The 72,089-nt window shown below is 37.8% G+C and overlaps 1 long non-coding RNA gene across 1 annotated transcript; it reads left to right on the top strand.

Moving 5' to 3' along the window:
- Positions 1–31,255: 31,255 nt before the first annotated feature.
- LOC136561085 (uncharacterized) lies at positions 31,256–71,428 on the top strand. The gene is made up of 3 exons (XR_010784298.1): positions 31,256–31,372; positions 32,903–32,948; positions 71,368–71,428. It is a non-coding gene; the product is annotated as an uncharacterized lncRNA (long non-coding RNA).
- Positions 71,429–72,089: the final 661 nt, after the last annotated feature.

Genomic DNA, 72,089 nt, shown 5'->3' with positions numbered 1-72,089 from the left:
CACTTCACTATCAGCCAGTTGTTACCAATGGAGTAAGAATTCTCTTCCTTTCTCCCTGTCATATATATATTTTATATATATATATGTATGAAAACAAAAACATATATGTGCAAAAATACAGAGAGCCTGAATGAATATAAATTATCTCAGTAGGAGCATTTAGGCTACTCAACCATCTCTTATATTTTTCAGAAAGCATCCACCAGGGCAGACAGGAGCAAAGGACTGATTCTGGAACATCAGCATTTTTTTTTAACATGTCACACAATCAAAATCAAACCTCAAAAGAAGGAGCAGTTTGCAGATGAACTTTTGAAATGGAAGCTTTTTTCCACAGACTCTTTTCTGGACAATATTTGGAGAACCAGAAAGTTATGAAGAAACCAGATGAGAAAACTGGATGCACCTTCTCCAGATACTTCTGGCACACTCAAGCATCAAAAGAAATATCCAGAGACTATGAAGAGCAATGCAGTGAACATCTTTTCTTATTTGAAAAAATCAACCCAATTACTATTTTAAAAATTATTTTTCAAAAAAGGAAGAAAACCCCACCAAAATTTACGCAGATATTTGGCCTCAAATGCTTGGAGTTTTTTTTTAATTAAAGACTTCTCTGCCTTCTGACGTTACCTTTATTGAAGGAGTGTCATTCAATGTAAATTTTTCTCAGGTAAAATTTCAATTCAGTTACTTTAATTGACAAATTTAATCACAAACAACTTTGCACACATGTGATTGAATCATGTATACAGTAGAATAAATATGCAGGATGCATTCCAAATGTGTTGGCTCTGGTCCAGAAGCCAATGACTGAAGCAAATTTGGATTACCCACATGCTTTAAATTAGGCACTTGCTTAAGTGTCTGGAGAATTGAAACCATAATTTTTTACTTTTCTCTCTGCAAAGACTTTATAATTTTGTCCTGGGATATTTAAAAGTAAAGAAAAGATGAAGAACAGTGATGTTAATACAGTTACACAGGAATGAGATAGTGAGAACAAGAAAAAAAATGTGAACTCTGTAGCTTGAGTATTTGAACTCTTTCTATTGTAGAAATCTACAGACTGTGAAAATCTTGACTGATAATTTTGTATTCAATCATGGATTAAGGAAATACATTTTTCTTACTATAGAGCCAAGAGACTGAGAACCCTATATTTTAGGTCTCTAACAAAATCTTACAGTGCTATTTCAAACCAAGTTGAATAAAAAATTCATTATTATTTGCCAAAGAATGTTTTAGTCCCTCATAGTTCTGCTTTCTCTTTTCCCTCTTACTTTCCCCTTGTGCTTGAGAAGTTACGGTTCTATTTGGAATATTCTCATATGTACCATGCAGCACTATACATGACAGTAATTAAATAAAAATAAAGAGTATGCAAACATTAGTGTAAAAAGGCAGAACCAAAAACAAAGCTTCAACGATATTAGAGCTGGAAATAAACTAATTCCAATTCCCTAGCAATGAAACAACAATTCCCCAGCAACAATACAGCAGACAAACATTTACCAGTAAAACTGGGCAATAGCTGTGAAAATAAAATTACAAAGATGTATTCCTTTACATATGCTAAATGTATGGAAAAAAATCCCTGATATGTTCCTCTCTTTGCATCTCTAGTCAGCTCTGGTTTTTCTCCAGATAGGTCTGCATGCTTTTTCAGGATGTAAAAATCAAGGAAAGTTACAATTCTCATTTAATAATCTGGTAGAATTTGAGCAGATCTCGTCTACTTTATCTTCAAGGAGTTTAAGGGTTTGATGCACTGCTCTGGCTCCAAATGTAGACACAAAAGTCTGAAACAGTTTACTGGCACAGTTACTTTTTAAAGAAATGAATAGTTGCTCCCATTCTAAAACAATTATTTAGATAGTTCTCCTTCATCTTTTATTTCTCTGCATGTGGAATTTAACCTCTTTTGCACACAATGCAGAGCAGCATGACTAACTGATATAATGTATAGGAAATGACTTGTGGAGCTAAAGCAAACAGTTGATGTGCTTACAAGATAAGTGTCAGCTTGCGGAAATAGCAAATAACAATGACACAATTCCCTCCTCTCAAAGTATGTGCGCGGTGCAAAGACCTGCTGCTAATTTTCACTCAGCAAGGGGGGATGCCATTGGCCTTTTGTTACACAGAGAAGCCAGTGATGTCATTTGGCTTTGTGCTGCAGACTCTGCTGCCTACCGGCTCGCAAGAAGATTTTTCCCAGCTAAAAGTAGCACTCTGGTGGGCAGAATTGAATAATTCCACACAAACCATTCCTCCAGGCTATTATTTTGTTCACATGTATCAGAATCTATGCTCGAATGAAGTATTCTATGGAGTAAAATATCATTGGCATCAACATGGGTTTTGCACTCTTTGGACTAATTCTCTGGTTCCTTTACCAGTAAATGCCCTTATTAGGCATGGAAAAAAGATGCCTTAGGTTTTACTTTTTAAAGCAGTTCCAGGAATCTTGATAGTCTAATTTGCTTTATACAAGAATTTTAGATCAAAATATGCTTTGCATCAAAACATAAGAGTATCACTTCCAACAGAACAAAATTAGGCCTAGACAAAAAACGTTTTCCTAACTTTTTTTTTTTTTGTTTCACTTGAAAGCAATTTATTTTAACACTTCCTGAGAGGCAGCAAAATGCAGACTTTGTAGCAAAGTCAAGGACAGAAAGGAAAGGCTTTTTCTGAGTGATCATTTGTTCTTTTTTAAAGGGGATCAGCATAAACTTTACTCACACTGGCTTTTTCTATTCCCAGAATTTCCAGTTCAGCTTTCATGGAGGTTGTCAGAGGGTTCCCCATTTCCAGAGAACAACAATGAAATACAGTAATTGGATGTGGCAGTGCTACTCTGTGAGTTTATCCCAACTTGTCACTGCTGGCTACTGTTTCCCATCATTAATTCCATCACACTGGCTGGTGGCCACTGGTTTGACATGCCCTGTCTGAGCAGAAATTACTGTTCTTCTCTCAGTGGCCAGTCCCTCATTCCTTGCACACTTGGGCAGTTCTGCTGCAATCAGCAGGATTGCTCATATGCATCAGAGCTGGCAGGACCCGCCTGAGGATCCTTTAATAAGCCAAGACGAAATAAGGGAGCATGTGGTAACTGAGCTCATGTCATTAGTTTGCATTGTCAGCTCTGTGCAGGGTAATAGCATCTGTGGAACTCCCTGTAGCCAGAAAATTGCATCCAGCTAACAATGATCACAAAAAGAAGAGTTGTCATGGAAAGGTGACAAGTGCATGGCCAAGAGAAGAAAAAGATTGACTAAACACATACAGAAGAATCCATGCTAATTCCTACTGTACTGTTGATTTACTGAATAGCAAAATACTTTGAAAATTACCATCAGAAGTTTTATTGGGAGAAATCAACTTAGATGGCAGATCTGAAGAAATGCAAATCAGCAGAAAACAGAATAAAACCATTCAGGGCTATCAGACTGTAAAGCCTGTTAACATCCACTTGCCCAAAGACTCCTGGAACAGCACCAGTTCACATAGTCACATACACAAATAACCCCAGAAGCAGCACTGTCTTATCATCTTACACATCACTCTTAGCCAAAAGGAGGGCAGCATGATTTAGACCATCCCTGAAGAGCAACAGGCTTTGGGGTGCAGTTTGAATTAAAGCTTTACCTTCAGATCCTTACTAAATATAATTGACAAAACCGGTACAAGCATATCAATACTAGTCATAATTTATACATGTGTAAATACATGGAAACATGGATATGTTAAATATTAAGGATAATTAATAACTTTAGAATACTATTATATGCATATGGATATTTTTTGATAAAACAAAATTTTAAATTCTCTTTGATAAAAAACCCTGAAAATTTAACTTACTATCTTAAAAAACAGGCAAGAATTTGTCTGGGCATTCAAATTATAATGATTGTTTTCCATTATGAGATCTGTGAAGCTTTGATTGTCAATTTAAATAATATTTGAGCATGTGTGGTTTCTTTGCAGATTCTTCTGATTCTTCAACTGTACAACATGTTGATTTTTCGTCTGCAATGTAAATTATCATATCTTTTTAATTTTTGTATTCGTCTCTAGAGGAAACTGCGTTTCTATGATGGGTGAAACAGTGAGTCCTGTGTGGACTATAAAGCACCTAAAAAGCAATGAGCTGCATGAGTGTTACAGTTGCTTGAAAACAAAACCTTAAGGGAGGAGATTTTCTCATCCCATAATTTCCTTGAGTCAGTTGTTAGCACCTTTCTCTCATTTTGAACCTAGAGGAAATATTGTATTTCTCAAACAGATTATGTTCTTTTTCTTCTGTGTATTTAATCTTTTTTTAACTGTCACCTTAAAATTATGTATAATACTAAATATTAGCGGATTTCTGTCCAGCTGAGATTGTCAGTCATCTCAGAATAAGCCCTTCAGTGGGAAACACAAGTCCAATGTTATCCACAGAAGTCTGCTTCTGCTGAAAACCTGCTGCCTGCCTTGCAGGGAATCCTCTCCCTTTGACATCCCAGGTTGTAGGAATCTGCTAACCATCGAGGCTGCAAGGATTCTTCAGGGCTGAAGGAAAATCTGCAAGCCATTTTCCTAACCTGGTGAGCCAGGTCAGTAAGACAATAAAAGAAAAAAGGAAAGAAACTAAAATAAATAGCTTTTGACATCCAGTGCCATAAAAGTAAAATATTTTAAAACTTGGCATCATATAGAAGTTAGCTAATTATAGTGGCGCCATTCACGATGATATAATTAACTGAATGTCTGCATTTCTATTATAAACTCCTATTTTCAGAGGTTTATGATACAGCTTTAAAAATTTGCCCTAGCCAGAGACTTGGCATGCTAAATCTCACCCTGAAAGCAAGCAACTTTTTCCCTCCAAAACTGAAGAAGAAAAACCTGCTGGGTTTTTGTGGTAGTTTTTTCTTTTTTGTTGTTGTTGAGTTTTGTTTTAGAGCTTATAATAAGGTAATAAAATTAACCACACTGAAATAGTGCCCTTTATGTACTCAAAGACTTTGGGGTATTAAAACACAAATTTTGACCTATTGTTGCGTGATTTAGTGATAAAAGCCCCACCCTCAGCCCATTTCTGGAAATGCTACTGTGCTGCACAAAGTCTAGGCCAGGGACATGTCCAAAAATTACACACTTCTGACAAGGACCTGCTGTTAGAACAACTTAAAACATCCTGACATCTCCTCACTCCCAACTGACCCTTCTTTTTCTCCTGAAAGCTGTATGGTTGCCAAAATGCTGATCTTACAGAAATGGAACTGTGGTTCCTTTCTTGCATTCAGCAAACCTAGCAGTGATTCCTTCCTTCCCTGCAACAGGCAAAACCCACAGGTTACCTGGAAGTGGGCAGAGACACAAACACACAGTGCTCAGGGCTGTCTGCAGCACAGGGAGGTTTCAGGTGCAGTGTCCTTTTCCTGGGACAGTCCATCCTGGGCTGATGAACTACTCTGAAGTGGGGTGGTTCTCTGAATGACCTTGGGCTGGTCATTTGGTGACTCTCCCAATGTACACATTATCTCCCTGAGATAAACACGCTGAAACTGAGATGTTACAGAATGAAAGTCTACAGAGATATATAGAAATTTGGTGTTTGCCCTGAGATGAATAACCAGAAAATTTACCATGATTAAAGAGAACACAACTCTGAGATTTGGAGCCATAGCTAAGGAATAAAATACTCTCTACATCTGCTTCACAGTACTTATTCAAAACTACCCTTTTTTTAACATCTACTTAAAATTTAAATTTGTTTTGTTTACTTATGTACACTTCTAACAGAATCCCTTAGGTTAAAAATTGGCTTCATCACTAAAATCCTAATTGCTAACAGTGTACTAAAAGCTTCCATGCAATCTACAGAAAGTAGTTTCCTTCCCCTGTTGCCACTTTGGAATGTTCTGTTCTTACTAGTGTGCTGCTTTCCTTCAGCCTGGAGAAGATACTGTTTGTTCCTCCCTCTCAGAATTCCTCACACACATTTGTTTAGAGCCAAAGTATTTGGAAATCCAAAGGAGAGTTTTAATTGCCTTATCAGCCAGACTGGCGGACTCTTTGTCCCAGTGGTGCACAAAAAGGTAGCTCCTTCCTTTCTCTGTTGAGTTGGTTATTCTTCCCTCAGAGTTCCCTCTTTTGGGACATTGCTTTTAATCCAACAGACTATGTAGAGACTCTTTGTTTCCTTTGCAACAAGGGAGTGAAGCACTACTTTTCCTCATCTTGCTTTCCCCCTAATACACAATCTCACTTTGTTTAGACAGGGTTTCTGCAACCTTTGTCTGCACAACTATATTACACAGCTGAAAGTTTCCTTCACAGAAAATTATACTGGCATTCTCCAGGAGGCCAAACATCATTTTTGAAATGCCACATGTACATTCTGTACTAACTCAGTGGTGGTGGTTCCTCTGCTGTGTCTCTCTGCTCTGTATCTCAGAATACAAGGTCTTAGGAAAAAAAAAGGTAAAGTCATCATTATTGCCCAAAAACAAAGAAAGCACAGGAAATCTGGAAGTAACATCATGCAAATTTCATCCTTGACTAGAAAAGCTAAGGAGTAAATAAAATAAAAAAATAGTTTTCATTATATCTTACTGTTTATAGTAACTACAATACAGCTGAGAGCATGTTCCTAAGAGCAAACCATGCTTAAACATTTGGAAAAGTTAATGTGGCTAGAGCCCAGGTATCTGGTGACAACATTCATGATGGAGTTGCTAGAATTCATAAACACACAAGTGCAGCCAAAGCTCTGACTACACTGGGGACTCTTGCCAAGGCATAGAAGTTTTCCTTCCCTTGCTGGTAAGGTTATGGAGGGAACACAAATTGTGTGTTTGCATGGGAATCACTGTGATTCCTCAGGATATCAAGGGGGCCCATGCCAGAGCTTTTCTCTCGCAGGCTACCGAGGTTGCACATCCTCCCCAAGCCAGACTCTGCAGGTCACAAGCTGGGCACAGGCTGAACTCTGCCCACCTGGCTGGCACAGCACAGCTTCCTACAGGACAGCACAGGCATCTAAGGTGGCCCACACATCTAAAAACAGTTAAAGGATATGCTGCCCTATGGGGTCATAGTCAAGCCCACAATGTAGATTTAATCTGTGGCTGCTCCAGGAGCGGAAGCCCTGCACAGTCACAGGTATTCCCTGGCAGTGTCTGTGCTTGAGGCAGACCTGCACTGCTGCCAGCACCAGGAGAACCTCATGCCAGGGGGATTTATCAAACACAAATGACCAAAAGAACCCAAATGCAAACTCTCCTCGCAGTCACCATGGACATAACTACCCCCAATTGCTTCCCTGTCCGTGCATGCCAAGGGATCCATAAATGAGGGTGAGGAAGGATTAGATTCTGTCCTTAATTAAGAAATGTATATTGGAGCAGGTCCTCTAAAGTGCATGTAGTTATACTGTATTGATTTTGGTGTAAATGGAATCAGAATCTGCCTCTTTGCAATGTAGCACAGTAAAAGACTAAATTAAGTATTCAATAAGCACCAAGCCTCCTAGAATTATTTCAGTGACTGTCTAACCTATAAATGACCCGGCCAAGTGCTATTTTTCAGACATTAATGCAAACACATAACAGGCAACACAAAACAGCCAGCAGTAAAAATCTGTAGGGAAGATAACTCTCTCCTCCTTTGTCTGAATTATTTCTCTTCCACTGTGATTTTATCTTCACTGCATGCTACTTTTATAAAAAAACATTTTGTAAACCATGTATTATAAAATGGAACAGATGAAAGAGTATTTATATGAATTGTATTTGCATTTCTGCATGAGTTTGATATGTAATTGCAAGCTTACCCAAACTACTGATAATAATATTTTAAATGCAATTAGAGTTTAAACAGATATGCCCAGGAACATTTTCACAATATTTTTTCAGACAAAAATGCCAATACATTAAAAATTCAAAAGCCCAAAAATCAAATCTGGTCAAACAAGGAGGAAAAAGCAGAAGAAAGGTAAGGAAATGAGAAGAACATATCTTCAAATGAGAAAATTCCCGTTTTCATTCAGATTTTCAAAAAGGGAGATTAAACTGACTATAACATTGAAAGTCTTCAAATGAAACTGGAATGTCTCAATAGACTCAGTCCAAATTTCTGGGAGATTTTACATTTGAATAATATTTAAATTAGCTTTTCATCTAGGAAAAATATTAAATCTTGAAAACTCTCCCGAGTTAGGGCAATGATAGTGTGCCCAGCCTTACTGCTAATCAGCTGCTCAGAACATCAATGTCACCTTGCACTGCAGCACCAGGTCCATGCCTGAAGGGTTTTCTCAATACTTGAACAATAGCTGGGATGTTTGGTGAGCATTTCTATTTTAAAGAAAACAGGGTGGTTTTTTTTTTTTTAAACAAGATGATTTCTTCCACCAAAATTTTTACAAAATTAGACCTGCTCTTTAATATAAATATTTTAATTGAAAATATCACTATGATGTAGTCCTAATCCAGAACTTTCATCCTTTTTCTATGCCTCAGAAACTTTAGTAATTGTTCTTGTTAAAAGAATATAATGAATAGATTAACCTTTGCAAGGTGGTTTAGTTTTCTGGAGTGAGATTTGTAAAGTAACACTCAAAGCTAATATAGACATGAAATTAATAAAATTAGATAATTCTAAATTTACATTTTTTTCTGAATGAAATTTTAACATAAAATATCAGAACCTGTATTTAAACAAATATACAAGATACTTCCTGTAGAGATTTCAGAACACTGAAGATTTTTCAGATTTTCCATTCTGAGAAAATTCTTCTTTATTGCAAGCCCTGTTGAAAAGTCACTTATTTTCCACAGGATGTAAAAATTAGTGTAATTTTCCTTGAGAAAGGGTCTGTGGTAAGATATTCCTCTCTGTGACCACTGGTGCTGCCCTGCCCCAGTATTGTAAAATTTTTTGTGTGAGGAGCTGTCAGGGCGTCTCCTCAGGGAAGTCAATAATTTGGGAGGTTTTTTTCCTGATCCTTTATTTCCATATCCCATGGAAAGAAATAAGGAAATAACAAATTCTTTAATTCTTTAAAATCCAGTGGCTTGGCTGCAGCGGGCATTACCTGAAGGCATTACCTTCTCACGCTTTAATTGAACAGCCGCTCTATTTGATTTACATAATGCTCAGTTAAAATGACAAGCAGAGCTTAGCGTTACTGCCTGCAGCCTCCAGCCGAGGCTGTCCCGAGTGCCTGTGCAGTCACACCCACGGAAAGGGCAGCAGCTGCTGCAAACTGTCCCCTCTGCGGCCAAAGGGCACCCACGAGGGGCAGGGCAGGGATGGGCAGGGCAGGGATGGGCAGGGCAGGGATGGGCAGGGCTGGGCTGCTCCACCCAGGGCCGGGCTGAGGCAGGGACACATCAGCCCCCAGCTGGCCTTGGGCTTAGCCTGTGCCTGTCTGTAGGAAAATGGCCCTGATTGCTGTGCCCAGGTGTCACCAGGGCAGCAGCAGCAGCCTCTGGAAGCCTTTGCAGGGTAATGGTGCCAAGATGATGTTTTGCCTTTTATATACCTTTTATGTATCCTCAATACTCTTAGCATGTGTGCTTGTAATTCCTTAAGTCTTATAATTTAGCATAGTCCTGGTATTCTGTTAGGCCAGGAGAACAAACATCTAGAAGGAGGCCAGAAAGCCCTATACTATCTTAGGAAACCAAGATCCCCTCTAGAGCATATCCTGTGACCCAAGCCAATCTAAACTGGAGATTTGGCCCCATCCACTGATGGGGGGATATCACACCATCCATCCAGGCCTCCCGTTGGGGCACCCTTGTTAGATCTGCTAATTTGTAAGGTCTCTAAATTGTACACATGACCTATTGGGGGTGTGCGTTGTGGCACATCCCACCTTGGCCAAACAGTGCACCACAAGGATCCTTATTAAAACACCAAGGTAAAAACCCCTTGTCCCTTAACTGTGCCTGGCTCTGAATTTTTTAAGACCAGGAAAAGGCATCAGTGACGTTGCAGAGGACCTGGGGCTGCTCAGGTGCCTGGATATTTGCCCTGCAGGGACCCTGCCAGTCTCTGACCAGACACACGTGGTGCTGACAGTGCTGTCGTGCTCCCATGTACAGTCTGCTCCTCCTCCCTAGTGGCCATCTGCCATGGAAAACAGCATTTGACACTCAAAAGATGTCATCTTGTCATCACGTCATCCCTGCAAGGCGGGTTCAGGCATCCAGCCTAGGCTCGGGTCACAGGGGCAAACATTAGGGGCATAAATTTGCTACTCAGAGAAGAGAGGGGTGTGTGCAATTCAGAGCACCTAAATTTGAGGCCTGAAGCAGCACAACACAGCAAAGGAGCAGTTTGCCTCCCTACACCCAGTTCTTTTCAATCTCTGCAGTGTTTAAACTGCAGAGCTGGCTACTGTCAAAAACAAATGCTGAATTGAAAAGCTGATGTTACATTATGGGCATTTAAGCTTATAATCAGTGTTAGATAGTTGCATAGGTCAGGGCCAAGAATACACAGATTAGTTTGCGTCATTACAAACACTTTAAGAATATTTTTTGCCACGGCATTTAATTTTATTTTGAACCACAATTATTATAGCCTTATTCTATAGTGACAAAAAAAAAATCATAGTGCACTCTGAGATGCATGTGATGAGCTCCCAAATCAAAATTCAAGCAATTTAGAAATTAAAACTTACTAAAAAAACAGCATTTAGAGTATTGTTGAGGTTCTGTTCTTATTTCATACTACTTTAGCATCCTGGCTTGGCAAAAGGATCTAGTCAGTTCAGTAGAAATCAGTATAATGATCCCAATATTAACAAAAATGAACAACAGGGAATATGATTTAGAGGTAGTACCTATCAATTTTGAAAGACCATCTTTTGGCTTATGTGCACTCCTGCTGTGTATACGTGGGAAAGAGCTTCTTTCATGTATTTCCAGATCAGTTAGGAGTATCTCCCAATGCAGCTACCAGATAATGAGCCCAAGTCTGCTCTGACTGCTGTCTCACAGACAGGACAGGACATCTCTCTGCACATCATGGACTTTCTGGAGAATCCCCAGCTCCCAGGGGATAAGCAGAAAAGCTGTGAGAGCAAACAGCTTTACCCATAGGCCTACAGCTAAGGCTCTAGTATATTAATGGTTGCCACAGAAAATATGAAACTGATTATCTGCCATGAAATGAGAGGGCTGATTCTCCCCAGCTGTACACACTCCTGGCAGTGTAAAGAATCTGCCTCTTGCCTTTGCTCTCTGATCACACAAGGAAAATGTGCCTTACCTTTCTCTTCATCCTCCTTAGCACAACCATGACTGAGACTGGATAAATGATCAAGGCAAAAAGGTACAAAGAGATTTAACACCTGGCTGACCTTGGCCATACTGTCACACACCAATATGACTACACAAACAGGAGAGTACTGTGCTTGCTTCATCAATAAACAAATCACTTCTAGCAGCTACAATCCCACCAGTACTGCTGGCAGGTAAATTTTTGTCCAGAGAAACTCTATTAAATATATTCCCAATGATACAACTGACTAACCCAATAGGGTTTTATAAGAATGACTTCAATAATCTGCTCCTTTTAGTGACTGTAATGGGAAATGTTCACTTCTTGGTACTATCCTTTAGGGTTCTACAACAGAAATACAGGTTTTGTAAAATTCTCATCAGCTTTGCCATATGATTTAGAATATTGTAACTATGTCAAAATTGTTGCTATCTGTGTCAAAATTGAAAATTGCCTATAACATTTGTCACTTAGTAGTACTTTTAATGACTGTGTTAGTCGGTATCTGACATTTGGTCCAGTGTATATTGCACCACTGAGATTCGGCACAGAATTGCAGGTTACAGACATCACACAAATGCATGTGTCACATAGATCATACCAGTGACAAAACAGACATGGATATTAAGCATTTCAAATTTGTCTTACTTACCTATTTTTAAAATTTTTCATGGACCAACCCTATTTCAGCCCTCCCCTCCAATCTGCATAGATCCAGATCATCTATGGCCTTAAGTCAGAAGTTTGGAAATGCAGAGATCACAGCAAAACCCAACCATGTCCTGCCTTGCTTATGAGGAATGAGTGTTCTCTACTTAAAGGCAACTTTCATTAGGCATACACCTAGAGTTTATCAGAGACAAGTAATATTCAATAGTCAGATATTAGACTCTGGTTTGTTTATAAGAGTTCATAATGAGTAGAGGAAGAAAAAGCAACAGTTAATTATATTTCTACCATTAGTTATAGGGATGCAAAGCTAAAGAGGCTCAGGCGAAATCAGCAGAGATCTCCAGATACAGTGCCATGGCTGACAACTGCATTTGGCTCAGTTGCTTGCAAAGCTCAGCAGTGGCTATCATCCTCGTTCAGTCACACCAGCACAGCGAGCAGCACTTTGGAAAGAAGAGGATAACTCCTTAGTGGCACATCTGTTAGGTATAGATGGCATTCATCTGAGTAGCTTTGCCAATGGATGACATGCCAAGTCCTTTATGCTAAAAGGCTTGTGCTTGATGTTAATCATTCGCTCTCTGCCAGTTAACATGTTTATCCTTCTAGGAAATACTTTGATCTATACTGGCACTTGAAATATAGCAACCAATTTTACTAGACTGGAAATGAACAAACAAGATCTTTTGTGAATTGCCAAATGGCACAGCAAAATGCAGGATGCACGTTACAAAGGGTTGCTTAGCAACTAGAAGAGGCCATGCACTCCATTTCACTATTTTGGTTTGAAATAGAAAATAAATGGCCTTATAATTGTTTGAAATACACAGAGAGCTAGAACATAATACTGCTCTGGAGAAATCTATTTGTGAGGAGTGTGTGTCATGGGAGACAGAGAGACTCTGAACTCAACATTCAATAGGTAAGTGAAGGAGAAACTGCCTTTCAGATATTTTGCCTTAAAATGTAAATGTAATGGTAGTTTAAGTTCAGTGCATGTATTCTGCTATTCAACCAGGATTTAAAACAATTGTTTATTTTTACCTTTCATCTTTGAATGTTAAGAGGGTTAGGGTTTTTTGCAAAGAACACTATTAGCTCATCCTCCATTTGCATGCAAGGAAGTGGAAGTTTAGAGCAGTTGGTACTTTACCCATGCAAGTTGCCAAACTGTGACTACATCACAGGCATCCTGAATCTAAGCAGTCTTAAAAAAAAACAAACCAACTTCTGCATAACATATCCTCCTTCCTCTCTCTTCCACAGCTCCCCCCATGCCTGGCAGCTGGTCTTAAACAGACAGATATAAATAATTGCCTAGCAATACTTCATACAGGAAAAAGAGAGGTTTCTAAAAACTCCAAGCCTCCCATACTTCGAAGCGGCTACTGTCTTTATTTTCCAATATGAGAAACTGAGGCAGAGATCAAAGTGATTCTTGAAAAACACATGGGAATTCCTTGGGATTTAAGAGCGGACAGTGGACACCTGACATTTATCTTGGTGGCACAGTCATCTCCTCTTCCACCAGTATTCTTTTTATACAGGGTTCTAAAGCAGGTATGAGCACCCCCCTGATACTCCTTGGCCATTAAAATTCCCTTGCAAACACCGTCTCTGTGCTAGCTTCCAGCCCAGGCAGTCCTGGTGCTGAAGCCAGTCCCTACTGCAGCTGCAGGAACCTGCCTAACTCGCTGGGAGTAGAGCAGGAAGAGCTCTGGGGCTCAGACCTCTGTGGTACAGCAGGGTGAGCTGAGCACAAAGGGGCAGCCACTGTCAGGAGGTGTCAGCTCCTTAATCTATGTAACGTGTAAGCTGCAGCCAACAGCCTCCTGCACAATACCAGTGTGTCTGCTGAAAATGGCATTGCCCATAATTGCATTGTTTGCTTAGAGGGGACCCGAGATCCGGATCAAGTTCAACAAGATCTGTGTCATTCTAGTTAGTGCTGTTTTTCAAGCACACCCCTTCAGTGAACAGAAAGCCCTCTGAATCCATGACCAGACTTTCAGGGCCAGATAACTGACTGTTTCGGTTTCTTTCAAGTTGTATCGCAGTAGACACACACAGTATCCTGGATACTGGACAGATTTAAAAGTGGGAAGAAAAGGTTCCAGCACACTGGCTTTAAAAGAGAGAACAAAGTAAGTGAGGATCAGAGGGAGGAAGGCGATCGCTATGACACTAAGACAATTAATCACTGCCAGATGTTAAGGGTCACACAGCACTGCATGCTGGGAAGATCAGCAGGGGTTCTTGGACAGGGAATAGAGGGAAAAAATAACCTGTCATGTCAGTGAACTAGTCAGGGGTTTAGGGTTCCTGTCGTTTAACTATTAGTGTGCTCTTAATAAAATGACAATGCATTGAAGAAGGGGAGGAAGATAGGGCAGTTGGCAGAAAAGAGGGAGTGACAGCTTAATAATCCCTGTCTGTCAAAAGCACTAAAAATACCATCCCAAATTCAACGTTCTTACTTTTGTAATGAACGCGCCAGGGTTCCTGTTTGATTAATAGAACACTTGTTGACTGACAAGGACAAATGTGCACATGGTCTGAACACAGCCCTGTGCATAAATAATTTAAATTGCATTATGGCCAGAGCTCAGCTTGCACTGGGGGTTCTGTGATAAACCCCTGTGTTTCAGCAGTTCATAACTTGGCCCTAAAAGAAAAGCTCAGGCATCCTGAGCCTAAAGTTGGACTGAGAAGGATGGTTGGTTTCTTTGAAGTATGAAAAAGAAACCAGTGCCCTCTGGAAACCACAGACCTTTGTTGATGCAGTGATGGTGGTGTCTCTGTTGGCTCCAGTTGTGTATCTCTCACATTACAGCAAAAAAGAAGATGGTTTTACCCTGAATGATGCAAACAAATCTGTGTTCATGCTAATGCCCACTTACTCCCATTAACAGCAATGCTAATGACAGTGGTACATACTCACCACAAAAATGGGGGAATGTTTGCTTGGAACTTTGGGAATAATTTTCAAAGGGAAGAGTTTAGACCATTTTGTAAATGGACACTTAGTTACAAATATTTCCCACATCCCTTTGGGAGATGAATTTTGTTTAGTTAAGCTGTTATTTGATAATACCCTTCTCCATAGAAAATTCTGTTTTTACCTCAAAAAGGAACATTTTCCACCAAAACTGGCACATCTTTCTCTTCTTAAAACAATGCTTAAGAGCTTGTATATTTATGGTGTAATTATTTCTCACCCCTGAGGCCTACACGCAAACCTAATGGAAGGAACAGACAATTAGGACACTTGTAGATGTACTGAGTATCTCAGGTAAGACCTAACTTCAAAATTTTTATCAATCCTGTACAGCTATGACTGAACTCCCATATATCAGTCAGAATTCATTTTTCTCAGCATTTTACTCACCTGATGAGAACATACAAACATTTGGCTCTTTCGCCATTTTTTTCCCTGTCAAATCAGAATACTTTTTAAGTCATTATTCAGGCAGTAAAACAGCTATGCTTGTTTAAACAGTTCATCACATTATGATCAGAATGGAACAATAACCAAAATGAATATATTATCAGATTAAAAACTACAACAGAAATTCCCCAAAGAGTACACATATTTTGTCTAATAGCTGCTCTTTCTTTTCAATTTGTTCGGTCTTGTAATCTATCAGATGATTTTGCTGGCCTGAATTTGAACTCAGAGAAATGCTGCTGAGCACATTCAACTTTCTCAGTGGCATAAAAGCTGAGATTTCTTTGTTACCCTTGAGTAGGCTTTAGCTTTGCAGAATCAGGCTCTCAAGGCTTAAGAAAACAAGCATTTGTTTGTTGAATTTTTCTGAGTATTTTTTCCCAAATATTGTTTGGGGTTTTTGTTTTCAATTTATAACGTGAATTATAGAAATAGCAATTTTATATACATTACATTCTATAAACATATAGAACTGCTTATTTGTCCTCTTCCATATTAGATAATATTAAGAACTACATAGGTAGTCCTCAAAATGGAACTATTTTTGACTTAGTAAATCTCCTTCAATCATTGTAAGTCATTGTTTAATTCATTTCCTTGGGATGCTAGTTGAAGTTTCAAATTGTTCTTGCAAATCTCCATAGATTAGGCAAGGCTTTGTAGCAACCTCTATGTTGCAGTCAAATTGTACAAGGAAAAGTGGTGCACAGTAGCAACTTTTGCAATTTGTTGAAGTGACACAGTCAAGACTTATCATTGCTCTTTCTAGAATTGCCAGTAAAGTTCTTCAGGCAAAATTTGGCTTGTGCTTCAGTCACCTCTTTTGTAAAACTGTACTGAGCCTTCCCTAGTCTTGGTAACCACGTGTCTATTCCAGTATTAATGGACACCAGGGTGCTGCACTATTATGGAATGTTTCAGAAGAAAGGAGAGTCAACAGAGAACTTGTGTAACTCACAACTCATGACCCCAGCAAGCACATCCTTCCTCCAAAACCTGCGAAAGCTGCACTCTGCAGAAGGGAAACCTGGTTTTATATGCCCATCTGCCCAGCAATGCTATCTTCTCCTCCTCTGAATTTAATGTAAGGGTTTGAGTGATACCACACATTAGGGGTTAACTTATAACAGTCCTTAAGAGCATTAATGTCTTCTTTGTATCAACATTGATAAATCACAGCAGACAGAGCAGCTCCACTGCACAGAATACAAAACCAAGCCCAGGAACTTGCTGCTTAAGCTCCCCATCCCTGAGTATAGTTTCCTCTTACCCTTTCTTGTTGCAGTTCACTGGGCTCACAATGACAAGAGATGGTTGCTGCTACTTTGCAAGGCTTCTATTTGCTGGTGCTCCCTGATGCTGTGTCACTGCAAGGGTGCTTCAAGGTGCAATGAGGGTTGAGATGCTGCTAGAGATGAAGCCACCTGAGGTACTGATGCACTGTGTGAATAAAAATAAACAAGCAGAACTGGTTACACAACCATAAGGCACTTTCTTGTAGCATCTTCAACAAGTAATTTTACCATGTGGGACTGTTTTTCAAAAAGCTGAAAAACATAAAAGTAAAACAAATGTTGTATAAATCCCAGACAGCTTTTGGGTATTTAATTTACCCCAAGAATTTCCAACTTATAATAAAGAACAACTGAAGGTGACCAGACAGACAATACACCACATTGCTACATCTGTATGCAACCCTGATGTTCCATCAGCTTGGGCTGTATTAGCCACTTCATCATCCTGAGACATCTGGCAAATGACCAATATACTTTTGTCTCTTGTGATTTTATGGATATAACAGCTTGAATAAGATTAAAAGTAAAATTTGCACCTTACAGAGATACATGTCTGCATAATTGCACATGGGTTATGTTAGGAGGGCATTCTCATACATGAAACTTCCTTTGCTCCACAGCACTTTCACACTTGAGTTTGTTTCATACTTCAGATTGTTCCCCTAAATGGCACACCATGATATACTGCTAAACATTCTGCTAGATCAGTCATACAATTACACGTTTGTTTCACATGTGCCTACCAAAAATATCCAGAGCCTCCATATAGCTTCCTTCTTTAAAGTAAATAGCAAGGAATAGACTGTTTTATTCCTCTCCAAAACTTTAGTCCCAGTAGACAAAAAAGAGTTATAGTGCATGTGAAAAGCATGGGCAACAAAAAAAGCACAAAAGCTTTTTTGCTGTTTAGCTTTTGTCATTTAAGTATCAAACAAATAAAAACAGACTGGCTAGCAGCCAACTTGAATTGTAGTTAAATAAATTCCTATAACACTTATTCACTTTGGAAAATACAAAGTAATTGATCAAAAGCAAAAAGCCCCCAGAATTTATTTTTAATTTAAAGCTTATATATTAACAAGCTACAATAAGCTACTTGTTCTGCTGTTCTAGACGAAACAGGTCATCATTTTAATTTGTGACAATAAATAAGCCTATTTTTTTCTAAATGTGGGAAAAGTTTAAAAACTGATGTGAACAAAACATACCACTTCTCTTCCAAAAGCAATGATGAGCATTTTAATTTTTGTTTGAAAGTATGCAAATAGGCAGATATAATTTGACCTACAGAACTATTAATTGTCAACTCAGCCCGCTTATTTGCAGGCTATAGTCTCAAAACAGTATCGTAAGGTTGATTATTCAGCTAGCAAACACACAGGTGAGCTGTCTATTTTAAGAACATTTCATTAACCCAGTGGGGTCTTGGACTGAATGAAATGCCTTTGTTTTTCTTTGTGCATTGCGGTAGAATATGCACCTAAATTATCAATTATATTTAACCTCCTGCCTAAACTGGAGTAATGTGGCTGACAGGAGGAGAGCTGACTTTTAAACCCAGCAGACAGAGTGTTTTCTGACAGAGCTTCAACTGAACAACACACATGCAGACAATTAGCCAGGTTTTAGAGGCTGGCCCAAGCTAGAGAAGAGCTGGAAATGTGTTCCTTGGTGTTTCTCATTAGAGACTGACTGACTGAGAGGATTCCAGGCTGGCTCACAGCTGCCCTTTCATCTCACAGACCTGTGCATAATGTGCCCCAGACCCCAGCAGTGTGAGCCTGTTGGGGTGAGTGCAGTCTCAAGGGGAAGTTGGTTTTCCCAGGGTGTGATTCTGGGGCAGGGAAGGTGGCAGCAGCTGGGTCCAGCAGGGTGCCCAGGCTGGGGCAGGAGTGCAGCTCCCTCTGCACACAAAGGAGGTTCCAGCACATGGGAATCTCAGCCAAGATGCTTGGGAAGATTTCTAAATTCCCTGACAAGAAAGTAGGCTTGCTCCCCTCACAAAAAAAAAAAAAATCTAAACCCCACCCCAATCTGATAACACTGCTTTAATTCATTCCAATTCTGTTGTTTCTCATCAATCTCTTCAAGCACAGCTACATCTGCACCTCCCTGAGTATTGGAAGGGATTTGCATTTGAAGTACAGTTTACTTCAGCAGTTTGCATGGAATAACTGATATCCTGTTATTTTTCCAAATGCTTTTACAAGAGTTCAATGTGTGTTAGTCTGTGAGCATTCTCAAACATCTGTGTGGCAGTCAGATAAAACCCAGACATGTTGAGATGGTCCAAAGGATGCATTAAATGCATAAATACAGTGTGTCTACCATGACCTGATATGTTGATTTCTTCATACTTTTCGCATACTCTCTTGAATTTTGTTGTTAAGCGAGGATTCCTCAGTCAGGGAAGCAAACCCAACTCCAACATCCAATTTCCCTGCAGTCTTTCTAAACCACAAACTAGTACAATTTATAGAGGAGAATATCTGCTATGATACATTATCTCAAAGGGAGTATTTACTGGAGAATCCATCACTCTAATGATATCTTTGTTAACCTCTATGTTTTAAATATTTTGCTACAAGTACGTCAATTCACATGAATTAGTGGAGACTGTATTAGTCAGTAGTAGACCACCACATGTGGTTTTTTACAGAGAAAGCACCTCAGATCTCATGTAAAGAGTGTGCAAGGTTTGAATCTGTTTTATAAATGTGCAAAATATTCCAGAAACAATTTTCTCCTTTTTACAGTAAACTTTGGCCTCTCAAAGATGCATTCTGTAAGCATCTTTGCACATGATGCTGAAGCAGAAAAATAAGTGAGATTCTTACTTTCCTTTTGCTCCTGTTTAATCTGATGACCCTCCTGTACTTAATGGTCCCAGAGAAACCCCAAACTATCTTTTATTATTCTCCATGACCATGTTTTATTTCTCAAATATTTACTGCTCAGCTACACCTAATTGCCTTCAATGTTACCTCTTGGAGAAGGAATGACTATCAGCCTCTTCAGGTTGCTCTTCCCAATGCTGCTACATGAATGATATAGTTACAACCCTCCCAGTACTTATTTTCTTACAGTTAAACCATCTGGAGCCAGTTACTAACATGAGAATCACAAAAGGAGAAAAGTTTCTAACCTTTGTGGTTTCTGAGAAAAGTCACTCAAACACACCCTATAAGCCCACAAACCAGAAAATAAAGTTGTAATTTTATTTATTGAAAATATCATTAGTTTTCAGTACCTAGGGATGACAATATCATCGATCCTCTCATCTCGGTGTGACCCCAATGCCCTGACTCCTCTAATGGACAGACAAGGGGGTGTTTGGTCAGGGGAGGAGCATTTTCCTGTGCTAGGGAGGATGCTCAGAGCAGGGACACTGCTGGCCAGCTTGTGGCCATGCTGGAGGAGGAAAGGGCAGTGCCACCCTGCCCACGAGCAAGTGTGACTTGCAGCCTGTATTTATTTCCCACTGCAATATACCTATTGTTTCTATTCTCCAAGGCACTTGCCCAATTGCTTACATGTGCAATAATTAACAAATAAAATAGCTGTACAAAAGCAAAATTTAGGCTGAATTTAAGATTCACAGGGTTTTGGAATTTGTTCAAAGATAAATTATGTTTTTATAACATATGAAAATTTCCAACTAGTACAGAACTACTTGTTTGTGAATCAATTTTGCAATTTAAAAATACTTATAGATTTACAATATGGAGTTTAAGATTTCTAAAAAGATGTGTAGAGAAAGCTTTTAAGAGACTAAAAGCCATTTTGGTTTATATGGAATATACCTGATAGAAGAGAAGCTCTTGGAAAGCTTCAGAAACTTTAATGTGAAGCCCTTGTCTTGAAATCTTACTCACCTGAGTAAAATAACAGGCAGCTGATCCTTTCAGTCTGACAGGCTGCAACTTTCTGAGCCTGCCTTGGTCACAGAGGGCCAAGAAAAGCTGTCTTACATTGTCCTTCCACTCTTCTTCCTCTGTTTCTCAACTTTTTCATCTTTCTTCTGAATTTAGAGAGCTTCCCACTTCTAAACCCTCAAGCTTTCAAAGTGAGACACATGAGTTTAGCACACCTTGTTAACTTAATATTTCACAGAAGAGACTTTCCTTTGGAAATATTCTAGGTCAGCCTTACCACTACTATGAGAAGTAATTTTTCTAAGGTCTTGATACATATAAGTATCCTCTAGTTTTGAGATCAGAATTAGACCCTTTATGGTTTCCCACTGGAAGCTGATAAAAAAAAATTCAGAGGAGCAATTTTGGTCCACTGCCATCAATGGGAATTGTGAAGAGTCACAAAGGAGAAAATATTCCTAAAACAGAGATGGAAATAGAGAAGGAAAAGCATGAAAGGGCTTCCAGTCATGCAGTGGATGTTGCTCCCTTGTGAACACACTCTGATGTTTTCTTCTTAACAATGAACAAAAGCTATTTTCTCTGAGGAAGAGGACAGGAAAAGGCTCAAGCTAAAGCTGGGTCAGGACTGGTTAGCATGGAGCTTCTGTGTCATTGGTTAGAGGAGTTAGAGTCCAGTTAAAAGTCTCTCTTGCCTGTCCCCAGCCTTTGCTCTCCCTTTGAAGTCCATCCTGCCCCTCCAAAATGCTGCTTGCTGGGTGTCAGCCTTCTGTAAACTTCCCTGTCCCAGTCAGCTCCCTATCCAGTCCAGCTTTTACCCACACATCCCTAGAGCTGTGCTGCTTTTCCTTTCCAAATCTCCAGCTGTAAATTGTCCCCCCTAAAACTGGACCATTTAGGAAGAAACAGATGAGAATTTAATTTGAAAGCATTTTTTCCAGCACTAAATAAGAAAGCTTTATCTGAATGGATCTTGGTTCCTGCCATATTTGATGTCCTTGCTTTTGAGCTCCACTAGCATCCTCTGCATCACAAAACTTTTCATATGTTTTGAGACTTTGGGGGGGTTTTGAATTTTTTTTTTCATTAACTTCTTCCTTTCAGACCTAGAGGTTGAAAATAATTAAGGAAACACATAGCTTTTTCCAGCTGAAGTAAGATACAGAGATTTCCAAGCCCTGAACCACACTCACTGTTTAAGCCCAGTGCTTTCAGCCAAGAGAAGCAGCACCAGGCCATGATTGCCTCTGATCCAGCCTAGGGTGGGAGAGCACAGTTCCCCCTGGGGCAGAGTCCTGGGCTCTGCATTCCCCCAGCAGCCAGGCAGTCACAGCCAAACAGAACCAGCCCTACAGCAGACACAGCAGGCACTTCACACACCTTCTTCAAGGTGTTCTGATGGCATCTGATAGCATAAGCTTTTTTATAAATGTACTTATTTTATAAATAAAAAACACCATCAAACCAAAACCTACAAAACCTTGAAAATAATTAGCAAAATACTAAAGCCGAACAAATATTTAGAAATTATTAAATCAAATGTCTATGTTTAATTATTTTTTTTGACTCTTCAAGCTGAGATATATGTATCCTTTAGTGAGCCCTAACAAATAATGGAGCACTAAAGGCACAGGTAAAAATAATACAGCCAGAATTCACAAAAATGAAAGTTAAGGACAGATTAATACCTAGATGCAGACTTTGCTGGCTTGATGACTGAACAATATTATTTCAACAACAGTGTGCCATAGAGCTCTTAACTTCTTGTATTGTTTTTACACTTGACAAGTATGAAGAAAGAAAAACTCAGTTGTAAACTGGAAAGAAAGCCAGAACTTTCAAAACTAGAGCAATCTGGATAAGACTTAAAAATAAACAACAGAAAAAGCAGTTTTTCCAGAAGAATGCTTCCTCCCCCTCTTCCCTGTCCCACTCTCCTCTGCCTCCAGCAGAGCCAGCACCAGATGTTTCAGAAACCACACACTGGGCAAATACACAAGATCATCTGTCCCTTCTTCCATAAAGGTCTCATCCAAAGGGAAAAATTTAGACAACCTAGTTCAAAGAGCACGCCAGTAGCAGCAAGTAGCAAGTCTTCCATTTTAAATAGCTCTTACCTTTGAAAATAGAAATTTTAACTGAATAATTTTTAAATTTCAAATCCAGAAAATTGGATCACAACAGTAGAATAGTCTACAAGATATTTTTGTGATAAACACATTAATCTAAAACAGTTCATGAGTATGTAATCTACAAATATGACTAATGAAAACTATTTTCTCAGAATTAAGATTACTACAAAACCAACATAAAGTCCTGGCAGGGAAGTAATATTTGATAGATTTAAGAAAGAAAGTGAATCATTTTTACACCCAAATAGAAGAGTTTTGCCTTAATTCAGGAAACTGTTTTTCCTATATCCAAATGCTTTAAAAAATGCAAATTTAATTTCCTCAAATATATGTAATGGTAAATATAAATTCTAAAAATAAAATATTTATTCAGAATTAATAGTAACACTTAATAGAATGGATTTAGACATTGAAATAAACATGAATAATTAAAAATGGGTTTGTTCCAAAATAAGATTAATATGTTGGTTAAAGATATAATTCCTTCTATGTCTAAGCGTAACAGGAAATATTTTTTCTCTGACTTTGACTTTTTTACTTCTAAAAGCAGCAACAGTAAAGGATTCCTGGTGACAAGTGCTAGGGTCACAAGCAAGGCTGGGGAGCAGAGGAGAGCAGTGCCCAGGATAGCACTGAGGAGGGGCTGGGCAGCTCTGGGGGTTTGCAGCCCCCGCATCCCCCCATGAGTGCACAGTGTGAAACACCTCTAGGGTTGCTTTAAAGCACGCAGACAGCCAGTCCTGCCCTGCCTGGCCCGGGATCAAAGGACTGGAAAGGTGGCTCTGTGCCACTGCTCCCCCTGGCTCTGCTCAGCTTCACGAAGGCCAAACTCAGCACAGCTGAGAATCCATCCCAGCACGTTAATCATGGCTGGGGTGGAATTGCTGTCATACTGAAGTTTTCATTTCCTTCACCTTTTAAAGCCTGACTTGTTCAAAGGAAGACAAGATTTCAATTTTGCAATGAAGTACCCCAGATTGGAAATGTCTTTCAGTTAGCAATTATAGAAAACAAGTGAAATTTGTGGAAGTCAAACATTTATTATGTAGAAAATGTTAATGAGTGGAATTATTTCAGATGTCACTTGACAGTGAGGTAAACACAGCACTGTGGAAGACAAAGTCCTAATCAAGCTGCTAAAAGCATTTTCATATCAAGAAAAATGTACTGCAGTTAATATCAAATTTGATTTGCCAAAAGTGCAGGAAATTGAGTTAGGTGTTCATTCTGTCTGGTGCCACTGGGGCTTCTGGCACTACTGCCTGGCACCAGAGCCTTGGGGGTTTCTTTGTCCCCTTTTAGCCTTCACATGAATAGGGACAAAGGAAAAAAGAAATTACAGTCATTTCAATGTGGTGAAACAAACACACAAGAAGAATTGCAATTCACAATGAACAAATGTAGACATGGTATTAGCAAAATTTCTTACACAGAATCAAATGCACTTCACCACAGTAGAGATATAATTCAAACATTTACAGCAGTCCAGCTGCAGTATCCAGTTCAAGAGAATTGTAAGTCCATTTTTATTAATTATATTTAAATGGCATGCGAGCAGAGACAGACCACAGCTCTGGTGCTATCAGAGCCACAACTCCATGTATTCTAAAAAACTGGTCTCATGGGAAATATATATAACATTAGTGATTGATATCAACATAGCATTATTTCATTCCAGAAGTTGTTCCTAGGAGTTAGAGTCAGGAGCTACTGTCTCCCATGGACAGGCTGGATTGAGATTACTGTACACACTGGGATGTGAGGGACCAAAAATGCATATGAGGTCACAAAGACTAAGGAGACAAATGAAAACTCCCTACACAATGATAAAATATTTCAAACTAGAAAAAGTTTGCCGGATTATGGAAATACATTCTTTCTGAATACTTCTTTCCCCTTCATATCCCAGCCATCTTTAAAAGCCAGGTGACAGCTCTCACAAGAGAAATTTTTCTTTTTCTCTCCTGTGATTTGATTTAGATCTCCTTTCCAGTGACAGACTGCCAGGTTGTGTAAAGCCCAGAGATCTCTACAGCAGGCAGTCCACTAATGACTCAGAGTCTGTGTAAGACACAGAGAGCAAGGAGAGAGAGAATAGAAGAAGAAAGAATTAAGCATCCACCTCATTCACCCATCAGACAGGCCCTCCCAAACCCCCTGCTGGGGCAGTGGGAGGCAGTATTACTCCTGCTGGGCTCCAGGCACCCCCAGTTGGTCCGTGCAGGTGTTCTGTTGCCACACCATCGATAAGTCACTATAAACTGCAGGAATTGAAAAAGTACAACATATGGAAATGTAGTAGTGTTTTCAATGCTTTGTTTGAATGGCTTGTATTTTTTGTCTGCAAAGTTTGAAAACTTTTTTTAATAGGATGTTTCTTTTTGTCTCTTTATTTTTTTTTTCAATATCAGCTGCAAAACTGCCTAAAGTCATAGTCACATGTCAAAACCCTGACACCTACTTTTAATGATTTCCATTTCCATTCCAACCGTCTCATCCACTTAACTTCCTCATTGCTTGGCTACTGCTGCAGCATTCACATCTACATTTTATCAGTGTTCCATGGCTTTCCATGGAATAACTCCACGGTCACTCACAGACTGTAATGCAACCACTATCTTCATTATGTTAAGTGAACTTTACTCCTTCACCAGCAGTCAAAACAAAGAGGCAGTTAAATTTTCTTTATTTTGGATTATAGTTTTCCACTTCAAAATAATTTACCTTGGCTCAATTCATGTATAGAACTTCAAAATAACATAGTCCAGTTAATGGATCTTTGCTTTAGCAAAGAATAAGGAACTCTCACAGTGTGGGCATTTTGAGAAAAATACTTTCACGACATTCAGCTGAGTAGAAGAGTCATAATTAATTTAAGTCAACTGTGCCAAAGCAACATATTATTACTTCATAGGGGATGTTTGCAATGGAGGATGAGTTATTGACTCAACAGGCCTAGCAGTCCTAACAGAGCTTGACCTGCATTTATCCTGCACTACATACAGCCAAAAAAAATGAAGTCTCATCCTGCAGTTCTCACAGTATCCACTTCCTAGGAAAGAGCTTCCCATTCCACTGTGTTAGTAAAATACAAACTACTAATTAATATCTTGTATTCATTATTATCATTCATAGTAGTTGTTGGCATCTAGGAGGCTTCACCAAGACCTGGATCCTACACAGTGCTTTAGGAACATCTTGGAACAGGCAGCTCAGCCTTGTGTGACTTGGTTTACAAACTAGACAGACATGGGCAAACAAAATTAGATCCTCTTGCCTAAGTTCACACAGTAGAAACACAGAGCTCAGGCAGGGAAAGCAACCACCACAATGGAATAGGACAAAAAATTTCCTGTGGATACTTTTACCCACTCTTGGGAATAAATGTAACATCAGGCCTCAAAGCCAAGGAATCACTTCAGGGATTTTATTGATGATGTGAATTGCTTGCTCCCAGATTTTAAAGCAGGTAAACACAAAATTTATTTTCTTTGCTACAAACAGAGACAGCTTTCAGCACTACTTGAAGTAGGAAGGGGAAAAGTAGATTTAAAATTTGTGTTTGTTTTGTTAAAGGATGCATGAACTCTTCTTTTGGGCCAAAGTATCTTTCAGGTCATTAGGACTGTGTGTTTCTGGAGAAAAGTCTGTTTTCTGATGTTTTATACAAAGTGTAGCTTTGGTCTGTATGATTCAGAATAAGGAAAGACAAGGAAAGACACTGCACTTTAAAGGAATGATGACATTACCATTGAACTATTGTTACATATTTGAGTACAGCCAAGAACAAAGGGCATACAAAAACAGAATCAAGAGCAATTGTTTCTTAGAGGCTACTATGAGTTTTAACATCCAGACTAGGGACCTAGCAAACAATTCCTTAGTCATAAGAGCAGATCACTGCCTGGAGAGCTGAAAGGAATTTTTTTTTTCCCTGAAAATATACCTAAATCAACCCTACTGTGTGGAAACTGAGTGCTGTAGTCATATTCCACTAGGAAAATAAATCTTCACAGCATTCAGAAAAAGTGGTTTATGTACCATACTTTGAAATGCTTAGAAATATGTCCACAGGACACCAGACACATAGAACAGGTGAGATGGGTGCTGAAGAGAGCCAGGGGATGTACAGAAGAGCCATATTATCTCGCACATGAATGCCATGATCTGACAATTTCAGAAATATTTTTAACACAAAAAGTGTGTGTAGGTGTGGCAGCAGCTCTCTGGCCATGGAGAGCTGGCACAGACTTTCCAAGGATTTTCCTGGGAAGGCTGTGAGAAGATCAGTGAAAAGAATTAGAAACAATTCTTATCTCCGTTTGCTGCACCTGTTGTTGTGCACATGTGGAATGTGTTATGGAGATTGCTTACCAAAGGGTGGCTCCTTAATTGGACACTGGTGATGATGTTTGGATTAATTGACCAATTAGGTCAAAGCTGTATCGTGCTGTCTGTAAGGGTTACAGGTTTCTTAGTAGTATAGTATAATATAGTATAGTATAGCTTAACAAAGCTTAAATATTATACTATACTATAGTAGAAGGATCAGCCTTCTGCAATCATGGAGTCAATGCTCATTATTATTACCCATCTGGGGACCTGAAGTGACATGTAGGTATCTGTGCACAGAAGACTATGAATGTATGGAAGGTTGTGGAAGTCTTAATTAGCTTGGGTTAGTCTCAGAGGTCACCCAAGAGAGACAAAACTAATTTATAAAAAATCTCAGAGCTCCCATCACAGAGAGAACATTTCTTAGAGCTGAAAGTTTCTCAAATGGGTGACAGATGGCAAACATGGAGGAGCCTAAAGAGCAAGGAGGAGACACAAGTAAGACCAGCTGAAGAGAGAAGAAAGAAAAGATCTCAAATCCTTGATACACTTTTGTGGCTCTGCCTTCCTTTTCACAAAAAAGCCATTTCTTCACAGTGAGAGGTTTAAAGAATTCTTTCAGAAATTCCACCTGGTCCTAAGGAGTGTGCTCCCTTGAAAACTCTCAAAGGCTGGCTATTTTTAATTTTCCCTCAGCTATTTCCATTTTTATCTGCCTTCTGGACAGGAACATGTACTTGGCACAATTCATCAGTTTTTGCAAACTCTGAGTCTTGGAACCACCTTGTCTTCTACTCTGGGCAGATTTACCAAGGGACACTGAAAACCCACCAGCAGAGGATGGACGGTAGGAGAACTAAAGTGAAATCTCACATAACTCAAGCTAACTCAAAGATCTACCATGCATTGCACTCCCACAGAAAATACTATTGTCACATGGTCCCTGAGGTCCAATGATAATAAAAAAATGTGTAAAAGAATTTTATAAATGTTATGATACCTTCACATCATCTTTTTTTCTTCCTTGCTTTGGGAGACATGTTCCCAATGGCTAAAGAAAGACAGGAAAGATAACTCCTAACTTGAGGCTGCTGCTGCAGCTTTGCCCATTGTTTGGTACAGAGATGGGAACTGGGGCAATGTACCAGCCATAGAATTCATCCAAGTAGATCCAAAGAAGAGTGAAGGCAGTAAAGAATACAGAATTAAATATTTTTTTTTGCCTCCATTTAAATACTCCACATGCCACAGAATGACATGGTTACTTCTACAGTTATCTTAAAATGCTGAGTTTTCCATTTTCTGAACCCAATTTCTTTTTACTCACTCAGCTTAATGTTAGTTTTTAACCATGCACTGTTTGTCAGCTCCTAAAGCCATCACACCCATGGTAAAAATAAAAAAAATCCTTCTAGTGTATGATCTACCTATTGAGAAGAAAGTAAGGATTATATCAGGGCTGTTCTGGAGTAGGTTTTAAAAAGAACAAATTTTGTTTTAGCACATTTTGATACTCTCTCTACATCTGTGGAAAAAATCTCTTCCATTCATTTGGAAGTCTTCCTGATGGTGTCAGGATCATTTCTATCATGTTACAGAGAAATTATGCACCATCATCTCTCCTTAACTGAGCAGTGAAGAAAGATTTTAGAACTAAAAGGATCTTATATAAGCCTTGTCTGAAGCATTGCAAAACTGTGCTTCATACGTATCTACAGTATGATGATACTAAGTTAATGTTAAAGAAGAAAATTAATATGTTTACAAGTCCTCAAATTAAAAATGCCTTCCACTTGTTTCCATTACTTTTCTTAGGACACCTCAGTTTCAAAGTAAAATTCAACAGTACTTTTAATTTCTGTGTATTAAAGTACTTTTGTTACCTATTAAGTATGATTGATCAGTTTTAAAAATGAAATAAGAAATGCTGACACACTCCTGGCAAAGAAAAAGTGTCGAAAAATAATTCCTGGATTACTGGATATCCCTTGGAAACTTTCAGCCACACGTAAAAGGAGAGAAGAAAGAAGAGTGAGGCTTGGTTTGAAAAAGGGACCATCAAGAATTATGAGGAGAATAAAAGCTAATAAATTGGCTGACAAACAAATGATTGAGTTTAAACTCGGTAACTGTTCATTTTTCCTAGAACTGTACTAAAGGTCAGATGCAGATGAATATAATATGGGATTCATTAAAAAATCATATCTATTTAATATATAGAATAATAAAAAAAGACAAGTCACATTTTTACCTCTCCAACAGAGTAAATAATCTTCACACACTCCTTTTTTCTGAGGCTGACAGAAAGTCACCATATGGGTCATAATGGAAACAGTATCTTCCACCTTTTTGTACCTGAGCAAATGACCTCCTTTCAAGATGAATTTTCCAGAAAGCAGGTAATTGAATTACTTGAGTGCTGATCCACTTCAAAGGTTGTTCTTTATAGGAAGTATAATCAGATTCTGATGCTTTGATCAAGGGAACCTATGAACCTGTTACTCGATCACAAACTCTACTATTTGCCATGAAGAGATAACTAATCAATTACAGAAATACATCTGCTCTGAGTAATGTTATTGATGACTTGACAGAAGGAATGCATAATTCAAAGACTAAAGCCCTTGGGAAAGCTGGCAGTGACTGTGGACCAAGGAATTCATGTGAGACAGAGGGTGGCCAGCCTAGAGGAAAGTTGCTAAAGATTAAATGGGAGTATCTCCTCTGGCTGCATTTGAAATGGAAGACAGCAGTGCAAGGAAGGCTCTGCTGCTCAGAGCTGGTTAGAAATATGGTCTGTCAAATTCTGGCACCTTCCTCTTCCCTGGGCAAGCCTGCTCAACTTCACAGCAGAACCTGATTTTTCCAGCCATACCAGGCTAAGGAAGTATGGTTCTCTTCCAGAGAAGTCTATCCAAGGGCAGGATTCATTCACCTGTCTTGTATGTGACACACAAACCTGTGTGAGAAATTACAACTAGTCCATATTTTTAAAAATGCAACATACAATTAGTTCACAACTGTAGTCAAAGCAAAATTCAACTGTAATAATTACACCCATGTGCTAAACTCTTACTATTGTACTATGTGAGCATCTCAGAGCATCTTTACAATTCAGGCATACAGGAAATAAGTGTCATTAACTAAATCTGAGCAATTAAAAACATTTCTCGTTGAGTAGAGTGCCTTACAACTCTTGACTGAGTTACACCCAGACCCACAGGTGCCCTCCCTCTGTTCATGAGCAGTGTTCCACCAGAAAAAACATGCATCTTTTCAAGCACAAAATCTTCCACCACCACCACCTGAAAGTGCCTTTCAAATTGTAAAATCAACTTGAGGCTTACATAGGAAAGAATCTGAGGGGGGTATCTGGAGAGCTTCAGAGTACCAAAACAAAGCACTGAAAACAAAGTCATCTTTGCAATCTTATCTACCTTAAGTAACTGAAAGATCAAAATATTTGTCAGTTAAAAATTTAATTTTTACTATATAAATTTAAACTGAAAGCAGTTTGGTTTCTTTTTCTTTTAATCTTCTTCACTAAACTCAGTTGCATTTGTTCAGATTTTAAGGTTATATTTCATTGCTTTGCTTTTGCTCAGTGCTCCAATGGCCAGTCACACACCGACTTTATTCACTGCAAGCAGGACAAGAGCTGACTGGGAAGAGATGAAGGTAGCCCTGAGAAAAGCATCTCCTCCCATTTTGGCCTTGAATTGTAAGCATTTGCAGATGACAGAAGAATCAAGTGTCTGAGCTCTGGACAAAATTTTGCTGAATCACTCAGGTGAGCAGCTCAGCCAAATCTGAGAACCTCCTGCTGCAAAAGGCTGCAAATCTTCAGTGGAGGGAACCCCTCACAAAGTGGGGTTACAGCAGCTGGAATGCAGTGGCAATAATAACTATCCACAGGCTTTGGAAATCCAGGGATGCATGGGCACCTCTTACTCTTTCTCACATTTTGCATCTATGTGAAGCTGTTTATTTTATTACCTTTTATTTCAAAGATGAAGGAAAGATGGAGTCCATGTACAGAATTAACAAAATTAAGAAAAGAGGGGGAAGCACAAGTTATTTGAATTCAGTTTTTATGCAGCATGCCAAAATAGGGTGAAGATAAAAGTGATAGCAGTGCACTGAATGAATTGTAAGGTTTGTTTTTATCTTTCTTATTGAACAGATTCCTGCAGTTTACTTTTTTGAGCATCATACAGCATCTTTGGATTAACCAACAAAGAAATTCCTTTTGCACACAGCATGTGGTCAAATGAAGATTCTGTTCAAAGTGACATGAAATCAGAAATATTGGCTATATAACAGGTATTGTCTTTTTCTATACCTCTGTTTTTCATTGTCAGTAGTCTCCATAACTGAAGAGACACACTCACAAAGAAGTAAGAAATGTTCAAAGTGGGCAACAGATGCTTTATTAGAAGGCAAACCTTTCTCTTTTCTCTATTCATTTTATCCTAACACCAGCAGGTTTCCAAGGGGGAGAAAAAGCAGCTTTGAACTTTTTTTCTTTCCAACTGCTGTATTTTTCAAAAAAGGTCCTAATTTCAAATGCTTTAGTGAAGTCTGACTTAGTGCTCTTATGCTATAAAACATTTAATGCTTTAATAGTAGGATCACTGTGAGTTCCCCTTTATATTTCCAATTTTTTCTGCTTATTAATTGGACAGACAAGTCCCAGTTATTGGTACTTCAGAATTCTGCTCTTCCAGGACCCAAACAATGCTCATCTTGGGTGGTAGGGAACTATGGGGGACCTTTGACCCAAATAGCCTGGGAACAGTTCATGGATTCATTCCAGTGTCCTGTACGAAAACTGTTTTTACCTCCACATGCATACAAAACTTGTGATGTTATCACCTTAAAAGGACTTGCTACACTAGTGAGGAGTCAGGCCAGCCTCTTAATTGAAGTCAGTTGGAGTTTTGCTCAATCACTGAAAACCAAAATGAACCCAAAGAAAGCAGCAGCAGACCCAAAAAGGGGCAAACCAGGCTTGTGGCACAGAAATCCATCTGCATCCTGCCTCAGAGGGCAGCATCACATGGCCAGCAAGGCAGCATCCCTGGAGCCCTGCCTCACATAAACATTTCACCACACTGGGCTCAAACTTGGAGTTGGTAACTGCAGTTACAGCATGAAAAAATAGCAGGACTAGCACATTCTTATATTCCATGCCAATGAACAGAGATGAATAGGCATAAATAGGGCTTAATGCCTATTTATGGGGCTGTGTAGGAGCCATGGGGACTGGATGTACATCAGCATTATGTACATTCTCTCCATGGCAGCACATTAGCTGCTATTCTACACAAAAGTTTTGGGAAGAAACAAACTTGGACACCAGCAGGAGTATCAAAGTAACAGTTGACCAACCAGGACTCAGAGACACGAAAAGAGAGGAGATGTTAGTAAAAGACTAAGCAGACAGCAGGGAGAGGTACTGGAGTGAAATTTTGTGTAGCACATCACATTTGATGTCACTCTAAAACTGCATTGTAAATGAACATTTTATTTAATTAATATTCAGTAAAATTATATATTCTGTTCAATTGTTGATAACTCAACCTCAGATATTGTTCTCCATCTGAATAGCTTAATATGTTCAAGAACATCAAAACAGGATGTTCTTGAGCTCTGGTTCTAAGATTAATGGACTCTACAGGGAACCAGAAGCAATGAGAAACCAGTGAGCTGCTTGTCTTCCAGGGGAATTCAAGGATTCTGAAGTCTGGCTGCCATTGTTTTTTTAGCTCCTAGACTGTACCTCAAAGGGTAATGAGCTGTTCAAATTCTCTTGGGCATCTCTCCTTTTCATCCCTTCTTTTCTTTTTTCAGAGAAATGGACAAAGCAACCCTTGGTGATTTTTGTAATGTGTTTTAGGTAAGTACGCAGTTAGAGACCAGCCTTTCCTCCATTGTACTTAACATTCCCTCACTTTCCAAAAGCACTACTAGTCAGAAGTTTTAATTACAAACTACAGTTTCAACTACCAACTTCTACTTGCAGAAGAATAGCAGTGGTAACTTTGAGAAATCAATTGCTGTTGCATGTAACAATTGTTACATGCAGCAAATCTGTGATTCTTTGCTACAATCAAAATCACCTGAAGGAGGTGCATGAAAGCAAGAAAATTATTTGTAGAATGGGACCAAGCATTTTGCTACTGAAATATATATATATAGAAAGGTATCTTTCCAAAGAAAGCAAATGAACTTATAAAATTAAAGTCGGGAAAGCAGGATTACATGAGGAAAACAACAATGGGGAGAAGGTCAAGAAAGATTCACAGAGTACATTACCAAAGAATAAAGCTATTGTGTAGATGAACTGCATTAAATTAACTTCCAATACTAGGGGGCTCATTCAGAATAGAAAGTAAAAAGTAATAATTTTTAAAGGGTGGAAGTGACCTAAGCGTGCAGAAATTGCAGACATTACAGTATAAAATATGATATTGTGGCTTGTATCTAAATATGTGAACACAATCCAAGGTTCTGCTAAACACTGAGCTTTGACCCTGTTTGTATGGCCAGGGTTTGCTCAAGAGGGAGCACAAGGCAGCTGTCAGAGAAGGAAGCTCTTGCAGTCTCTAGTTCCTGTCTTTCTGAACATTAAGGGGACTAGAATACACACAGGACTTACCTCTACACTTCTTTTGAAGGAAGGTTTATTTAGAAAGTACTGTTATTAGAGCAAATCATCACAACTGGGGAAAAAAGGAAAAAAGGCCATTTTTACTCACCTCTCACTAGTAGGTTCAGAAATTAGTTGTTCATATCACAGTATCAAGGCAAGCTTGACAAAATACAGCAGTAGATGTTGTTGGATCAGTGGTCAGTGCTGCTCCTACCCCAGAGAGCAGTGCAAAAGAAACCTCAGGTGGTTCACAGATACATTGAGAGCTGGGGAGGAAAGAGAATATAATAAATAGCAGTCATTATGCAATGCACTGTGAAACATAGTGAAATTGCTGAACTGCTCTAATAGTTCAGTAATTCCTCCTCCTGAAAAGGAAATAACATGGAATAAGCTTTAGAAAGCAAGTCTTGAATGACAACAAAGAAGGAAATGGTCAAGCTGTAAGATAAGTATACAGCAAGCAGAAAAACTAATTTAACTGGAATATGAAAAAAAAATCCATTATGGCCAACAAATTAAATCCTAGGTCTAGTAAATGGGATGGTTTGTTTTGTTTGGGATTTTTGTTTGTGCTATGTTTTTTAAACCAACTTCAGAAAGACCAGCATTTGCCTAGTCTATTATTGTTTACTCACAAAAAAGAAGCTACAAAAATTCTAATATATGGAAGTGATAGGGATTTTATGTTGAAGTCCAGCTACAAGCATTCTGCTTCCTGAATTGCAATGCTTTAGCCCTGAGTTTCTAAAAGGCATGCACAGGGCAAGAATTCACCCAGACAATAGGACTGTTCACTTCAGAATTCCTCTTTCCCTGGAAGTCTCCCAGTTAAAGAATGTTTCTGTTCTCACTTTAAATGCATGGGCAAAAGCCAGTGTCATATACAGAAAGAGAGAAGGGACACAGACTGCTACAGATATGATGACTGATGAAGTTCAGCCCCCAGGCAACTACTTCATACTGGCAGATGTCCTCTCAGGATTGCCCAGGGTACTGTACAAGCTCTTACAGTTTCATCTGAAGCCTAGGGTTTGGAGGCACCCAAGTAGTAAAGCATTAGCCCTGGAATGCTAAAACTTCCAGGGGAATAGTATTTGAAGAAGGACAGAGGCATTTTCATCTGGTATCCACTGCTGAGAGCAACCTTTTAGCTTGGTGCTGGGGTCTAAGATCCTGAGAAAGATAGGCCCTTGCACTTACATGATCATCACCTATATCAAACAATTCAAACAAAAAAGAACATCTCTCATGTAAATCTCTACAGGAAATGAATAGAAAGACCTGAAAAGGTTAAAGGCTACAGCGTTTAGAGCTTTTATTCATACCAAGGAAAAAAAAGGAAACAGTGTTCAAAAGTTTTATTCTTAGGCCGTTTTCAACAATTCCCTTTTAAAAAAATCCTACTTTCATGAGAACACTCTTACCTTATTCAGAAGGCTTACAAATAGTTTCTTTTTCTTTTCCTCTATGTATGCCTGTGTGTGTCTGAGAATAACAGCAAGAGTGTAAATCTTTCACTTGTTCTTTATGTACTCCCTTACAACAAATACCATCTGAAGAGTCAGGGGAGTCAATTTAAGCTCTGTTATGTTTCAGATTTAAACATCCCCTCTCAATTAGATTGTTACTTCAAGTATTAGAATGATTGTTATAAGATACTCAGCACAGGCCACTCTGTATTTTTAAATATACAACAAAAACCACACATTTGTGTCCATGTATATCACACTTGCATATATATACATATTCCATGTAAATAGATATGAAAACCTGACCAAATAGTCCAGACAACTTTTCTACCCCTGAGATGTATACCTACCTACACAAGACCATCTTTTATTTAGTTGTATCCTGAGTCTTCTTCAATGAGTTACCGCTCTGGAAATAATTATTTCAAGAGAGCCTTAAAACAAACAAAGAAACAAAGTAACCCAGATATCTCAAGATGAATGAAAAATATACCTCCAAGAACACCCACAGAAAAGCTGCTTATTTTTATGGATTCTCCTTTTTCTGACAATATTGGCACTTTAACATCCTTGCTACTACAAGGGGTTTTGATCTCTACAACATGGCGCCACAAGGGTTGCCCTCTGTGTGTTGTGAGAACTTAAAAAGGACTGTTTAAGGAGGGCAGATGCTGTGTAATTGCACATTAGCCATACTTAGAATGATTATGGCTTTCCTGGCATCAGAATGATGGGTTATTAGCAGTATTTTAAGGTTTCTATGCAGGGAACATTGCAATTCCTCTCTGGATGGCCAAAAGAGTTGGGTTTATAGCAAAGATGAGAGAAAAGTTGGTTCACTTCTGTATTACTTAAATCAAGACTATTGCTTATGGGATTATGCAGTGGTGAAATGCTCACTCCCTTCTCTATGCTACACCTTCTTTTGTTGTATTGTACCAATACAGATTCTGAGTCTCTCCTGTACTGAGGGTTCAGTGACAGGAACATGTCAGAAATCACAACACAAATGTCATCCAGGAAATAATAATAATAATGTCATTATGGTAAACCCTTCTATATTGGAAAAAAAAAAAAAGAATTGGCCATTACAGATATTGGTCTAATTTATTCTTTTCCTCTTCCTAATATTTCAGTCCTTCTACTAAAGCTGAAATTTTACTGAAAATGTAAAAATGAAAGATCTTCTTTTCTTCCTATTTCCTTTAAATTTTGATGATTAGCAAGCTGTCTGCAAAGCAGTATTTCCAGAAACCACACAATAGTTTGGACCTTAAAATAATACTTTTATTACTAAGATGAGGCCTGAAACTTTGATTTCCTTTACATACTTTCTCCATAATATCTCAGATAACATACCCATGTGCCTGACACATGATGTATTACCCTTGTAGCATATGGTTACTGGTATCAATATTCCAAATGCTATTTAGCCAGTCTCCATGCTCAAAGATAAATCATGCAAATTATGCACAACTTGACTGTGTTAGCTACTACATACATAGATTATTTCAGTCTGCCATGTTTTCAAAATGAAAAAAAAAATTGTTTCAATTCCTTTGTATTAGTCTAATGAATAAACATTACTCTTCTTATCCCAGACCTGGGTATTCTTCACTAATTAATTTCCATAACACTTGAATTGGAAGGAATCAGAACTCAGAAAAAAAAAAAGATCAATATCAATTGAGTGATGAGTTTTACCTATTCTCTTCAATATAACTCAAAGAGAAGTTTTGATCACTACCGAATTTCTAAAGGGAATATGATTTCAATGTTAAGGCTAATGAGACTAGTTTAATCTCGTCCCTACAAACAAATCAGCTTAAGCCTAATGAAATCTTATTTTTGTACATTAATGTACAAAGGAAACAGTTCAGGGTAAACAGACTTGTAGTATACATTGTTTAGAGACTATTGACTTTCGAATTAGCCTGCTTTTCAAACATTTCACGTCAAAAATATAGTCAAAATGCAAATGCAGCATAAACGGCTCTATAATAAATGCTCATTCAACATTTATTCTTTCTCAAATCATCTTTTAAAGCTCTTTCATGCTAATGTCTAGAAGATGTGACATTAGAAAAATTGCTTTGACATGCTAAGGGGCTCCAAGATTAACAAAAAGAGAAAGAACAAGATAAAGCTTTCAAAAGACCTATTTCAGAGGAATTATTACTTCCTTTGAAAGTCTTCCAAGGTTGCAGTACATTTAAGCTTGTTGGCATACATGTAAATGAAGGACTACAAAAGTATTGCACTAAATACAACTTGAATTAAACCTTCAGGCTAATGTTAAGGAATAAGGATAAAGGCCAGATCCTAGGCTGGTAACAACTCATATAAATTAAAGTTCTTTATTTGAGGATGTGAGGGAGAATTATTTTTTTTTAAATCAATACAAGAAATTATAAATGTAATTCCCATGTAAAATGGCAAAGACTGATGAAGCTTCCTGATTGAGCAAGTGGCATTCTAAAGGGGTATAATGATGTACTATAATGTACAGCCATGCTGCAAAATAGAAACACTCTCAACCAGCAACTTACTCTCCTTACTTAAAAATCCCCATCCACCACCAAAAATTCTTGATTCCATAACTAGAAGACAATGGGGATGTACTTATCATGAAAAACATTATTTTGGCTTGTAAGCATAAAGCTGAGATTTAACTCTCTTGTCCTTTGACATCCAAGGGAATGTTAGGTGCAGTTCCAACTTTCTCTTTAAAGTTTGGTGTGGGAAAACCTCACAGAGAAAGGTCCATTCAGCTGCAGAGGTTTGTAATGTTTGCATAGAATAGACCATCAGCCCAATTCTGCCACCACTTTCCAGGCAGAAATGTTGAAGAATTTTAGACTCGGGACAGATGATAGCATTAAGTACACAAGGGCAGATTTATCAACAAATAAACAAGAAGTTGATGTCAGACTGGGAGAGAGAAACATGAACAACTATGGCCAAAATTTTCACCGTGAAACCTGCCCTTCAGCTGCTGTGTAGCTCAATAGACACAAAAATCTAGAGTTAACTTTTCTTTCTTATAAAGTATTCTGGGCTCCAATGTTAGAGCAGAAATCAGAAATCCTAAGTTATCATCTTCTCTCTTCTCTCCCAACTAATAGACTTTTTACCTGACCAATGTGCATCCTCCTTTGTCTTACCACAACTTTAAAATAAACATGCTTGTCTATACTACAGAAATTAGATTGAATAATTAATTAAATAAATAATATCTCAGAAATATCTGAAAATATGCAAAGTGAATGCAGTTGCAAAACCCAATGAGGGCTGTTATTTAAGAACTCTCCAATTTGTTACCTTCCATTCACTAACCTCATGCTACTTGGCAACACAGTAGCTGCATGATAAATTTCCAATTACTGATAATGATGGCTTCATGGCCCCTTTTTTCAAAATGTTTTGGCTTTTTATAAAGCAAACTTGGTTTACATTTAATGGTGCATGCAATTCATTTCAGAAAGCATCAAAGGCACATTTAATCATTATTTTGCTAGTAATATTCTTAACCTGTTACACAAAGCCATACCTATTCCTGCCAGTAGATTATATCCTTGTCTCACTGCCTTCCAGCATCACAGACTTTCCATGCTGGCTGTACTTGTCAGCCCCTGAAGAGACCCACTTGCTCAAGTGATGACATTGTGTGTTTCTGCCCTCCTTGCCTTGCATTCTCTCTCATGCCCGTGTTTCATTCTCCTTCATGAGATGTATTGTTTCCCAGAGAAATAAAAAATACATTACTTGAAAGCAGACCAGGATGGACTAAAAAAAAAAAAAAAGTTCTTACTTGTCTGGCCTGTCTGGTCCTCTGTGGGGTTATTCACAAAAATCTGTCCCCTAGTGAAAGACACAGTGATGTGTTAGACTGTATTTACAGTGACAATCCAGGCAGGTGTCTGGCTCCGTATGAGTGAGCCAATTCCTATGTAATACCTCCATTAAATGATTAACCACATTAACAGGTACATTTGCAGACGTGTTTTCTCATAACTTGGAGTTTGTGCTATCATAGTTTGGATGTAGATCAAATACTGCCTCAAAAGAGCCACATCACAGCAACAGCAGCCATAGGAGACAGGGCTGCAAGACATCCTTCTCAGAAGGATCACCATTTTCTCTAAGTAGGTTGTCTTGGAAAAAATTCTCTATTAGCATTTAAAATTTTCACGAATATTAGTAAGAATTTTAGATCAACAACATATGGCAGAATACTTCCTGATGTGTCTGCAAGAAAATATGGTTTAAGAGAAACAATTAGTGAGGAGCACAGTCTATATACATTTTATGAAGTATTTCAAAAGTATGTGCCACTTACACAGATGAATCACGTGCAAAATCTCCAGTTAGCACCTGCACTTTCTACAGCTACAAAGTCATAACCCCACTAGAAACTTGATGGTGTGAAACTTGAATTTGGATAGTTTTTTGAGGGGGGCTCAGCACCTCACTATTCACAAATGCAGATGCATTAGAAAGGAAATTTATTCTACAGCAACTGCTAGATGAACTTAAATGATGCAATTTTCACTCTGTAAGATCAGAAATAGCAACATCCATGTAGAAAACTGAGCAAGCACAAAGTAGTGTTTGACTAAGTCTTCATCTAACTTAAGCTGCTAGGAGATGTCAGTGCACATATCTAATTGAGGCACCCAATTAAATTAGAAAAATAAAATACATCTATCTCCAGTATTATAATGAAATTCACACTTCGAAATACTGGCCATTGAAAATGTCATTGCAGCTTAAAAATGGGTTAATTCTTCACTACAAAAGGATGTGTTCATATGTCTTGCAGTTACCTTAAAATAGGCACTGCAAACAACAAAAAGAGAACAAAAACATCTTCCTCATTTTAGCCTTACACTTTTTAATTCCCTACAGAAACATCACATGATATAATTAGGGAATTTTAGATGCAATTCTACAGATTTCTTTTTCTTGGTTCCCTCTCTCAAGGGAAGGAAGGAAAGGTTCCTGAGATGAATGTAAGGCTGTCAGCATTTGCTTTGGTTGCACTTATATTCCACTTGAACACTGAACCATAAAAAAAAATGAAGCTCTTTGATGCAGACTTCCATTCATCTACCTGTAACACAAAATGTCTGGAGCAAAACATCTTCTAAGCAGCTACTTTCCTATATGGGTAGTTCACCTGAGACTGCTGAGCAGGGAATTGAAAGAGATCATCTCCATAAAAATCTGCTTTGGATAGTAACTTTGATAGGTCCAATAAATTTTGTAATAGAAAATTTTAATAAAAAGTGGCCTCTTATTCCTGAGATTTCTTGCATAGTGATTAAATCACAAGGAAACATTTCAGAATAAAACATGTTACACTGTTCACTCAGCCCACAGATGCAGAAACAACATTTGTTGATATAAGTAATCATGTATTATTATGATATAAATACAAGTGGCTGATTGATGTACACTATGGTGAATGAACAGGGCAGTGCTCCTGAAAAGGGAACAAAATGCAGTGTAATTAAAATTTTCAGTAACCCACCAGCTGCATGTCAGTGTTTCCAACAAAGCTGCTGCTGTTTAGGTGTAAACCCCCATGGAGTGCAAATGCTGCAGAAAAAGTGTCCTCCTGCCTCCTCTATTTTGTGATCTATGCCTACACTGCATTCACTTTGCCAGAGTGGTATTCCAGAACTTCCCAATAGAAAAGCAGTCCTTCTGCATTGGCTTGATCTGGCTCTTATGCTATCAAACTGACTGCACACATCTTTGGGAGCTCCCAGAGTCAGCTGGTCATGCAGCAACATCTGCATTAGAGCCCATTAGCTCTGGCCTGTACATGCAGAGTTCAACTGGGTCTCAATTAACTGCTTTTTGCTTTGTTTTCCCTTACACTTTTCCAAAAGGCCTCAGTCATGCAATAAATATTTTAGTCCAAGATGAAAATACAAGGACAAAAGCTCAGTCTTACTATCCAGCTGGAGTCTGCAGCCAGATGCAAAGATATCTACAGGTCAAGCAGAATCTATGAGCTCTACATACTTAGGTACTAGAAGTTATCAAAGCCTGAATTAATCCTGGCCATGACTTGCTGCACACTTTTGACCCAATACACTTTTTCTGCAATTACCATTAAAAGCAGCACTGTGACAGGCATATTTTTATATGCTACTGATACACATAATTAACACCACTGCCACTGGTCATTCTACTCACAACTTCAGCACATTATGCTTCTGGGCTTAGCCCCTGTGCCACAAACTCTCCTGTGCTCTTGGGATCCACGTGTTCCTAATTACATTTCCACATGCCAACAAATTCTTGTGGCTATTGCAGGTCATCAAGAGGCATTTTTTCCACACACGTAGCTGTGTTATTCTTTCCTAAATCAAACAGTCCAACAGAGATCTGGTATGGTTCAGCTATCCTTTACATGCCACAGAGAAATGCCTTGGAAATCAGGACAGAGTGCTCAAATTTTAAGGATCATTGCCCTTGCAGGAATACAATGCCTCTTGGGATCACTATCCATGCAGGAATAGAATTCTGCTTAGTCTGAAATTTTACTTATCTCCAGAAAAAATTAATTAAACTAAATGCAATTATTTATTTACAAACAAAACAACCATTTGCAATTCAGTCTCATCACCACTAAAAAAAACTGACAAATGAGGAGAGAAAAAAATATGATGCTGAACTAAGAAAAGAAAGGAAACTTGTCCTCTCTGCATCCAGCTGTTAAGTTCACAGGTGCTTACACACTGCCTCAGTCAGGGATTTGGTCAGCATCCATTCACAGGAAAGAACTTCAGTTTACAGAGGGATGCTGACTTTCTATAAGCCCACATAACTATTTAGGGGACTCCAAAATGTGAGGAGACCATCAAATTTCAACAGCTTTCTTATATTTCCCTGCAAATAAAATTGTACAGGAAATTTCTTCTGTTCAGGAAGGTCTTGACCCTCCCTCCTTGGATTATCAGCTGCCTTCACAGCTGCTCTGGCAAAAGATATTATGTGAGAATAATTAACCCACAGAAGAATAAGACACTTTGTGATTAGGAAAAGCAGTATAAAAATCTTAGTGTGAATTTACCTGAATATTTCACATATGTTTGAAAACTGACAGCCAAACTTCAGCAAAAAAATATACAGGTGACTAATAGTCAATGATGCCTATAGTTCAATATTTATTATCGATTGGGAGGAAATGTAAGACCTTTTCTATAGTAATGGGCTTGGGATGATTGACCTCAGTTCAGCTCTGAAGGGAAATGATGACAGCCTTCAAAAGGACAACTAAACAAATATAACGACTGCAGCAAGACCTGTTAGGCATGACAAAATTCAGATGTGCCACCCATATATGCAATGAAGGGTCAAATCTACTATTTGCTACCATTTCTGAGAAGAGACAGACTCCATATTACAACTACACCAAGTCTCAGAATTAGGACAGAGTCTTCTCACATGTTTTATCATCTTATCATAAACATTAACCTAGAGCCCCACACAGCTGCAATCAGAACAGCAGCTCCATAGGAGAAAGCCATAAAACTTTTCAATTAATAATTCAGACTATGCCTGAAACATCCTAATGTTGGTTTTAGGAGTATGGAAAACAGTACATACCAAACACATGCCTTTTTCTCTGTTTCAGTTTAGCAGGAGTTCATGTGTCTGTGAAGGTTAACATGTATCCTCAAAGAATGTTTGCCATTATCAAATATACTCTGATCTGCAAATCATTTGACTGTAAAAGAAAGGTTTACTTTCATGGTATTAAGGTAGAAATATCCCAGAAAAATGCTTGGGGAAATCAATCTTTTAAACAGAAATTCAAATCTGGAAAAAAAATAAAGGCACTCTGCACTATGATTTAGAAAAGTTAGTCTTTCACACTTCTAAATTCTATTTCTCAGATACACAGACAAGATTATGGGAGACCAATGTCTAGATGCTTGGTACCAAAAATTCCATAATCATATCTTTATTTTTAAGATTGATGCATACAGTGCTTTCATCTACAGGTGCTACCTATTTTTCCTAATTAGCAGTTTGAAAGAGAATGCCAGAATTTTGTAATGCAGAGGGAATGCTTTTTTCTCATCTCAGTCTGTTCCAAATGTCCTGTCGACTAGCAGGAATCTTTGAAGTTGTTCTGTGGCTCTATCCCTTGAATCACAATCATGTATAAATGCTCTTAGTCATGCTTACATTTGGCTTCTATTTTCCCTGCTTCCTGAAGCAGGCAGTTATTTGCCCATTATAAAATACTCTATATGTCCGTCCCTCACTATAGTCACAGAAAAACCAAAACCTGAGAGATCCTTATTTAAAATACGATTAGACGGCACATGGTATAAAACCTCCTGTTATCCATAAAGAAGCAACAGAATCGTTGGACCCTTCTGATTTGGGAGCATCAGCACAGGCCTCCTTCCATGGCACACCAAGCAGGAGCAGCTCCTGGTCTCTCAGCATCCCTACTGCGCCTCATTTAAAGAATCACAGAACACCCCAGCCTAGAAAGGACATCAAAAGACCATTTCTCCAATGCTGCAATGTCTCTCTGGAGAGACAACACCTCTTCTAGACTTTCTTGCTGGTAGAAGCAAGTATGGTTTACACAAGGGAAAGGTGACACTATTTAGAATCAGCAAATTTTTTCTAAATGCAGAGCATTCCTTTTCCCTCAGCCAACATTCTTCAGGCTTCAGTGGTATCTGTTCATTTAGAGCAGAATTTGCAATGGCTGTGGAAGGAAGGATCAGTCTCTCAGAGCTGTCTAACAGCCTATGCAAAACAGAACTCAGCTGTCCCTCCTGGTGGACAGGTGTGTCAACCACAAGAACTGAACAGCTGGCAAACTCAGAAATACCTTTTTCTTCATTAGAGCTTTGCTAGAGCAGATTAGGGAACATTTTATTCACCTTTCTTTTTAGAGTCACAGATAAATAGTGGCAAAAAATTCAGCCTGCTGCACTGTGTGCCAGAAGATTTTCCACCCACACGCTCTGACTGGCAGGTACCAGAAGCTCTGGTAAATGCTCTCAATGGCCCACCTAGTAACACCATTTAGACAGATTTCCTGTGGCTTAGCATGTTATATTTTCTGACAACCGGCACAGAATTCTCATTTTCTAGTAAAATTTTAAATAAGGCTTTTGCCTTACTTCAAATATTTTTCTGACTAAAACTTCTTCCTCAGGCAACTGTTATATTTTAGTCCTAACTAAAAATATGGTATGACCCTTAGGAATTGAAATATGCTTTACTGTTTAAGGCTTGGAACTTAAAGCTCTACTGGGCACAACAATTAAACTCCACACAGTTTATAGCCCTGGCTAGAACTGTTTATACTATTTTGTCACTAAGACAAAATGAACCAGGCAGAAAGGCATAAACCACTTCAACGCTAGAATGGGCAGAGTTATGCATTGGTATCTTGTTTGTCTAAATTATCATTTTGTCTTTTTACAAGCCACACAATGCTATAAACCAACAAGCAGTCTAAAATCCTGCTTTTGAGGAGGTTTTGACCTTTCCTCACTAGACTAACAGCTTTATTTTAAAGCACTATTGGAATCTGGTTTACATAGTTTGCATGTGAGGAAGAACAAATCAAAGATTGAAATTTACATACTATAAAAAATACATTTGAATAACTTTTTTAATCGTTTTTGAATGTAAAATAGGATGGTACCAGCTCAGCAAGGTAAAAACAGATAGTGAAAAAATAAAGAAAACTGAAGCTTCCATTGCTAACAAGGGAAACTGATAACAATTAAATAAAATTGTTATTGTGCCTATAAATCTCTAAAGTCACAAGTTAAATTTTAGTGAAATCTTGAGAATTTTGTAGTTAGAGGTATTATATTGTAATAGCTATTTTTTCACCCTGGAATTCCTGTTTCCACAGACAATATTCTGTTGAAGTGAAACCTATTATATCTAGCATATAACTCTTACTGGAACGAGAGGAACTCCATTTGTTGAGAAACACTCAGACTTGTCACAAAACGCTACCATGTACCCTTCAGTCTTGTAAACAAACATTCTGCCTTCATTCCGCACCACTTGTGGTATAATTAAACAGCTCTTGTCTCTTGTCCAAACATCCACTGAAAGACTTCAAACAGCAAGAGAGTAAGTTGACTCTAAGAGAGGGACAAGATGCAATACAGAAGAACAAAATCTCCTCCCTTCCTCTCCTGACGGCCTGACAGTTCCTACATTCTGCTCTTGCAGGACTAGATAGTGATTAAGTTCCAGTTTGAGCAATTTTGTCTTGCAAGAGTGAAAAACCTTTTTCCCCCAACAGTGGATAGTATAGTGGGAAATCATCTCTGGGCCTCAATCTCAGAAAAGCAATCTTTTTCATCCTGGTGGTCTGGTGCTTGGTCCCCCACTACCATTTTGTCCCATGAGTCAAACCCAAAATGTTTCTCCATAGATGCTCCAGAAACTGGAACAAAATTCCTTTTATTTGTGGATGCATCTATGCAAAGACAGATAAAGATGCCAGGCTAAAGCTCCAGCTGCAGGACCACCATCTCATTCATGCTGTACTGCAGGTTCCACATGCCAACCAACTGCTCCAAGCAGAGTTCCCAGTTGTTGGAGAGAACCATTAGAGTTTGGACTATAGCTTCCTTCAGGTTAAAGTAGCATCCCACAGTGTCCAGTGGTGCTGTCTGAAAACCTCAGGCACAAAGCACAACAACAAGCTTACAAAGCAGCATCAATGCTTCCTATCACATAAGCAAATTAATCTGATTCTTTATCCCCACCTAGATAAATACTTGCACGTACAGAGTGGAGGCTTTCAGGGTCCTTAAGTATTATAACAGCATAGGAAACAAATGTAAAGTTCTGGCTCTCAGTGGTGCTGATCCTTTGTCAAACAAGCAATAGTCTCAGAATTTAAGTTCTAATGACTTTTACCTTAGAACGTGTAATTACCAACTAACCATGGTCATGGACTACTGGAACACTAGAATTCTTTGACTAGCCAATAGTTCATATGACAAAGGAAGGATGTGGCCTCTAAGCCAGGCATTGTTAGGTAAAGATTTATGGGTATTTTTATTAAGCTCTAAATTTGCAAAAGCTTGACCAAGCAAAATGTCATTAGAAGTCCAGAGCATTCATCTGAAATATATGTGGACAAAGGATACTATAGCAATGGGCCAAGTCAAAATCTAACCAAGAGAGAAGCTCTGTGATGGCAGAGAAATCAAGGCTGTTTCTTGATCATCCCTGAGCAAAAGTAACTTGGCATAATTTCCTTAATTTGAAAACACACTTATCCAAGTATGATTTCAAATCCTTTTCTTATAAAATTATGTTATGGGGGTGCATTTTCTTCCTTGTTACTTCTATGCTGCACCTACAGTTTTGTTATTTCTACGTGGCTCTATTTTTACAGGATTCCAAGACAAAAACCTGCCTTAAAATTGTATGATCCTTCAGAAAACCCCACTGTCTTTCCTTTCTCAGGAGAGCAGCCATGTGGTCATTTTTTTTTTTAATTTTAGCATCAGTTGTGGGTACATTCCATAAAATACTTCAACCATAACACATATGTGGTCCAGTTATGCCTTATTCGTTTTGATCCTTCATCCATGTTGATAGGGATTTAATCATGAGAGTAGTCTTCCTGGTTTATGTGAATGACCTTGATTAACTGGACACTAAATTTCTAAATATTTTCATCTAGATCTCTTTAGTTTACAGTAAAGTGCCATAACTTGACATTATCTGAATTTACACTTGAATTGTGATTTCATTTCAAACATAGCATTAGTTTTTCTTTTTTCTTTTTTTTTTTTTATGTACCAAAATAAAAGAAAGCTTTAAAACAGCAAAAACATGGCAAGTAGGGTAAAGCAAAAACTTGCTCATCTTGAGTGATACACTGGAGAGTTGAAAAATGTGTGAACAGAACAGAAGAAGCAACAAACAGTACTTTAAGACTGAAAAATTTAATAACCCAGAAGAAAATCAAATGAGAGAAGAACAAAAATAAAAGCATTTTACTGTAAATTTTAACAAAAATAGAATGAGGCTGTATAACTTAGGAAGGATTTCTGAATCCAGCTAAAAGTTACAAGGGGATGCTTTTTGCTGTGCATATTTTGCTGGCAGTTGCCATTTCTGAGAAAATAAATCAGTAATAAGAGAGTTTAAAAATTCAAGCAATGTATGGTCAAATGCACAGTGCCATTGGGAGGATCTGGTGCACAAGGTTACTCTGGATTTAAATAACACTGGTATTGGTACTTCAGTAGGTACTTCATATAACATGTTAAAGCAGGTTGGCATTCATTGACCCCTCATTTTTGTGAACAAGATTGAATGAAAGCCAAATTGCACAGAATGGCAACTGGAATCAAGTTGGTTAATGGAGTGCTTAAGCTAAAGATATTTATGTAATTTTGTTACGTAACTGTTAATATCTGAAAAGCATTAGCTAATGGTAACTACAGCACAGTGGTATTTCTATTCATACTGCAGGATTATTCACAAAACTTCAAATAACAGCTGAAAAAGCTCATTTAGTACAAGCTATTCAAGAGCTGTACTTTTGAATCCTAAACCTCCAGCCATATGGCACTGGAAAGAGAAAAAGTACTTTTCCTTAGAATATTATAGTAATGAACAGCTATTCGTACGTCAGCTTGGAGTTATGTTTATCTTATATGTGGGCACCGTACAGAAAAATAACTCATTTCCATGAGAATAAAATAGTATTAAACATATCATATCTATATCAGCAGCCGTTGATCTGAATCTCCTTAATTGTCATGCTAATTTAAGCCTCAAAACACAGTCCTCCCTTACAGGAATTCTGTGAAGCAAATGGAGAATCTTAGTCACAAAAACATGAAGCGATGATTATCTTTCACTCAAGAGAATAAGTTTAATAACTTCCCCATCCTTGCCTTTTGTGAATAAAAATAACAATCATCACCAGCTATAAGTAAAATATCCTAATTTCCTACCATGCCTATAAGCAAAGGGATAAAATAATGAGAAAGCAAAGCAGACACTTCTGTGGTAAGAAGATAGAAGACAATCTGCAATCCCATAGAGTAGCACAGCTGATAAATGACTATCATACTATAGTCCTTTGAGTCATTTTCCTTAGGATGACAAAGTGCTGCTGCTGAATTCACAAAAAGGTAGTTTGTCCACGAATGCAGATATACAATTTAAAATGACAGTATAAGCTCAGCATAAAGGTCTGTGAATACTATTTGCAGTAAAGCTTTGTAGAGATTTGAATTTCTAGTTCCAGCAAATGAAATGATTGCAAATAATAGCAGCTTTTCTAGTGTATAGCATGTGCTTGGGTCTTTGAATTAATTGCTTTGCCTCTGTAAAGGCTGGGGCACAGTAAGTGGTATGACCAAGAAAGCCAAATGTTCAGAATGGGAGGAGGGAGGCAGTCAAATTACTAGCTACAAATCACTCTCATACCATGCAGGAATAGACAGTGGGATGTACAGTTAAACCAAAAGGTGGTAAGAAAAAGAGATAAGGTAAAAAATGCACTGCACCATTTAGAAAAGAACTGTGGGGTGGCTGCACTGCAAACAGAAGGTACCTAAGCAGGCATCTCCTTTGTCAGCAAGGCTGAGCTTACATAATTATTTAGTCTTTTCCTTGTTCACACTCCATATTCATTTCCTACCGAATGTTGCTGAGAAAGAGAGGTAGACAAGAAGCTCTAGAATTCTAATAACACAAAGCCCTCAGCTGCTTGTTTAATTTCACTTGAGTTTCGTGGCAGTCACCGCATGCACTTACCCTAAATCAAATGCTCCTGCTGTGCACAGTGCCAGTACTTACAAGATCAAAGCCTTACAATAGATGATGTGAGTTAGTAAACTTTTAAAATATTAAAATTGAAATGGGACACATTTTTAGCAATCTCCTAATTTCAAAAATAAGCTTTCTGTGTACCATCCACAAACACTCCCCCCCACTCATGCACAGATATATTTCAGGTCTTCCTTTGCATTATGTTATGCCAGTGTTGCTAAGGTTAAAATCCGAAGGTAAAACATGGATACTGTGGGATTATTGTTGTCTATCCCATTTCAAATGAGGGACTTCTTACACACATTGCCAAATGTACTTCAGGACATATTTGCTGGATGTTCCACAGTAGCTCTGACACTGGGAACTCCCTCCCATTACTGAAGCTGAGTAAGGCCCAGCCAATACACTGTTCCCGCTCAGCTTGCATTACTTTGTACTTGGTCATTCATTTTGCTTTGCTGTATCATACTACAGGACAGGCTTATTTAAATATTTATTTAGTTTGAGTTGGACTCCAGGACCCTTGTGGGACCCTGCCAACTCAAGATAGTCTATGATTTTACCTCCAAACACGTCATGACAGCAAAGTGTCCACAGACAAATAGCAGCTACTAGAAATGTGACACAGAGGCACAAAGAAGGGAGATCACATCTGGCAGCATTATCCCAAAATACCAGTGGGGGAAAAGGCCTTTCCAATGCAGACACATGTATCTTAAACAACAAGTTAGTTGTGCTGAATGACTAGAATGTAAAGGTTTTTCATTTTATTCTTTAAGTCCGTGAAACATACCTGAGTTTTCTATTGAAAAAATTGAATAGTCTTTGATTAAAGTGTGAAAATCAATTGTAGGCATGAAGAAACACCCTTCACAGGAATGGGAAACTAAACATTTGGTCAGTAGACCGATTTAATAAAATAGCAGTAATATAGTGGAACCAAAAGGAACTGACATAACTAATCTCTTAATCCTGTCTTCTTCTTCTTCTATCCATTTGTGTAAAGAATAAAGGGGGTCGACAATAAGCCATAAAATGCATATGTTGCCCAGCAGGGTGTCCATTTTGGCCTGTTTTATATGCTATGGAATTGACATTCTCATCTTTCAATCTGAAAGTGGCCAAACCACTTTATTTATTTATTTCATACAAGCTGTAGTCCTTCTATCACAGATCACTGTTGGTATATAAACAAAAGCAAAATAAACTGAGAGTCCATAATAAAGAAACAGGTGGAAAGAAAGAAAGCTGAATCCTCTCAAACAGCAACCCACAAAGGCAGATCCCTCTCTATTAGTACCTGTACAATAAATAGTTACAGCTACATGGATAAATCTGGAATATTTTTCAAGTCAGAGACAAACCTTTTAAGGTTTGCTAATAGTAAAAATTTAGATCAGTTAACTCTTGAATATTGTGCAGGATATTTTATAAATATTATATAGAAATAGTCTTGCCTACTTGGATAAAAATTAATACAGTCTTAATGAAACTCAGGCACCTGCTTCTCTTTCTGATATTATCTCTAAGTTATTACTTTTTTTATCATTATTATGTCATTACTGTACTAGCTGAAGCTTATTTTTATTAACTACCAGTTTATCCTCTTTTTTTCCAAAAGAGGTTGCTCTATGGAATAATTTTTCTCAGCAGATTATCATTTGCTTGAATCTTAGAAACATTGGTTCCTGTGAGCCAATACAACACAAAAGCTAACTAGTTGTAACATTGACCTTCAGTTCTGCAAACAGCTCAGCAGGTGGTTCACATAACTAATCTCTCTCTAATTAGTCATCCCTATGCAGGAGTATTTCCTACTATCTTTTAAAAAGTATTAATCAAATTATAAGTGGCAGTTAGTTTTTTATTTTTGATACAGTTCTAGAAGAGGTAAGCATCTTTCAAACTGAAAACAATCACTTTTCCTCCAGTTAAGTTCTTGAGTTTCTTGCATCAATATTTGCAGACTGAGCTCTGCTAAATCTGTTACAAATTCTGCTCTAAACATGCAGACCCATTTTCTGAGAAACTGCTTTCCCTTGGAATCCTCATTTTTTCCCCTCTTTTTTTTCTACCATAATTGTCACAGAAATAGCAGTAGGTTTGTGTGACAATTTGATGTCTATGAAATACAAAACAACTAGCAATTTTCCCCAGTAAAACAGGAATCTGTTTTTCATACAAAAATATATTTGCTATTATAATCTTGCTATTATAATGTCTAGATTCTGCTGTTGTTGTCAACAAAGAGGAAATAGTTTCAGCAGAATTAAATGTGATTTCAGTCTGCTAGAAGAGGAGTTAGTTCTGGTCTGAAAATAAGAGTATATATGTATAAAAATGCCATTTCTTAAAGAAAAAAAAAGCAAACAAACAAACCTGTTCTGTCACAGAGACTGCAAGGAACTCTGGAACTCTAACTACTTTAATTCCAAGAGCTCATTTTAGCCTCCAAAAATATGCTCACAGGACTCCTTTTTATGCATCAAGGAAACAGACCTGCTACTAATTTTTCTCCTTGCAATAGTACCAAACATAATGAGTTTACACAACTGCTTCTGTAAGCACTAGAGGGTTGGACTTTGATGATCTTTGTGGGTCCTTTCCAACTCCGATTTTGCTGGTATTTTATAGATAAATTTATCAAAAGGTACCATTGCATTACACTGGCACTTCTTTTTTTATTATGTTGTAGAAGTATAAAAAATAAAGGTAATTGAGTTATTGTAATGTCCTGTATTGATTTTCACAAGTACTCTGTCTTTTCCAAATCCATAGAGATAGCCACAAGCATGACACTGACAAAAAATAAACTGAAAATATCACAATTGGTTGAGATCTTCAGCTCATACGAGACAGGTCCATTCATTTAAAACAGACTACCATAAAGATAAAATAACTCATATCAGCCATAGATCTATGTAACTCTGTACAGAGTTATATAGCTCATGGGATGTTTTATTGCTCTGCCAACATCTGTTTAAGTTTCATTTCAACTCCCTTCAGTAAATTGTTCTTTTGCTCATAATTTATTCTCCACTCAAGATCTGTGAAAGTCACCAACGATTTGGGTCATTCCATCATCACCAGACACCTTAAAAAACACTTATTCAGTGGGAGCTAGACATGTAATTACTATTGACATTTATAAAAATCCCATCCTGATGCTACAGAGCATTTTTGAGCAGCTCTAGAATATTTAGCGCTGTCTGATTAAATTGGTGTTTGCAGTAATGCCTTCAATAAAGGATTATAGTTGTACCACAGTTTAAAGAAAGTGTATATTCTAAACTCCCAGAGATTACCCAGAAACCATGCACTAGACAATTCAAGCTTTAAACCCATGGATGCTTATTAGCAATCAAGCCAATCTCATTTTGATCTATGGTTGTTATTTGGCAGGAGGAAACAGCTTACAGCTACTCAAAAGCAGAACTGAAGTTCAAAACCAGAAGCCCATGGAAAGGCCTTTAATTATACGTACAGTGTTCTTACTTCCTCTTTCACTATCTTCAAATATATAAACAATCAGCAAAAAGAAAAAGAATTCTTTGATACAGCAGCACAGAGGAAATATATTCAGAAGAAGGAAGAGGAAGGCAAGTCACTATGAGAACAGAAGAAACTATTTCAAAAGGATCATAAAAAAGAAATCCTCGGGTTTATGCTTTGAAACTTGTTACAATTTTGTGAGACTCAGAAGACTATGATAACATGGGACTAAAATTATTCATAATTAAAAAGTTTCCCCCAAATAAAACATTTTAAAAACTGTTTAAAAGTAACAATATATGGTTTCAAAATCTACATATGCCTTGAAAAACATGAACTAAACTGAAATGCTTCATGATTAAAGACAGCTGCTCACTTACCAAAATTTATGAGAAAAAGAAAAAAGTTTATTAAAACTTACTACCTAGTCCTAACACTTTATATACCACTCCCTCTTATTAAATCAAATTAATTATGTTTGTGTGCATATTTCTGTGTATATCTATGGATATCCACACATATATAGATAGTGAGCCTTAAGAAGTCTGACATTAAAAAATGAAAGATCTACCATTCTTAAAGGGAGAACAAACAAATACAGGTTTGTGTGCACAGCTATGATTGAAGCAGCTTTGGAACACATTCATCGTTTTTCTGTCCTTTTGTAGCCCTCCAATCTATGTCCCAACTTATCACCCTTGCACTGTGCTGCCTGCTCCCCTGCAGCCTGGCTCAGCAGATATGTTATTTACAGCAGGACAGATTTCCATACAGATCTGTTATTTACAACAGCCTCCCCTCCCTGGGAGGTGCTCAGACACAGCTCAGCAGCCGAGAGCTGCAAGTGCAGACCCAGGCAAGAGTAAATGGGAGCCCCTGTCTGGCTTTGCAAAACGAGCAGGTTCCACCAAGGGCAGCTACACTTGCCAGGGAGCTCCGTGCCTGTCCACAGAATAAAACAGCACACCACTGACACTAAACACCAACACTGTTCTCCACACTGAATTTTGCATCCTGGAGCCAATCCATTTCTCAAAGTCACAATCAAAATTTTTTCATTACATATAGATATATATCTCTCTAACAAAAGCACATCCACTTTCACTGAAATAAAGTGTCTTGAAGGAGAGTTTTCAAACCAAGCCATTGAATTTTGGGGAAGACATCAGCAAGAAGTAGTGTTAGTAGAACTGCCTAAAGAACCCACACATTTGCCAAAGACCATTGCAAATGTTACCTCTTGTCACCTTTGGTGTTAAAATGCAAATGGGGCTGGAGACTCTGGAGGGGAGTTACATGACAAATTTGATCCAAGCCGCACAAGTATTTAAGATACACAACACACTCCCATATTGAAAATACATGGGAAGTCATCCTGTATGAATCTGAGGTCAGGTGGCCCAGCTCAAGGGGCAGTAGCCAGCTGGCAAGCAGAACCCATGGGCTCACCACAGAGTAGTGCCATGTCCCAGCCATGTAGCAAAATAACACCACTTCTGACACTTTTTTCTCCTACCTCCTCCTACCTGAAGGTACTTAAGGATTGCAGCTTAGGTTCTGTATTATAAAATGAAACAGAAATTTATACAAATATAACAACATTGTTGCTACCTGCACAGCCTCTTGAAAGCATGCTTAGCAGAACACTCCTGAAAAAATAAAAATACACCCCCAAAATTTGCCCAAGACAGACTTACCAGCCCTAATTCTTATTCACAAGGATGATCCCATTCACACCTTTGCAATTCTTTTTACTTGTGGTTAGCTGCCTGGGGTAGAAAATTCCACATCTGCCAATTAAATAATGACTGCTTATAAGTGTTGCTATTTAAAGCTGATAAACTTTGTAAAAACACATATGTTTCACAGGCTGCCAGGACTGGAATTTTAGTTTCCACATTGCTACTCCAATCTATATTTTATTGTGCATATCTTATTTTTTTTCCTCTGTAGTGTCATTAATCTGCTCCCTGGCTGTGCAGAATAATATCCCACAAGAGCAGGCTGCTTTTTGAATATTTTATTATCTCTCATTGTATTTCCAAAGTAATATATATTTACAAATTCAACCTCCTACAGGCAGAACTATATTGTTTTCCCTCTATGTTTGAGAAGCAAGGCATAGATATCGAATATAAATAGAAAAATCTATCTACACTCATTCACATTGAAAGAAAGAACCAATCACATATCAAGCTGTGCAAGAAAAGAGGGGAAAAAAGAGATTTGCATACTGCAGGAGAAGACAGAGGGGCAGAGAGGTACACAAAGGGGTTATGTTCCTACTGGAATACATCTTTCAGTTCTGCTGAAGGACAAGGCTTTCCAGGATGCCTCTCTCATATCTGAACAGATTGTATCCAGTGGGAAGTGCACTGGAAGGGCTTGGCTGAGTATTCATCCTTCACAGTCTTGACTCGTTTCATCAAATAATTTCCTGGGGCTCCCCTTTTTGACATAGAGCGTTTCCTACCTTACTTTGACCCGTAGCATTTTAGCAGGAAGAGGAGGGAAAACACCCTCCCCTGCTTCCCTCTTCACCTCAGTACTGGCAGCCCCAATGCACTGAACTGCCCATGGCCCCTCCACTGCAGGGAACTCCCATCAGACAAGGATGGATCTTCTCCAGTTTCTAAACAAGGCAAGGCTGCGCTTGAACTTGGCTCTTTATAGATGAATACTCAGTAATAGCCACTTGGTCCTTGGCCCTTGAATTAGAAAGAGTAGAAAATCCTCTTACAAAGGGGAAGAGAGACATTTTCATAGGCAAGGCATGGTGTTTTGGAAGTGCTTTCACCATTCTGTCACAGATGTCCTGTGTGTCTTTGGCACTGAGGTCTCACTGTTCCTTCACTCCCTCCAAGAAGTACAACTCAGCATACCTCATACAGTTATAAAGATGATAAATGTAAAAGCAAGGGACTGGGAGTTTTCTGGGAAGATAAGGAGACATTAGATTCACTAAAGCCAAAGTCAGTGCACATTTATCAGTCAAATTATGCAGAAGCCAAAAAAGGTGCACAGAAAGTGGGAGGGAATTGCCCATTAAAAAAGGAAAAAAGCAACAGCCACAAAACTCACTGTGTTGAAGGCCCCAAATTCAGTTTTTCAAGGCATGAATATGAATTTCAGCCTTGAAATTGAAATCATTATAAATAAGAAACATGAAAATACCATATATACCATGCACAGCATTTGCAAAGCCTTTTCTTTTTTGCAGAGCTTTGTTGGCATTCTTAGGTTAAGCACAACAATCCAACTACATAAGAGTATCCCAAGACTTATCTAAACTATGGAACTAAAGCATGCCTAAAATAGGTCATCTGATATTTAGAGAGACATGTATGTCTCTCTGTATGTGGGACATACTGCAGATATCAGATTTTCTGCTTTTTTTTTTTTTGATCCATACAAGATATGAAGCTCATTTAAGCAGATATTTTCTACTATGTTACAAGTATCAACCATTTGAATGCTGCTTTAAATATCACCCATTCTTCAATAGGAGGATGTGGGAATACATTATTTAAAAATACATGCTCAAAACCAGCAAGCCCCAAATATGATGCACCCCTTTCATAGCAGCTCTGCATATTTTATTCTCTACTCTAAAAGCTATATGCTTGGATCTTTTTCATTGTCCAAAATAAATAACACAACATATTCAGCATTCATATTCTTCAACTACATGAAATTGTTATGGATGAGCAATTTTTCAGAGTAGGTGAAGGGTTGTACACTATCATGCAAACAGGTAATATTCAGCAAAAGCTCTTACAGAAAAAGAATTCACAGTATCCTTTCACGTTTTTTATTGTTTCAGTTCCCTGTCAGATAGCTGTTACCTAAATTTGAATTGAAAGCAAATAAAACAAACACTGATTGTTTTTAATTTTGGTTCTTTTCAGCATTAGTCTTTGTTTTCTACCACATTCAAAATGAACAAGTATGATGGTTCGTTTTCCCTTTGTTTGTTATCTTAATTTAATATATTCTATGCAAGGACAGATTATTTCACTGTGTGTCACTTGTAATTTATCATTCATGATCCTTGTCCAGGAGGCTCTGAAATCTCTAGAAATTTTTGTTGTCTTAAATAGATTTTGGATCACCTTAATACCATCATTATCTTAGGGCTAATATTATAAGAAAGACAGGTTTACTTAACAAGCTCAGTGTTCTAAAAAGAACAGCCTCATGTGAGTATTTGGGAGCTGGTATTACACCTTTTGCAGCTGCATGATTAGAGGCTGATACAGCTATTAACTCCTAATTATGCAATGGTATTTTTCCTATATGTGCGATCACTTAGTACTGTGCTTTTTAGTCATAGGAAAACATTTCCTCAAATAATCCACCTCCAGTCTCACTCTCCAAATCTCACAAAAAAATAGTGTTTTGTAACAAATCTGGAACTATGAAGTGGAAATCATGAAAAGGTTTCACTCATTTGTTTTTGGTAGGCCGGAATTCTTCAAAATCATCTATAAATCTGGGTCAACACTTTCCCTTCACCAATATAAAAACAAATGAACAAAAAGCTAACAAAGTCAAAAAATAATCAGCACCATCTTATAAAGCCACTTTCAGTGCATTCTGTATTTCAAAGTGAGTAATGAGTCTTTATCCCATTTTAAAACATAGGATGGAGAAAGAAATTAGCCCCTGAAACAAAACAAGTGATTTCAAGAAACTTCCTCCCCATTGGGGCAATCCTATAAGCTTATCTGTTTGAAATAATCTGTTTGCTGTGAAAACACTATTATTTCTTTAGGGGGAAAAAAGTCTTCATTTGGAGATTTTTTATTCCAGCTGTACTTTTGCAATAATATTTTACCAGTGTACTTCCTAACACTGAGATAGTAACTGTGCCCAGCTGACAGGAACAATCTTCTCATGCCTTCTCTAATACTGGTTTTAAAAAAGCTTTCCACCCTGGCTTTTCCAGCGATTCCATTTCCTAGATTCTATCTTTAGAGGGAGAACTTTTTTGAAAAAGGGCTGTAACTTGCTACAGATAACTTTTACACCTTGGCAAGGTTTACATAGAACTAAAAGTCACGTTCTGAAATAGTGACAGATATTTTCCTGACATGCCTTACTTGGAAAACTGCTTATGTTTTCTAACATGATCTGCACCAGAGTTTATACTATTCTGTTAAGGTCAAATCAAAATAACAGTAGTAAATTCTGCAGAATCTAATAATTAAAGCTTTTACTGTCTTTATTTACAATATGTATATTGAAGCAAACTCCAGTAATCTGTCCTCATGTAGAATTGAAAACAAAAAGGTTTTAAAAAATAACCAGGCAAAGGAGGAAAGGAATATACTTCTTAATTTTGAATAGTGTTACACAAAGGTAGAAAATATAACTACGTGGTGAATAAGACTAGGTAAAAGAAATTAGAGAGAAATAAGTAGAATTTTCTAACTCTGAAATGAAGGCAAATTAAAATAAATAGCATGCAATATTTATAGTAGCATTAGTGTTTTACAGCATGGCAGGTAAAATTTCCTACACTACAAGGAGTTCATCAGGCACATTTCCTGATTAAATGGACATTTTAAGAATTTCCTCTCTCCCTAAGACACTACAAATAAGCCATCAAAAAGCGAAAATATCCACACACCCACAGAATGGAGCATTGCACAACAAAGAACTGGACACCAGATGTTTCTGTGCCATCAGGAAGCATTCAAAGCTACAGACATCAGTGTTGCACTTAAAAAAACCTCTAAAAATCAATAATACAGGCCCAATATCCCTAACAAAAGATTAGGTAGTTGTATTATGATCTATTAGGCATTCAAATTCACATCAATTAACCAAAATCCTGAGCCACTGAAGGAGCAACATTCCTCAGCTCTAAATTCTGTAACTGTCAAAGGTCAGGAAACCCACATACAGCTACAGACTTATTTTAAGATCTGAGTTCTATTTTAACCTTTAACAAGAAAGAAAAGAGTAACTATGAATTTGTGTTAGCCGTACACAAATTGGGTTACGCACACAATAAATGGCACTATCATGATTTAATGGAATGGCAATTCTGCCAACATGGCATTTCCCAACACTCTGGGCAATCTCTTGGTTTCCCATTTCTAGCAGTGGGACTGACAGGAGCAATGTTTAAAAAGGCAGGATCATCCAAGCATAGGTTCCTCTTATCATAAAAAGATGTGGGTACTTAAAAACCACAAGTGCAAAGCAGCTGAGAAGGAAGGCACTTGCCATGACCTCGCCCTTCCCCAGGGACCTCCTCCAGCCCATTCAGTTCAGCTCTGCTTTGACAGCCTGCACTGCCACAGGAAGTGCTGCCATACATTTGAATGAAAAACAAGCAATAATGTGCCAAACCTCAGCAGACACACATTGAATTCTATTCATTCAGGATAGCCAAGACAATGGGGAACTACCACACCACACCACACAAAATGAACTGGCATTCTCCTGAAATGGCTCCCAGGACCAAGGCATTAAAAGGAGACAACTCACTTCCTATTCTGCTTTCTTGAACAAGGAATCTGAGCACAAATAATAAAAAAAAAAAATGCCAAATGTGTCTCAGAGTTTCATGACTGTAGCTATTTTCATCAAAAATCTAAGCTTTTGGAATCATCTTTTAAGATAGACCAAACTTCTGCTTTCTTTTCTACGAAACCTCTATCCATTGTGTTTAGAAAACGTGGTTTAAGAATATGAAAGTTTTCAGGTGGAAAACAAGGTTACACCTTAAATTCACTTAAATGTCTTCTTAAATCCACTTCTTTCATAATATATCTAGAAAACTTGATGCCATGGAGACAAAGTCATTAATCCTTCTGTTAAAATTAGGGAGCCAATATATTGACTTGCCAAAGGTCACCCAAGAGCACAGCAGGAGAGTTAGGAACTACTTCTCTGAATCTCAAAAATCTTAACCACATGACTGTAAAATCTATAACAATTAAGACATATATTGCATGCCTCTTTTGTGAGAAGGTCATATAATAATGTTGTTAACAACCGAAAATACTATTGTGATCTCTTGCTTTCCTCACCAAGAAAATGTGTACACAAAAGTCATGCAGAGGCATCTTTCTGGACACAGCTCCAAATCAAGAAGACCACTTTCTTCTCAGTGACCAAGGAGCAGAGAGGCTCCGGGTAATTTTTGGAAAACAGCAGCATGCAGAGTGGTAAGGATGTAGGACATGTAAACACTACGACTTTTCATCTCTTATAAAAATTCTTTTCAGCTCTACAGGGTGAATCTCAGGGAAGTTCATTGATGAAATCCAGAAAGTCAAACACCACTGTAGCAGCTGAGAAAGCAAAGGACAATGTTTGGATCAAAGTACCTGGGTCAGTATTCAAATGAAGCTACTTTGCCAGATAAGCAACAGATATTTTATTTCTTTCTATTTTCAGATAAAGTAACTACTCCACTTCAATGACAAATTCATCCAAATCCATAAGCCTGGAAAAGCAGAATAACTAATTTGCTTTCCTTATTTCTCATAAGAATAACTGTTTTGAATAGAAGCACCATACCTATTAGCCCAAGGAACTTAAAGGCCTTCAAGTGCTAGAAGCAATCAGGTCAATTCACAGCCTACCAATAGTACTTTCCTTTTTTAGCAAATTGGTCTAGAATGCAAAAGGTCTTGACAAAATTACCTTTTCTAACACATCCCCAGCACACGTGCTAATGATGTTATTAAATGAATAAAATCCTCCTTTAATTTAAAATAGTGTTTAACATAATACTCAATACATATACACTTTCATTTAGTTCAATAAAGTTCTATTCCCTACATTGTAATGTAATTACATACAGTTTATCTAGAAAGACATATAATTATATATGCAAAACCATGGTAATTTAAGAAATTATTTTTTATTTTATGAAACAGTTAAACCCATAAATATAAAACATTATAAAGAATTAAATTTTCTGTTTCCAGAATTAGTATGCAGTTCTTGCATTTTTATTTAAAGTAATCCACCCAATTTATGAAAAATTAAAAACAAGCACTTTTTAGGCAATGTAAATCCTAAATTGAGTTCTCTGTACACTAAAACTTATGAGCAGAGTTTTAAAAAAATCTACCATGCACCAGTTCAGTGGCACTGAATAAGAATTAAACAAGAAATGCTTTGCCAAAATGCAGGAATAAAACCCTATGCATTCATGCTTTGTCCATACGGGCTATTCTTGCTCATGTACTGAATACACACAGTATTTTAAATAGTCTGTCCATCCAATGCAAAATGAGTATGATTAATGGCTAATTGCTCTTTCTTGTTTGCTATCCTTCACATGCTATGATATCAGAGTTCCACAAGGGCAACTGTAGTGGGCTGGCCAAAAAGCCTGGAGGGGAAAATTAAATCCCCTTCTTAAGCAGCAGACTAGCAGTCTCCTCCAACAAAGGCTTTCCTTCCCTTGGTGGTAATGTGATTCATTTTCCTATAAAGAAGAAGGCTGGTATTTCAATGCGTAAAGACAGCCATTACTGTGACATTTAACAAGCCTGAAACCTCTGGCTTTCTTGCTAACCTAGATCTGCCTTAAGGCTATCAGAGACAAAAGAGGCCTTCTCCTCCAGCAAGCATCAAAGACCTAATAAAAAGCCAAGAACGAGTAGGCAGTCAGCTTCTGTGTCAGAAATGCAAAATAAAAATATAATCTATGCAAATTTGAGGCATGCAAAAAACTCATGGAACATTGCTTGTGTGTACAGTTGTACTCATAAAACCTGTAATGCACTTTTTGAATTATTCAGCAAGAGGAGGCTGAAAAGCAGCAAAGAAGCTTATTATGTTTGCTTTGCTTCATAGACTATTAGGTGGACAAAAAGAAAAAGGAATTTAGTTACGCTTGCTTATCTCCTAACCTTATAAACTTGGGATTAACAGATCAAAGGAGGATTTGGTTCAGTTGATAGAAAATGGAGCTCTTTTATAGCTGTTTGGTCTCCCTGTCCCTTATGATCAAATGAGCTTAAGCAATTGATAAAATAAATGGAGGTTTGAATTCATGTGGTTTAGTATATATATTTAATATTTGCGGTATTGCATTGTATATTTGCATGCAAAATTAAGTAACAAGTAAAAGAAGATTAAACATTGCACTTTTTTTTATTCTGCTTATGCCCCGCTGTAGAACCCAAAGTGCAAACACAAGGTGCTGTACTGATATGATTTAATTTATTTCATGATTTTATGAGGGATGCAGGGCAGCCCATGTACTACTACACATATAAAGTGTTTCTAATGCTTCATTCCCTCATCTTGCCATTGCTCCAAAAATTAACCCACATCTGAGCTCCACCTGGGGCACTGCACAGCCTGGGATGTGGAGATGGAAACACCTGGTCTGAGGGTCAGGTACCCCGGCTCACACAGCACTGACATCAGGCACCTGCCAAATGGTCATTGGAGATGACAAGGCTTGATGCTGCCTCTCTTCTTCCCAACATCTCCAATTGCAATACACCAAAAAGCAAAGATGGTGCTGCTTTTTATTCATTCACCAGTTCTATTATTTTGCTCTGGGCTGGACATGGGTGTATTCCTGGATGACTTAGAGACAGTTTCACCTTTTAAAGGACTGTACATATTCATTATGAATCAAAATTAAATTACACATGCTTTTGAAAGCTGAGGTGAACCCATTTATCTATGAATTACTAGAAGTTATATATAATTTCATTTAAAAAGTACCATGCCCTTCACATGTAAAATTGTTTTTCCATGTCAATTAGGCCATACAATTTCCAACTGCAAAGCACCATGTTTAAAAAAGGAGTTAAGTAGCTTGCCTCACTAATTTTTCTATGCTCTGATTGGAAATGCATGTTTTGACTGCAGCTTTACCACAAAGTTGTCGCTCTGTTACTACAAATGGTTTCTTCTAGAACAACTGAATGGGAATTGCAACAAACTGTCCTCCCATGTGTTTGGTTAATGTAACAGCTCATGGGATTTTCCAATTGCCAATTAAGGATTGTTCATAATATTAAAATGGCTAAAGAAGAATACCAATGTCTTATTTACCCCTCAATACTTCAGCATCAGTTATCTTTTTGGGATATTTCTATTATACAATGCTTTTGTTCAGTATATTATATAATACTTTTGCAACCCAGACCCAACCATTTTAAAACTAGCACAGCAAGAACTTCTAGGAGTTTTTACAAGATTAAGAAACTTTGTGCCAGAAGAAATTTAAGGAGAGATTTATCAAAGTCATTTAAAAACATGTCAGGGGAAAGAGGCAAATGAAAGCCTTTTCATGGGAGGAAATGTAAAGTACAAAGAAGAGATAAAGTCATAATTCTGTGAGTGACCCTTCTTTGGATGAATCTTTATAACTAAGGGAGAGGCTCTCAGCACAGCTGAGTTAGTGGCTGACTTAGATTGATGTTTATTCAAACCAGATAAGGTTTAAATCAGTCACTGAGCAGAGAATGGCCACTGTGCTCTAACTGGACAAGTGAAATCAGAACAGTGCAGCATTACTGAATTGAAAGGTGCAACTGGTGAGATTTCAGACAGTGAGGCTGGAAGAAACCTTGCTAGGTCCTTTGCATATATGCAAATTAGACATCCCCACTTTTTGCTTGCAGCTTAGTTCAATAGTTGCAAAACGGTGAACTTCTCCAAAACACATCTGCCGGACCCAGCAGATCCAAAATCTGAAGACAACTATATCAGATCTCTTTTTCCTGTGGTGGATTTTGATTGGCACATATTAGACTTGATGTTTATACAGCACAGTTTTGCACTGCATGTTTGCTGGCACTGTTTACTCAGGATCTCAGAAGAACAGGAAGGGAAAAGAAAAAGTAGAAGGAAAAGAAAAGGAGAAAGAGGGGAAAAGGAGTAACCTTAGCAATGAATACAGAAAGTCAAGAACTACTATGTAACTTTGAGTACCAAAAAGCCAAGAATGTTTTTCCTAGCTACAGAAGTATCTCAAACAAGAGGATAAAAGGTTACCTCCTAAACCATACAATTTTTCAGAAACTGTATATTCCTCTTCCATTAAGGGCTAACTTTACAAAGAACAAATAAACAATACTAGTTGGCTACAGATTTTGTCATTTCATTCAAATGACAGAATATCATTTGTTTTTGTTGGAAATATAACAAACGACAGCCAAGCAATACAATATTCTTTGGCTACAGCATAGATCTAAGTACAATTTCACTAAAATAAATTAAATAGACGCTGGGGGGATAAAACACTATGTTAGTGTATTGTATTACAAAGATAAATGTTAACACTTCCAAACTTGTTTGGCACAAAAGACATCCCAAATGTATTGCAAAAATATCTTCAGGATAACTGGTCTCAAAAATTACTTTATAAAACCTTGGTATTTGCAATCTAATACAAAAATTAAAAATGGTTTCATTTTAGCAACACTATTTGGTAACACCTCAACAAATGAAAGGACAAGAGAAGATTGCATTTCCCTTTCTTAATGTTTAAAAGGAATACAGTGGGTAAAGGTACAGTTAGTTTCTGTAGCACCTCAAATTCAAGTTTTTACTTACCATCACAGGAACTTTTAGAAGTTGATTAATTCAATATATATTAAATCAATGTGTCAAAAATTGCTATGTTAAAAAATAAGTACTCTTTACGAAACAAAAGCTGAAGTTGAAATGTAGACCTATGGGTGCCCTTATCTGTCTTATCATTCCATGCTGTAGTTGCAACATTGCTGAAGCTTTGCTATTCAAAATTACTAGTGAGGAAAAGTTACTGAGAAGCAATTTATGGTACTAAAGTGATATAGGGAACATCTGTCTCCATCTCAGTGCCTGCTACTCCACCTTGCTTTTAAATACTGTGTAAGACCATTGGTTATCTAGCAGCCTCAGACTGAAAGCTTTGGGAGGCTTTATTATTACTATAACCAAACACTGGGGTCCCCAGTGTTATACATGTAGTAGAAAGTCCTGTTACTACTTGTGGTGTAGAGTCTCAAATTGAACATATATGCGCATAGAAAGTGTGTTTTGCTGGTTTATAACTACAGTGTAATTCTGTAGATATAGATTAAAAACTGCTGGCGTTAAGTTTTCCTTAGAATCCGAGGAACGTCAAATTATGGCTTCTGCAAAGTGATCTCTATTTCCCTCTGCTGATGGACTCTCCATTTTATATTGAGTTGGGTTCTTTCTAAATACATTTGTTATGTAAATTTCAATGTAAGACCTCAACTGTGGGATAGATACATTCCCACATTGTAGGTACTACCATTTTGCAGACCAGTAAGCTGATTCAAAGGAGTTACATGATGAATCCATGGGCAAGCAAAGGTTGTGACTGAAGTGGAAACGCCTCTCTATTCTTAAAGGGACTCTGTTGAGCCTGTGCAAACAATACTAATTATAAATATGAGATTAAGTCATATTGTACTATATATAAGGTTCCTCCAATACACAGAATCTTACACAGTTTTACTACATAAATATTTTCTGCAGTACCTCTAACTTATTTGATTATCCATTCAAAAATAATATTTCTGTACATGGAAACATGCAGTATCAATATGCAACAATCTAAAACACCACAAGAACTTGAAAGTATACCTTGGTACTCTCTGAATGATTATGCAACAGCTAATGCTTCATAGCAACCGTTACGGAATTTTACTGTAATGAAAGAACAGCAAACCTGTGCTGAAAAAAACCAGCAGGCACATATACAGAATAAATTATATCCAGTTTCTTAATATCTGGTTTTCCCTCTAAAGTTATTGCCAAGAACAGACACACACCGCACATTTTATATCCCACAGTTAAAGTTCTTAGAAGTATTATTAGTTGCTTTCTTTGGCAACGCAACAAAATATACCTCCAACGTTCAGGTAACTGGATATGGTATTAGCTGGAGCAATTTGCTGAACACAGGCTTTCATACTCAAAATATGTTACAGAACTCCACTATATCACTAATGAATACTCCAGCTAAAAGTCATCAGAGAAAGCACAGGAGAGTCTGCGCATGTGAGTAAAAGAAAGTCTGGTTTTATTTTTAAACTTTTCACATGCAGAAAAGTCTTCAAGTTCAAGAATTTCAATCTGAAAAATTCTAGTTTAATTATGAAAAAAATGTTACTAGACTAAAGACTCTTATAAACACTCCCTCTGTGAACTCCTTCAGGAAAGGTTGTGAATATCATTCCCTAGTGAATAGTTTCACTCACACACAAAGTAAGACAGGAAACAATAACAAGGAGGAAGGAAAATTGAGCAAGACCACTTTATTGCTCGTTACTAGAATGTAGCATAAAAGGATTGCAAGACTAAGGGGATCTTGAGACTTGAGTTATTTGAATGAGTTCCCATAAAATTCCACAGCAAAAAGGACACTGGTGCAGGTAGAGCCTGCTTGTTCCCTTCCTCTGTGGAACTCAGTCTTTGCCAGGTCCCCGCCAAGTCTTCCCTCACAGATTTAATCTACTTGTTCTTAGCTCCTTCACTGCCAACAGGATAAATACTCTGCCTCAGCAGTAGGACAGTTTTGACTTTCCTTCTCTTTGGACATAAAGAGAACTTTCCTTTGAAAGTGCACTATTTTCTGAATTAATGATTCACCTGAACTACCCGTTGACAATGGAGTCAACATTATCTGTTTTCTACCTTCCAAAGAACAGTATCAAGGTAATAACTAGTACAGGTACAAGGACAGCCCAATACTGCAATTATTATTTCCTGATAAAGATAAGGAAAAAAAAAATTAGGAGCATACCAGTGGGGTTACAGAAGATGCTGTACAGAACAGTGGATGCTTTTGGGACAACTCAGATGTTAGCAGCAATCTTGCCAGAAAAATCTCTTTGAGCAGCACCGTTCAAAGAATACTATCAGACAAACAAAGGATTCAGGGACAGTGGTTCAAGTGTAGGACAGGACTGCTGATTCCTAATTTACCTGTAATAGCTCTGCCCATGACCAGATTCAGATTCCACCTACTGAGTCTGCATTGTTTCATTCCAGCAAGGACTGAACTCCTTAAAGGCTGCAGAATCACTGCTGAACCAAGAAATATTAAAAGAAAGGAAGGAGATGCAGACCCATGCTGCTCTCAGAACACCATGACCAAAAGCTGGTTATCATTAATATCTTATGAATTTAAAGGTTATCACAAAGTCTAGTTCCTTCCTACTTTGTTCTACTGATTATTTTCAATCTACTCACAAGATAGAAAAATAAAAAGGCACACAAAATAAAAAATTACAGAAAATGTCAGGTCAGTTTATCTTTGGAGAGAAGAGTTAGAATTTAAATTGATAAAGTGACAGTCTAATATCAACAGCCTGAAACCCAGCAGAGGTGACATAAGCATATGTGAGGATAACTACTAGATAAAAAATAGGTACAAGGGAACACAGGAGAGAACACACAAACACACACCAGGTAGTAACTCATCACTTAATCACTTGAGCAATAAATATGGCCAGATTTTCAGCTGAAGTCATTCTGTGTCTGAAGCAGTGAAATAAACTGAGGAACCCTCACAGCTCAGAAGGGACAGTTCGTTGCTTTCAGAACAGCTTTATCAACTGCTACCTACCAAGGTGACAAGGCAAACAAATATGGGGGGAAAAATCAATACAAAGAATAAATTCCTGAAGGGCGCCCTGGTACCACGTATTTAGGACTTGAGGTAAATCTCTTCATAAAGATGAAGAGCCATACAGAGGCAAGAGCAAATGAGAAATAATTCTTTGCCAAGAAAGAAATATTACAAGTTCCTACCTTAGTCAGAAGGAGTTTATACCATGATTCAGTGCTGATACACAACTAATTTTGTTTTCTGAGCATCAGACTGGCTGTACACAGACCTGTGCACCTGGGAGTCCCAGCGAAAACCTACCACCTATTAAGCATTCACTTTGGATAACACGAGTATTTTAAAATGACCAATTAAGAAAGCATCTAACTGCTGCCATTTACAGCATTTTTCTCTGTTGCTGAAACTCAGCTGTAGATCTAGGTTAGCAATCTCAAAATATTCATTACTTGTGTTATTTATTTATATTTTTTGAAACCTCATTCATGCAATTAAGATACTGATAGCATTATTACCAGCAAAAGAAAGCTTCTCCATTCCTGTTAGCCTATTACTGATCTCAGGGGTGCTTTTGCAGAAAACAAAGATTCTTTTGCTTAACATTTGGCCATGAAAGATGCTTTTTGCAGGCAATTCTGGGACTCCAGAGACAAGCTATGTTAAAAAGCATAATGTTCAATCAAGATTCAAGTAGACATTTTCTCTGTGTGTGTGTGTTCAGAAGACAGACTGCAATGTTGACAAATCAATGGAAAGGAGCCTTACAGCAAAATAAATTGAATTTTGGAATATTCTGTGCTGGTTTAAGTCTTACTTCTGGACAGCAGGTCTCAAAACTATCCTCACTGCTAAACATGGTCTGCTCTAAAATAACAAAGATAAGATCTCATACTGTCTAAGACCTCAGTGATTTCCAAAGAGGAGAATCAGAAGCTCAGTTTAAGGTGTTTTATATGTTTAATATGGAAATGCTTAATTCAGGAAAGAAAAAAACTGGACATTGTAAAAATTTGGTTTTGTTGAAAACAGATCCTAAAGAAAAAGTTTTTGTAATGCTGGTTGATTTTATATTCCAGAAAAACATTTTGATAGAGAGCTTTAATTTCAAGTTGCATACCTTCAGCATACATGTTCTGTGAAAGTTTCCACAAAAATAAAACCAAACAAAAATCATCTAGCATGCAAGAATTATTTATGGGCTCTGTACAGGTCTCTAGCCCCAAACTATCTAAGCAGTGGTTAGCTATAAATAAGAAGAAGTTTAACAGGATACATAACTAATATCATTCATGTACCCCAGTTTTGTGTACTCATTGCCTTCTCCCATGCCTTCCACAAAAGTGAAATAAGTGATCCAAAGCTCAGGTATTCAGACCATGATGATTTAATACAACATTAAGCTCAAACCTAAGATATTACCTCAACTGACTTTCAGTAATGAAGCCCATTTTCTCCTTAGCTAAAGCAGGCTTTACTACATTTTTATCTTTATACTCTCAACCTGTTCCATGCCAGATGGGTGACGGAGTGTGCAGCCTATGAGGATTCACTCACAGAGCTGAAAAAAATGGCTGGGCTGTTCAAAATCTAATGGAGTTCAAGATTGTCTGAGACAGTCCTTAATTTGATTGGGATTTAAGCACTTATGTCCTCTAGATTTCTTTAAATATCTGTTCACTGACTGGCCAAGTGAAGGAAACTGCATTCTGATTGAACACAATCACCTCTACTAAGAACCCATCTTGGTGCCCTCTGTGTCTGCTTGTTGTTTCATATCACCTCCAATTCAATAATAAACTGTCATGCTAATTAGGACACATTTAATTATTATATCATCCTTTTGCTGAAATCTTAAGGGGAAGTACTGCAAATCTACCAAATGCAAAAACAAGAAAATTGTTATAAAGGATCAAGACAATAGTAAGTAAGGCAAACAAGCTTAGAATACAAAGCTTCTCTTGCCAAACAAACCCTTCATACAATAATAACTGAGTCCTTTTGCTAACACACTGGTGAAGAAAGCAGTATGGGGGGGGCGGGTTGGGCTTTATTTTTTTTTACTTCTTACTTTGAACAATTCATTCATCATTTAATGAAAACACCTGTAAGTAAATAATGGTTCAGAGTGAGCGCAATCTAAGTGGAAAACTACCTGAGAGGATGTGAAATGGCTCACTGCATTAAAACAATGCAGGACTCCAGTTCTGATGTGGTATCAGCAGAAGTTCATGACACAAATTTGTTTTACATCATTTCACCTTCATAGATGTTTTACTACATCTATGTAGTAGATTCATTTAAGTCATAAACTAGAAGAACAAATTTAAATTTGTAACTAAAATTCTTGTATATCAAAATATATTAGAAACTAGACTGAGAAGAAAATTAAAGCAAACCACATAAAGAAATATAGTGGTGGGTTTTTTTAAACTTATGGCTTAGAAAATTTTGGAGACCACCCACAAACTTGTGGCTTATCAAACAAAAATTTTTATTACAGCCTATTTATAAAAATACTCCCAATCATTGCATCTGGATACATACAGCTATGGCCCATGATATTCTGATATCTTCTAAATACCCTGCCAATCAGGGGCCTCCAGCACACATTTTTAGTGGTCCTAATTGAAATGGCACTGTTTTCAAGTACATTGGATTAGAATATAAACTCTATTGCTGATTCTGAAAAACTGTCAAAGACATAAAAAAACATTCAAAGCAACTAGTAAATTAGTCTGTGATTTATGCTCAACATAGTAAAATGATCAAAGTCAGATCCACATTCTGAAATATGTGGGGAACCAGAAAATGTACCAGGTCTTGCTAATATATGGAATTATCAAAGACCTCCCAAATGACTTAAGTTAATTCAAGCCCCTTGTTCACAATTAGACTGTTATCATGAAATCTGCCATTCAGTTCCTTACCATCACATCTATGCCAAGAAAGTAGCACAGACTGGAAAAGAGTTACATTGCTAAACCCTTACATCTTTTCTTTCCCATAAAAAAAAATCTTTTTAAAGAAATGTATTTTCTTTCATGTGAACTTGATGCTGTCTAATTTAATTCTTGATGTTTCTTCCATTGTACATTGAGGCGTCCTTTGAGGAAGGAAAAACAGCTTGTGTTTTGATAACAAACACACAAAAAATAGTTGCATCTCTGCTTTCAAAGAGACAAGCTGTTTTTATTTCCTCTGAAGAAGCTCATTACAATATGATGGACAAAATGTCAGATATAATTAAGTGAAAAAGGTGGGTTTTTTTTCCTTGAGAGATATCAACTATTGGAAACGCTGCTGGTTTTTGCAGGTCTCTCCTCCCCTCCCCCCAACCCAATTCTTGGTCACTTAACACGAATTTATTGCAAAACTAATTAAAAGCAAAAGAAAACTAAGAGAAAAATACATCCAACACAAAAATAGCATTAATGCTTTTACTAAGTGGAAAAGAAAGTTAAAAGAGCTTGCTGTTGGAGTAGACTGATGCCTGACAGCGTTCACATGCACACACAAAATCCAACTCTGCACTTTACAGGAGGAGCAGAGCTCTCTCAGGCTGGAAAGCCTTTGCACTGTTCATTTCAGATTGAGGGGGTCGTGCTTCCCCCCAGCCTGGGGTCAGCGTCGTAAACATCAGCCCATCAAGATAAGAAGGTTAAGGCAGATGATATTAATTACCTGTCCTTTCAAGTCATCCCTGTCTCACATCTGGTTTCCTCTTTGTAACATTCATCTAGGCCAATAAAAGCAGAGGAGTGGGGGCAGAACAGAAAAGCTCTTGAGCAGCTCTGTCCTTGCTTGGGCAGCGATGGCACAGCGTACTCATCTCCCTGCCCTCACCCCTGCCTCCCTCAGACACACCCACGGCACCCTGCGCACCCAGCTCTCACCGCAGACTGGCAGGTTTGCTCCAGCCACACCAAAATACTGGCAGAAATTCACTCTGCATCTTTTACCTTTTTCTACTTTTCACATAAATTGCTGGTGCCAGTTGTACTTTTCCAGGTATATCATATGTGTTTCCCAAAGCCTGGCACTGGGAGTCTTAAGTAAATCAAATATTGGTGCTTTAGTTATTGAACAAGCTTAATAGACCTCACTGTCTGAACACCTCCCCTTGCCTTTATTTCACTCTGTTTCTTGTCACTCAGACCACACAGATGGCAACTTCTACACCAGCATCTGTCAGGTCTGGACCAGAAAGAAAAAAAAAAGGCAAATGGTTCTCAGATCAAAACATGTAAAAAATGTCATTTAGTAAAACTTTTTAAGCTTAATTTTTTCTTTTTTTCAGGTGATATCAGAGTTGTTTTCGCTGCAGTTCAAATGAAGACTTCACCACATTTATTCTGAACAGGAATGCTGTTCAGTTCAAAATTTTGTTTTTGTTTCTTCTTATAAATATCACAGAGAATTAAGAATGCCAGGGTAACCCTCAAGGTAATTTCTACTTTAAATTATTTTTTAATGGAAGACATTTTCAAATTTTCCAAGGTTCTTCGACAATATCAGCAATTAGAAAGTATATTCTTAAGTACAAGCAAAAAAGCTCATTTACTCCATAGCTAGATTCTCACTAATGCAGCCACATGAGTGAGAAAATTACTACATTAGTTTCAGTTCATAATTTGAAGTGAAAAGCAACATACCTAATTTCCATTCCTTAACCCATCTTGTCAATACATTTCTATTCGCTTTCAAAGTCTCAACCGTTATTCTATTTAACTTGTTTCCTATTATTTTTGCAACCACAAAGCTATTTTCATGTTTGTTATACTATCAAATCCAAGGGCCCATTAGCTACATCACATGTGCCTGGAAACCCAATGCTAAAGAGTTGTTGTGTTCTAAAGGAACAATATACACACAAGCTTTTATTTACTAAATGAAAGGATATGAGGTCCTTCAGAACTCTTTTCATTTTGTTGCCAAGGACAAACCAGATAAATACTGTGCTGAGATCTGTTTATTGATTAATGTAATTACAGCTATTATCTACAAAGAAAAGTGTATGAT

This window comes from Molothrus aeneus, chromosome 11 (assembly GCF_037042795.1).
Source record: "Molothrus aeneus isolate 106 chromosome 11, BPBGC_Maene_1.0, whole genome shotgun sequence".
In the NCBI taxonomy this organism is placed as follows: Eukaryota; Metazoa; Chordata; class Aves; order Passeriformes; family Icteridae; genus Molothrus; species Molothrus aeneus.
This window is presented reverse-complemented; position numbering and strand designations above follow the sequence as displayed.